At 49.9% G+C, this 70,928-nt stretch overlaps 5 protein-coding genes across 5 annotated transcripts; 4 read left to right on the top strand and 1 right to left on the bottom strand.

Annotated features, from left to right (window-relative positions):
• The first annotated feature begins 7,946 nt into the window (after nucleotides 1–7,946).
• Nucleotides 7,947–9,070, top strand: LOC147983884 (uncharacterized). Its single transcript, XM_087539623.1, has 2 exons — nucleotides 7,947–8,766; nucleotides 8,841–9,070. The coding sequence occupies exons 1-2, from the start codon at nucleotides 8,073–8,075 to the stop codon at nucleotides 9,068–9,070; spliced, it is 924 nt and encodes a 307-aa protein (XP_087395749.1). The 5' UTR covers nucleotides 7,947–8,072.
• Nucleotides 9,071–12,472: 3,402 nt separating this feature from the next.
• LOC147983885 (uncharacterized) lies at nucleotides 12,473–13,859 on the bottom strand. The gene is made up of 3 exons (XM_087539624.1): nucleotides 13,788–13,859; nucleotides 13,536–13,688; nucleotides 12,473–13,024 (listed from the first exon to the last, which is right to left on the bottom strand). The coding sequence occupies exons 1-3, from the start codon at nucleotides 13,857–13,859 to the stop codon at nucleotides 12,473–12,475; spliced, it is 777 nt and encodes a 258-aa protein (XP_087395750.1).
• A 422-nt stretch (nucleotides 13,860–14,281) lies between these two features.
• On the top strand, nucleotides 14,282–15,547 carry LOC147983886 (F-box protein At5g49610-like). The gene has a single exon (XM_087540898.1). The coding sequence runs from the start codon at nucleotides 14,282–14,284 to the stop codon at nucleotides 15,545–15,547; it is 1,266 nt and encodes a 421-aa protein (XP_087397024.1).
• A 10,541-nt stretch (nucleotides 15,548–26,088) lies between these two features.
• LOC147983887 (F-box protein At3g07870-like) lies at nucleotides 26,089–27,329 on the top strand. Its single transcript, XM_087540899.1, has 2 exons — nucleotides 26,089–26,542; nucleotides 26,584–27,329. The coding sequence occupies exons 1-2, from the start codon at nucleotides 26,089–26,091 to the stop codon at nucleotides 27,327–27,329; spliced, it is 1,200 nt and encodes a 399-aa protein (XP_087397025.1).
• Nucleotides 27,330–44,204: 16,875 nt separating this feature from the next.
• On the top strand, nucleotides 44,205–45,385 carry LOC125541056 (putative pectinesterase 66). Its single transcript, XM_048704546.2, has 2 exons — nucleotides 44,205–44,485; nucleotides 44,584–45,385. Exons 1-2 carry the CDS (start codon nucleotides 44,205–44,207, stop codon nucleotides 45,383–45,385), a joined length of 1,083 nt encoding a protein of 360 aa, XP_048560503.2.
• Nucleotides 45,386–70,928: the final 25,543 nt, after the last annotated feature.

Consider the following 70,928-nt stretch of genomic DNA (forward strand, 5'->3'; position numbering starts at 1 on the left):
TGATACTCTTTCATGTCGTGTTATGCTAGCTAATAGACACATCAAAGTTTCGCATCAATGTCCTTATTGTTCTAATGGAATAGAAGATTCCAAACATTTAATGATTGTATGCCAAAAAGCTAAAGAGGTTTGGAGGATGTTAGGGTTGGTTGATATTACTAAAAGGGCTTTGTGAAGTTGATCGTGCCGGTGAGTCTGTCGTTGAGGTTTTTACTTGTGCTTCCTGATTAGGAGTTATCCACTTTGGGTACCAAAAATGTGTGTGAGTATAAAACTCAAGATGCCTATCAGATTAGTATGGGTTGTTGACCTCTTATTTAGATACATTAATACTGAACACTTTTCCAGCCTTCTCAAGGCATCAGCGCTCCCGGCTGTCTGATCATCAGTTTGAAGCATTTTTGACCGTTGGATGAGCTGTGAGTTGCTCCTAATCCGGTTATGTTCGCTAACAACGATCGCTAACCATTCTGGGCCGCTGCTCCGGTCACTTTTTTGGGCGCTCCGGATAAATTGGGCCTAATGGGCCTCTAGCAACCTCCTTACACACACCTGCACTGAGCCAATCGACACGATGCGGAGAAAAAGAGTACTACGAGAGAAGGACGCCTAAAAAAAGAGGGTACGAGAGGAGGCACGATGATGCAGGTCTCCTCTTCCCTAGGTACGCCGCCGCCTCCCTCGACCTCCTCTTTCTCTGGGCCGCTGCTACTCTTGCAGCCGTCGTTTCCACTCATCCCCAAGCCCCGTCCCTCCCGATCCCTTTCCTCTTATGATCGAGGGTGAATCATTGATGTGCTGCCAGCTTGGGCGAGATGCCGCCAATGCGCAAGGAAGATGCGAAGGGGCAGCACTACACTCGCAACCCTATTGAGGCAGCGGCGGCAGCGGATGCCCCTTGATGAAGACGTCCTTGAAGGTAACGGGAAGGCGATGACAACGGCGCGGTGAAGACCTCTCCAGTTTGATGTCCCGGCTATCGATGCATTTGACAGCTGGCCGCGGGGAGAAGGTCAAGGCTAAGGTATATCGCGAAACACATCATGACGATGCCGCTAATGCCCATTCTGAATTTAACAACAACCAGGCAGTAGGATTATCCCTTCGGTTCTATCAATTTTTGCAGCCGTTGTCTTCGCGTTGTGTTCATTGGCCGGTGACCAGTATGGTAAACATCCACGTTTCCCTTCCCCTTTCATTTCATATGTATGATTTTTTTGTACAAGGTACCGTGGTTGAACTCCTACTTCACAGTAGATTTTCTGCCCGTCTGCATTAGTCTGTACTGTACTCATGTGCTTGTTTTCTCCCTGCCCCCTGTCTCCTCTGTGGCTTTCTGAATCCTGCTTGCATGTAGATGCTTATTTGGCCTTCTGGAAGATATCACTTGATTCATGTAAGTATTTTTTTTATTAAGCTTACCTGTTAAATTTTCAGATAGCTCTTGATTCATTTCAGATTTCACACATGCTCTAGCCACTCATTAGTCCAAGCTAATTGGTATTTCATATACTGATCCATGTTGAATGCGGCATATATATGAAACCAAACAAGAGGCTCAAAACTATATTCAATTTGTTACAACATTTTGTATGTCTAATATTCGCCAGCTAATGCAACTTTAGTTTTATGTTTCATAATTTTGAAAAATATTGCAGAAACTCGAGATGGTTGGTGTGGATTATGAGCACGCACGCACACCTTGCTGCTGGTTGGTGTGGATTCGTGAGGCAGGTGGGAGAAAGATCGACAAAGTGGTGGTGTCCTGCGGCTGGGAGGGCCACGGTGAGCACCCCCTGCCCCCTCCCACATTTTTTTATGTTCCACAAATTTCTCATGGATGGCTGTGAGATTGCTAATTATGCTTACTTTTGGGTTCACACAAATAATGCTCGGAGAGAAACTTTGTTCCTTCAGTTGATCACATGGCTAAAGAAAATAAATGTGAATATATTATTTTATTAATGTATGTACAAGATATGTTTGTTTCTCTGAAGAAAATAACATGTGAAGACTTTTTTTATTAATGTATAGCATACGTCGACTTTGATGATTTGTGCCTGTCGGGTGTTAAGATTTTATCCATTTTTCTTTTATGAAAGGAAGCTATTTTCTGTACTGTAGCTGTATATTCCAAGGTTCTTTTATTATTGTACAGAATATGTTGACTTTGCTGATTTGTGCCTATCAAATCTTACAATTTTATTATTTTCTCTTTTAGGAAAGGACGTTATTTTCTGTACTGTTTACTCATACAGAAAGAATCTAAAATTTGGTATCCCATGTAGAATGTATGACTATGCCAACTGTCCCTATGCTTTGCATTTAAGCAATTAACATGGACACATAATGTTGACAAGTGGAAGTGTCAAGATTTACAGTTTTGAATATTCTTAGTAGCTGTATATGTAGTTGTATATTTTGTGAAAAATACATGCAGTTTGTATACTTTCATTCATCATCATAATTGTGTGTGTGTGTGTGTGTGTGTGTGTGTCCTCATATGCTTTTTCCATGCCAAGTTATGCTATTGCTATCTATCTTACTACTCGGCTTGTATCCTAATATAGAGGTTACAATTATTAATGGCATTAGGCTTAATTTAAAAGTAGTTTGTGCATGCCAGTCCAATTTTTATGTATTTGAAGTATGAGTTTATAACTTGGTCTTCATGAGAAATATGATGTGATTGCAACGGGGGAGCTGAAGTACTCTGAGGCAACCTTTCATGGGAGTTGATCTGGAGGTAGATGCAAATTACTTATCTTTGACTTGATTTAGCAAATTTCAAAAGTTTGTGCTAATTTCACATCATGGTATATTCTTGACATCGCCCAATCCTTCAACAATACAAATACCTTTTAGGTTATTACCCACATTATTTTAGAAGATTACCCTCACCAACGTTGTGATGCTAATACGGCTACATGCAGGTGATGACTTTAGATATGAACTGGTCTCCTTGTACTTCAACAACAAGTTTTAGTCTATTGCATTCTATTTTTGCTTCTGCAAGTTTTTCAGAGCTGCTGATATATGTCAGTGCATGATACGATAAGTTATTTCTTAGTAAGCATGCCTGTGTGTAACTATTTTCTGAAATATACATTAACTCTATGGCATACTTGTGATAGTGTGGTCAAATTAAATGGTCAACTAAAATATTTCTTAGTGTGCTGCATTGAGCAATTTCTCCGGCATACTTGGACCATTTGGGTAATGCAAAGCTTACCTTTATACACATGTAATATATATTTGCACAAAGAACCTATCATAGTATCACGGAGGATTATAATTCAAGCTCTTTTTTTGCGGATGAATTCAAGCTTGATATCTGAAGAAATACTCTTCTTAAACCTTTGGAAGCAATGGTTTTTCAATTGGTATATGTACTGTTTTTTCGCTCAATATATTTGTCTGATGTAGGAGGACCGAAACTACTAATTGATGAATTTATCAGTTTACACAACCACCAATCGATAAACTGCAGTAAAATAAAGAAAAATGTGTGCCTTATGATCAGAAGGTCAAACAACCAACCAAGTACAATCAACAAGAGACACCAAGATTGCACAAGGTGACCTATGTGCTTATGATTTTAGTGCTTAGAGAGGTCGTTCAAGGCTGATCGTGTGTCGCCTTCAGAGTTCTCTGTTTTTTCGCTAAAACTTCTAGCATATAAGAACACACCTATGGTCAGGCTTTGGTGATTTATCTTACAGGAGACATTCGCTATACGTTTCATTGTATATATTTAAATAAATTCGTTGTATGCTACCGGAAAACTAGACGTGCATGGCAATGTACGGGTGCTCGGGTGTCGACGTACTAATAAAGCACAATTTTTTTGGGCAAGATGTGATTTATGGGAAAAATATCACCTATTTTCTTGTTTGAGAATCAGTTATAATACCTTAATGATTGAGTGATGATGATAATAATAATATCTTTCTACATATGTGGTATGGGGCCTAATAATGTTTAAATTTTGTATCACACGCAAAATTGCCGAGTCACTGCCTGGTTGGACTCCACTAACATATTCCTACAAAAAAATTACTAATTAAGTCACGTGTTATATCATAATTCATGTATTAATTTTGCTAGAGTAAAACCTCTAATATAATTCCTTCTATCACCAACATTGTAGTGCCAAAATAGACGGGCGCAGCAACGTGCGCTTTCAATGATCTAGTGGCTAATTATGTCTTTGCTTCCTCTCTAAATGCTACAATGAAAAGAGGGGGCTAGAGTAGACCCCCAATGCATTTTGCAAAACTTAATGTTGATGCTTCCTTCGACCCAAAGCTGCTTACGTGTACGACTGGTGCGGTTCTGAGAGATAATAAAGGCACTTTTACTGCTGGGGAATATGAGAATTGGTTGGTGTACAGATGTTCTCATGGTTGAGGCGTTGGCACTGAGATTTGGATTATCCCTCGCGCAAACGGTTGAATGCAATCGCCATGTTATCAATTCAAATAATCTGAAGGTCATTGAAATCATGAAGAATGGAGGGCATTATGTGGGAGCGGCGACAACTGTTTTTTATGACTGTTATTATATGACTTGTGATTTTTCTATCGCTAGCTTTGAACATTGTAATAGGGAAGCAAATATGGTTGCTCATGAGCTTGCGAGGTAGCTAGGTTTTCTACAACTTATAATTGGTCTGAGGAGCCTCTGAATTATATTGTAGCCCTCCTGGTAGATGATGTAACTATTATTTGAATATATAAAACTCTTTTTACATGTATATCACAAGAATTAGATATACGTACATTTGAAAGTTAATGAGGAAAGACACAAACACTTGATTGCCTATTCTTTTTACATTAAGTATCGAGTCCACGTGGTTGTATGCTCAGCACACAGACTATTCTTTAAAACTAAGCTAGAAATGATCATGTAAATGTACCATAACATAGGGATTTCTGACTTCAACCTCCTATTATGCACTAACTAAAAGAAGAAATATATAGAAAATAAAGTGATACACAAGCCAGAAAAGGGAAAAAATTGGTCGTTGGTACAGTAGACCATCACTTTATTAGTATATCACAACTATTAGACATACATAAATGTACCTAAAAATAAACACTAGATCAACATATATGTGCCTAATCATACCACAACAGTTAGATCTTCATAATTATACACAATAGGTCTACATAAAACATACACAAACATATCACATATGTTAGATCTACATGACCGCACATAAACATATCACATATAGTTAGTATTTAATAATTGCACCACCTGTAGATCGTCATAGCTATAGCTAGATAAATCAAAATCGCTAGATCATCGCACTAACACTTTGTCAAATCTCATACAATTTTTATTGAACTGCACATCTTTATTATTAGTCGAACCATAAACAACAAGCATATACATGATTTTAACATGTTAGTCTTCACCACATGCAAAAATGTCAATCTAATACAATGGATAGACACATTGACTGGGACCCTATGACAAGATTACTTTGATTACAAAATACATCTTACTGTCTTGCTCGACATCCGAAGCTCGGCTAAGACGAAGTGGCTTGTAGGCTGTTGGCTTGCTCGTTGGAGGTTGGTGTGACAGATGTGGTTGGAATGCTTCGGGTGGAAGCCTAGCCCTGGCGTTGGTCAGGACCGACAGCAGCGTCGTCCTCGGACGTCGTTCCCTCCTTTGAGGCATTGTCGTGGAGCACCTCTTGTCGCCCATCTCCCTAGATCTCCGGGTGAAAACTTAGCTATGCCCTCGGCCGAAGTGGGCGACGGTGGCGTCTTCGTCGCTCCCTCCTTCGAGGCGCTGCCTTTGGAGACTCGACACTTCGTACGCCGACTCGGTTCTTTGCTGCGTTGGTTTGTCTCATTGGAGGTGGGGTCGGTGGAAGTTGAGGCAGCGACTTCGAGTTTTCTGCTTAGATGCCGGGGTGGCGGTGGCCCTAAGAGGTGCTGATATGGTTTTGCTCCGTGTCGGTGGCTTTCCGGCGATTCACCGGTGGCCCGGTCTGTCATGGTTGTTGAGTTTTTGCATGATTGTCCCTTTATCAATCATGTGGTTAGGGTTTTTGCACGGTTGTCCCTTAATCAATTGTGTGGTCGGGTTTTTTGCACGGTTGTTCCTAAACCAATCGTGTGGTAGGTTTGTGTGTCTATATCAGACTTTCACCTGGTTATCGCTGATTAACCGGCCAATTATCCTCTTCTTAATGAAATGAAGGAGCCCCCTGCCCTTTGGAGTGTTCTAAAAAGTTTGACTTGGTTTTTTAGGCAAAAAAAAACTTGACTTGGGTTCCGAGTGACCCAAGAGTGGACAGGTTTAGCAGGGCCCACCTTGCACGTTGGACTTCTTCGTGGCGGGCTGTTCTACGATGACCGTCCTCACTGGGCCTGATATAACGGTAGTGGTTTTTGTTTGTTCCAATCGAGGCGGCCTGGCCCATCAAGAGACCGGGAGCTTCGGCCGTGTCCATGTCTGACGAACTGTACACTGAGCAATCCTTGTCGAGCCCGTGAACGATGGTAGTATAATATACGTAGGAGTACCTCCCACCGGACCTCCACGTCGACGAGGGTGGTGGATCGAATCGATCATCAATGGAGGAGTATTTAACCAAAAACTACCACATTTGCCAGAAAAGTGACGAAAAACTACCACTCTACGTTTTTGTGCGAAAAACTACCAAAATTTTCCTAAACCGTGGCAAAAAACTACCAACTTGCGAAAACGCTCGCTTCGCCCATGCTAACCCCGTTTCTGACCGGTTGGGCCCGCGAACAGTTGCCACGCGGGCTAACGGGCGGCCGGCGCGCGTTGACGGCCGTTAACGGCGCGTCCGCTGTCGGAACGGCGGCTGTCGGTCGGCCAATGGGTCAAGATCTGATCCTCTCCCCTCTCGCTGCACTCTCTCCGTCCCCTCCCTCTCTCTGAACTAGGTGGCGGCGGCGACGACGAAGATGGCGGCGGTGGTTCCGGAGGGGGGCGTCGGCGATATGGGTGGTGGCGGCAGCGACGATGACACTGGCGGCGGTGGCACAAGTTTGGACGCTGCGGGCTCAATCGACAATTGGTTGGGGAGCACCAGCTTCTCGACGCAGGCTGGCTCGCAGCAGCAGGAGGCACAGCTCGCCCAGTCATCGCCAATGGGTTGCAGGTATGGAAATATCATCTGCTAGGTTAGCTGCTTCAATCTGTCAATTTGGTTAGCTGCTCATGAATTGGTTAGCTGCTTCAATCTGGCAAATTAGTAAGATGTGTTTGTTAGAGATTGTTGTGTAGTAAACTGTATTGCACTTGTAGCTCTGTCATTTTCAATTCAATTCATGAGCACCTATTTCTGCAGTTTTGCTGACAAGAAGTGGGAGATATGGTTTCATTTAGAAGGAAGAAACCTTGTGAAAAGGGGTATATATGAGTCAGATATATCTCTTGTTACTCTACAATCACTCATTGCTAGTGAAGGGTATGGGCAGAGTGATTACATGTACTATGTGAAGGAGGAGGAAATTGGATCTGAAAGAGTAAAGTATTTAGGTAATGAAGCTAGTGTTCATGAAATGTTGGAGTTTTTTAATCATGTTAATGTTGTGAACATAAAGGTTGTGAGAGATGTTGAACCTGGAATAAGCACACAGGCTATTCAGAATTACATGAACACTTAAGAGAGTTGCTGTGTGCAAAAGGTTGTGGAGCAATCTGAGCTTCAGAATGAGATAGATGATAGAAAGGCTCAGCTTGAGAGGAGCAGGATTCAAAGCGAGGCAGATTTGAACCACTTTGAAGGAGACACTGAAGTGTCTGAATTTTGTTCTGATGATTCAGTTCATTCAGATGGGAGTGCTGAAGCTGTTCAACAAATGAAAATAGAGTGTACCTCTCAAGAGGAAACAACATTGCAAAGTACTGCTATTGTGAAACATGTGAAGAACCCTGGGCCAACTAGCAGATGTCACAATGAGGTAGAGAAAAAACGTTTTGAAGATTGGTTTCCTGAAGCAGATGAGTTTTGTTTTGCTGGTGATGCAGGCATAAGTGATGAGGAAGAAGAAGATGAAGTTGAACTACCATACATCATGAAGAAGCCAAAGACAAAGAGTAGTAAGAAAAAGATGAAGGAAAGGGTATATTTTGACCCTTCAATTCCCAATTCACATTTACTCTTGTGCAAGAGCTTGTGTTTTGATTCTGTTTACCAGTTCAGAGAAGCATTAAGAGATTTTCATATAAGGACTTTGAGGTCTTTTCACTACCACAGGAACACTCCAACAAGAATTATTGTTTGGTGTTCACAGAGAGAGCATGGATGTGAATTTTACATGTGTGCCTCCAGGATAGCTCATGAAAGAACATTTTGCATTAAGAAGTGTAACATGGAGCACACTTGTCCAGCATCAGCAGAGAACACAAAGGTTACTACTAAGTGGCTTTCCAAGGTAGTTGAGCCTTCTCTTAGAGCAGATCCTAGAGCACCCGTGGATTCACTAATTAAAAACAGCAAAGTCAAGTTTTCAGTTGATGTATCAAAGAGTGTGGCCTATAGGGCAAGGAGGAAGGCTATTAAGGTTGTACAAGGTGACCAGAAGGAGCAGTACTATAGACTGAGAGACTACCTACAAGCAGCTCTTGACACAAACCCTGGTAGCAGGTGTGTAGTTACAACATTTGAGGACCCAGAAAACCCTGCCCCAACTCCTAGATTTAAGTACATGTTCTACTGCTTGCATGCATCAAAGCAAGGATTTCTTAATGGTTGCAGGCCCTTTATAGGTAAATATATAACTGCATTTTGTTCAAAATATCTTGTTGTAATTTTTTGGTAGCTAATTTGGGTATGGATGCAGGGCATGATGGTTGCTTCATCAAGCTAACCACTGGACAACAAATTCTTGCAGCCACAGGAAGAGATGGCGACAACAACATCTACCCCATAGCCTTTGGTGTGGTTGATAAGGAAGATTCAGAAAGTTGGACATGGTTCTTAACCCAGCTAAGATGTTGCATTGGAAGTGGAAGCAAATTTGGAACCTACACCATTATTTTTGACAGGCAAAAGGTATGCAACCTATCTTAGCCAGTAGTTCAGATAAATATAGTTATTACTGGATTTATTTGTTTTTGTTCATGACCATGGTTATTAATTTACAATCAGGGTCTTCTTAAGGCTATAAATGAGGTGTTCCCTGATTCCCCTCAGAGATACTTCCTCAGGCACATCTATGCAAATTTTCAGTCAGCTGGTTTCAGAGGAGCAGAACTAAAAAAGTTAGTAGATAAGCCTAGATACTCATTCACCAAACATGGCCATGAATTAGCAATGGCAGAGCTTAAAGCAGAATGTGAGGATGCCTGGAAGTGGCTTACAAAAATTCCAAAGGAGACTTGGTGTAGGTCTTCAATGGATTACAATTGCAAAACTGATCTTGTTGTGAACAACCTTAGTGAGGTTTTCAACAAAATGATCCTTGATGTTAGGGCCAAACCAATTAGAACTATGTTTGAAGGAATAAGGACTAAGCAGATGATCAAAAGGCAGAAGACTAGGGAAAAAACAGAGAACAACAGGTGGATGATCACACCCAACTATTCAGAGAAACTAGAGGAGAATAAGAAGTATGCCAAATTTTGTGAGGCACATAAGGCTGGTCCTGACATTTGGCAAGTTTCTAGTAAGGAAAATCAGTACTGTGTCAACCTAGCTACTAACTCATGTGACTGCAGGAGGTGAGACATGACAGGTGTGACATGCAGTCATGCAATAGCAGCAATGAGCAAGATTCACATGCACCCGGAGGACTATGTGCATGAATTTTTCAAAAAACCACTATATATTGAAGCATACAAAGACATAGTGTACCCTGTCCCTGGTCCTAGATTCTGGCCTGACACCCATACTCAGGATATTGAGCCACCAGTGTTCAAAGAAAAAGCAGGGAAGAAACAAACAGCTAGGAGAAAGGGCCAGTTTGAGGTGCCTGCACCAAAAGACACAAGCAGAATGGGAACAATTACATACAGCAATTGTGGTCTACAGGGCCATAGATTTACTTACTGTGGGAAAGCTCTAAACCCAAGTCTTCAGATGAGAAAGAACTTACACCAGGTCATTTGAAAATGTTGCATTCTTTGTTTAGTTAATAGTTGTTTAATTATTTTAGGTCTGCTCTATGTACTAACTATCTTAATTCTGTCATGCATGAGAATAGAGAGATTTTTAGGGGTTCCTCTAGTGCTAGTCACCCACCTCCAGAACCACCACATCAACACCAAACTTCACAGATGCCAGCCTTATCTGCTCCACCTCCTAAAGCAGTGAGGAACAGAAAAACAGCAACAGATAAGAGAGCTTCAGCATCAACTGTTTCTACAGGAGCAGCCAGGTCTTCACCAGCACCTCCAACAGGATTAGCATCAACAAGAGCTCCAAGAGAATCAGCATCAACAAGAACATTCAATGCACCAAGAGCATCCACTGCAGAACCAGGGATATTAGCAGGCAAGAGGAAGAGGAAACCCCCTAGCAAGTTTGCACTATATTTTAGTGCTAGTGGAAACCATTGAAACTTTGTTACTAAGTTTGTGTTCTGCTACATAGTTTGATTGTATGGTATTAAGTTTGTGCTCTGCTACTAGACTGCTTAAATTCAAACATGTGAACATGTGTGCAATGTTGAATGTATGGTTGCTACTTATTTGTGCCCAATACCAATGGGTTAAGTGCTAGTGTTTTGTTTTATTTGTTTTACTTTGCCATTTGTGCAGTTTAGGTGCATGTTTTAATTGTTTTAATTTGTTTTTTTTGTTTTACTTTGCCGTTTCTACAGTTCAAAAAAAATATGCACAAAAAATGTCTGCCCTGGGGCTCAAACCCAGGACCAGTTGGTTGTAACCATGCTTTCAATACCAATGGGCTAGTGCTAGTGATTTGTTTGACTAGCATCGGCCAAACTTATTATATGTTGCCCACCACATCGTCTATTCAGCGTGTGTTGCAGCCGCTATCGTGGTGAGCGTGCGTTGAGTAAACCCAACCGTTTCGGATTCTACGACTTTATTACGTGTCCACCCACCACGCTCTCTGCTCACTCGCCCACTCGCCGCTCGCACCGCCCACTCCGCTTCTCCCTCTCTCCTGTCGAAATCGCCGCCGACAACCACCGCCGCCGCCGTCGCCATGGACTGGCAGCTGGCCATCGAAGCTCTCGCCGGCAACAACCAGGAGATGCGCGCGCAGTACAGGGAGATTGCGCGCTGGTTCCCCAGTCTAGCGATGATGAGGAACCACGCCCGCGGCCTCGTGAAGGTGATGACAGCTGCTGAAAAGCAGCGCGCCTTCCCTACCGGCCGCACCATCCCCCCTCCGTCCCTTCTGCTGTGGGCGATGCGCGAGGTGCAGCGCTCCCCCGACCCTAGGCAACGCGCCCGATGGTGGATGTACCGCTCATCCACCACGCCGCCGGCTGCCGCGGACCACGTCACCGACACCGTCCTCGCGCTCCCAGCCCCAATCAACAATGCCTACTGGGAGAGGCGCAATCCATGGGTCCTTGGGCCCTCTGACGACTCTGACGGCGAGTCTTCAGACGACGAGTTCTCTGACGACGAGTCCAGTGAATATGATGAGGAGGAGTTGTCTGATGAATCTGACGACGAGGTGGATGAGGTCGTCGTCCTCTCCGACGACGAGCCTGAAGTGCAGCTGCTGGCTCCCGTCCTCGACGCCGTGGAGGGGGACAAGAACCTCCCAATCCACGTGGATGCGCTGCCGGAGGTCGATCTCCCAGACGGCGTCGTGGTGAAGCAAGAACAAGATGGCGGCGAGGAAGATGTGGTGGAGCCGGCGCCGGGCAAGAAGAAGAGGGCGGCCGTGACTGCAGTGCGCCACTCCCAGCGCTTGAAGATGCTGAAGAAGGAGGAGTGAAGTGCTACCTTCAGTTACGTCAGTGCAAAAAAATTCAGTTTTGTCAGTCCTGAACATTCGTAAGTTCAGTAAGTTCCTAGGTTTAGTTTTGTCAGGCAATATCTACTAATAGTTGCTTTCTATGTTAGACACTATCTACTACTAGTTGCTTTCTATGTCAGACTATGAATGGCAGTACTATCTATCTATGTCAGACTATCTATATATGTTACTTGCTACTTGCTACTTGCTACACATGTTAAGTTATTTGTCACACTATCTAAGCTACTTACTATATATGATATATGCAGAGTAAAGCAACCTCATCATAGATAAAACATTCTTACTTACTTAACTTAGCATGAGTACTCACTTAGCATAGTAGGTCTTAACATAATACTCATTACATCATAGATAAAACCAACTAGTTTTTAAACCATAACAGTACCTTCTTCTCTCATACCATTCTGAAAGCACATGAAACTTTCCCAAAATATACACCTAACATGCATGACATTTCAAGGCCAGCTATATATATATAGGCCTACTAATTACTTAACCCACACACCAAGCATTTCACTCATTCATAATTGCCTTGATCCTCTCCAGCTTAGCTTTGCTGGCATGCCCAGCATTGACCAGATCAGCAATCAGATACTCCAGCTTCTTCTTCTCTTTCTTAAGTAGGTCCCTGTCCCCCTCCACTTCCTCCATGGCCTTCCTCATGTTCTTAATGATATCTGCTTGGCTTTGAAGAATGCACCTTTGCTCCTTGGCAAGCTTCATCTTTTCCATATTTATCTCAATCTTTGCTTGACCCTCAAGTTGTTTCTTCTTTGCATTTAGATCATTGATTGCCTGACTGGTATAGTCCATGTCATGAGACATCTTGCCATCTTGATAGTCAAAAAGCTTGGATACATCTTCCATCAACTGGCTGTAGTTGTTTGATAGGAAATCAATTTCCTTCTGTAGCTTGGCCACCTCTTTCTCATGGGCTTGTTTGTCCTTCACCCTCCCCAAGTTCTGCTCATGGTACATGTCCCAAATCCTTGTTAGGCACCTTTGTAGAATCTCTGGCCAAGGACCATCCACCCACTCCACAACCCCACAGTTCACACCTACATCCTACATAAGCAATTATTTATAATTAAGCACAAATCACTTAGTAACAAACTAAGTACAGATAACCAAAGTTCACACCTACATCAATATGCTATCTGAATTATGCAAACATAATTCTTTCATAGTAAGCACACAACACCTGACTTGGCATCAGAGATAAATTCAGTTAACAGCTATATTAAGCAGTAAATATAAATTTATTTAACTCTGTTCTTTTTCAGTTAACAGCTATATTCAGTAAATACCTAACTAATACATTCAGTTCACAGTATACTAAAGATCTCTGCATGTAGGTGTTCTCAGGTTCAGTCATGTATTGAATTCAGTTAACTAAAGATCTACTTTCACATATAGCTTTCATATGTATGGCACTTTCAAGTTTCAGTTCTAAACTACAACACACATCTCTGCACATCACACATCTCGGCACCACATGCTGCACCACACATCTCCAGCAGCAAAACACATCACACATCTCCACCAGCAAAACAAGTTAGCGTTCAAGATTTAATACCTGCTGCACAGGACAACCCAGGAATCGCCTCCCAGTCAAAGCACCTTCAAAAGCCACCATCTTCTTCGGCCTCTGATGATGCATCATGCACGCCGGCTCAGATTCAGTGTAAGAACCACAGAAAAATGGTTCCACCACAGTGTCAGGGGTTTCCTGCAAAAGAAACTTCGAATCAAACCAAAAGCAACTTGGAATCTCCAACTTGGATGAACTAACCCTAACCCTAACTCTGTTCCACCATTATGTACTTACAAAGAGCTGAGGATCCATTGAAACCATGTTGATGTCCTCGTCCGAGCTCTCCTCGTCATTCCAGGATGGCATCCTCAACTTCTACCAGCAGCAATGGCCGCGGCGGCGACAGCGATAGGCTAACCTAGCTCACAGCACCAGGGAGAGGGGAGAGGATGAGGATGAGTGAGAGCGAGCGAGGAGGAAGAGAATGAGCGAGTGGCTGAGCTCGCTCGCTCTCACTTATCAGCCGACCGACAGCCGCCGTTCCAACAGCGGACGCGCCGTTAACGGCCGCCAACGCGCGCCGGCCGCCCGTTAGCCCACGTGGCAACTGTTCGCGGGCCCAACCGGTCAGAAATGGGGTTAGCGTGGGCGAAGCGAGCGTTTTCGCGAGTTGGTAGTTTTTTGTCACGGTTTAGAAAAAATTTGATAGTTTTTCGCACAAAAACGTAGAGTGATAGTTTTTCGTCACGTTTCCGGTAAATATGGTAGTTTTTGGTTAAATACTCTCAATGGAGCAGCCCGGGAAGAAGACGGGTCTGCGCATCGACGCGCACCTCGACGAGGGACTGGTCGCGGAGGTCCTCGCCTGGCTGCCGGCCAAGTACGTCCTCCGCTTCCGCGCCGTCTGCAAACAGTGGCTCCGCATCATCGACAGCCCGGCCTTCCTCGCGGCGCACGCGCGCTGTCGCCCGCTCGAGCTCCTCGTCTACACCAGAAGGGAGGCCGAGGTGGTTGGGCCCGACGGCCTCCCGCAGGCCGCCACCGAGCTGGACCTGGACGCCGTGGCCGTCGCCGTTGCCGCCCATCGGCCGGCGGCGGCGACGCGGCGGACCGTCGCGACGTTCCCTGACAGCTTCGACGGTGGGTTGAACCTCTACTGCTCCCTGCTGGCCTCGTGCGACGGCCTCCTCCTCATCCGCGACGGCGCCCGGCAGCAGTACCTCGTGTTTAACCCCGCCACGTGGCAGTGGAGCGACCTGCCACGGCTGGTCGTACAGCAGGGCAGCCGCGCCGTGCCACAGGAGTCCGGCTTCTACTTCCACCACCCCTCCGGCGAGTACCGGCTACTGTGCCACGTCTCGTACGAGTACGACGAGTTCGACGCCCAAGCGCCACACTACTGCGTCTTGTCGACCGGCGCCGAGGAGCCGCGGCGACTCATGAGCGTGCAAGAAGCCACGCCCATGGAGGAGGAGATCGTCGTCTACGACCACTGGATTCCCCCTAAATCCAGATGCTTCATCAACCTTATGACGCCGGCGGTGCTTCACGGCCGCCTGCACTGGCTGCACCACATGGAGGCCGGCCTCACCGACCAGATGGTGGCGTTCGACACCGTGGCTGAGACGTTCCGCCGGATGCCGCCTCCCCCCGTGACCTGCAAGATGCACTCGCACCTGCTCGTCGCGGACGGGTCGCTCATGGCGGCCGAGCTGGGCCACCTGTTCATGGACTTCTGGTTTCTCGAGGGCTACGGCGGTGGCGCGGCCGAGGGGACGTGGGAGCACCGGCACCGCGTCGACATGCGGTGGCCGATCACACGGCCGTTGCTCGTGGCGGGTGGCGACGGAGGGGACGTCGTGCTCGGACATAACCAAGGCGTTGTGGCGTACAACCTGAGGAGCAGGACGTTCAGGCAGGTGGTCGACGTCGACGAGTCGGGAGACGATCCTCTTCTCCCATCACGGTATGTGTTTCGGGAGAGCCTGGTTCGGCACGGCTTCTTCCAGGCGCGGCGGCATCCCGGCTTGCCGTCGTTCAGATCATGTCAATGAGTTTGATAAGGTCCGACGCGCCGTTCAAAACAGAAACCCAAGCAGGTAAACTTTGGTTAAAATATATTATATTTACTGTGACTTGCAGTGCAGCTAAGTGTATGCTAATTTAGTTTGCACTTTCTCGGCTTTGCAAGCATGATAGTACTTTTTTTAAGGGGTGTGTCTAGGGCACATCTAGATGTGCTTTAATTATTGCACATCTAAGTGAGTGAATCAAGCATAAAGAAAAAAAAAGAAAATATCCACACGAATCTCGACGTAAGATCAACATAGGACTTAGATGTGCAATACTTATGGCACATCTAGATGTGCTTTAGCAAAACTGTATTTTTTAATTGCGCCTAGCTATCCGTCTCGGGTTTTCAGAATTTCAAAACTTATATGTTCTCTCTCTAACTTCACATATGTGAAGAAAAAATCATTCTCCAATGCAGACACGATCTTGAAAGTCCAATACGGTAAAGCATGATAGCACCACACAAAATATTGCAAGTTTAGTGGCACGCGGACTTGAAGATCAACATGCACGCTTGACAGAAAGAACATACTCACTCGACAACAAAATCAAAATGTAGACATCAAATGTCAATCATTATATCAAAGAGTAATCTGAGTTGAATGAGAGCAAAATGATTCCACTAATTCGGAACCAAACCAATTTCTAAGAAAACAAACACACTTATTGAATCGTCAGAAGCAAAAATCAAGATTCTTATTCTAGTAAGATTAGCACCATAGCTAGGTACGACCGACCGCCGTGTGTGCTTTAATTGTCCTCATGACGGTAGACTCGTGGCCGGCACCGTTCCGCGGGTCATCGGCTCAGCAACGGCATCCATCGTTGAGCCCATCAGTATTACGCGCGAGGTCGTACGAAAACCGACATGCATGATGCCTGCGAGGTTGCGAGCAGTAATGCTAGACCCACGTAATCTTACTTACAGATTTTATGTAACAACCAACATGGAAGATTGGGATTGGATAGAAGGGGACGTCATCCTGGGACATAACCAAGGCGTGGTGGCGTACAACCTGAGGAGCAGGACCGTCAGGCAGGTGGTCGACGTCGACGAGTCGGGAGAAGACCGTCTTCTCCCATCACGGTATGTGTTTGGGGAGAGCCTGCTGCTTCGGCACGGTTTCTTCGAGGTGCGGCGGCATCCCGGCTTGTCGTCGTTCAGATTCTGTCAATGAGTTGATGAGGTCCGACGCGCGGTTCAAAACTGGAGGCAGCCATCTACATTTGACGACCGCATAACAAGTGCTAATATTATGCGACGACGTTAACAATCTATAATGTAGGTTTTTTAGAATTACTCCCTCCGTTCTAAAATAAATAACCTAACTTTATACTAACTTTAGTATAAAGTTGGGTCATCTATTTTGGAACGGAAGGAGTATATCTGTAATGTAGTTTTGACGAACTAAAACTAGTGTTTCTAATTAACTTGTGGGCTCATAGTGACATGGTGGGTACATACTAACTCTAGATTTGGAATTTCACTGTAAAAACTCAAGAGACACGAAGTTTTATCCAGGTTCGGGCCCTCTTGATGGAGGTAAAACCCTACGTCCTGCTTGATTAATATTGATGATATGGGTAGTACAAGAGTAGATCTACCACGAGATTAGAGAGGCTAAACCCTAGAAGCTAGCCTATGGTATGATTGTTGTTCTGTATGTTGTCCTACGGACTAAAACCCTCCGGTTTATATAGACACCGGATAGGGTTAGGGTTACACAAAGTCGGTTACAATGGCAGGAGATCTACATATCCGTATCGCCAAGCTTGCCTTCCACGCCAAGGAAAGTCCCTTCCGGACACGGGACAAAGTCTTCAATCCTGTATCTTCATAGTCCAGGAGTCCGGCTGAAGGTATAGTCCGGCCATCCGGACACCCCCTAATCCAGGACTCCCTCAGTAGCCCCTAAACCAGGCTTCAATGACGACGAGTCCGGCGCGCAGATTGTCTTCGGCATTGTAAGGAGGGTTCCTCCTCCAAGTACTTCATAGAAGATTTTGAACACAAAGATAGTGTCCGGCTCTGCAAAATAAGTTTCCACATATTGCCATAGAGAGAATAATATTTACACAAATCTAATCTGCTGACGTATTCTGCAGTGTGACATCACACCACGGCCAAGCCTTTATTCGAATCGTTTTATTATCCCACCTCAGCGTGTTATACGAGGCGGTTTCCTTGGCACGTCTTGTTAAAGTAGAGATCGTGTCCCCTTATTCCGGGATTCTCATCAATACGGGCGTGGGTAACCCAACCGCGCCATTGATTACGGCGCTTGGGGACAAACGAGTTTTACCAGGCTGGTGGGGACGCATAGTCGCGTCTACCCATATAAGGGGATAAGGATCCACCTTTTTACCCACGCCTTCTTCCTCCTTTGCCTATCCATTTTCGCGCACTCGAGCTCCAGCGCCCAAGTCCGCACTCCCCACCTCAACCTTCTCCAGCCATGTCCGGAGCGGGAGGCAAGTGGATGGTCTCCTCCGTTACGGAGGGACACATCAAAAGATTAAGGAAGGCCGGATACTTGTCTAACGACATTGCGCACCGACTTCCCGAAGAGGGGCAGCTCATCCCCACCCCTAGGCCCCATGAGAGGGTGGTGTTCCTCCCCCATTTCCTCCGCGGACTGGGCTTCCCTCTCCACCCATTTGTCCGGGGGCTTATGTTCTACTATGGCCTGGATTTCCACGATCTGGCCCCGAACTTTGTCCTCAACATCTCGGCGTTTATCGTCGTGTGCGAGGCTTTCCTCCACATCCGCCCCCATTTCGGCCTATGGCTCAAGACGTTCAATGTCAAGCCGAAGGTGGTGCGCGGCAACCAGGCGGAGTGCGGAGGCGCCATGGTGGGCAAGATGCCCAACGTCTTATGGCTCGAGGGCTCCTTTGTGGAGACCCTAAAGGGGTGGCAATCAGGGTGGTTTTACATCACCGAGCCGCGCGACCCTAAGTGGGTCGCAGCCTCCGAGTTCCGATCCGGACCACCTACGCGGCTCACCTCCTGGAAAGAGACGGGCCTGTCGTGGGGTAAAAAAGAAGAGCTGACCGGACTCCAAACATGCGTCCAAACCCTGGTGGACAAGCATCTCAAGCTTGTCAATGTAGTCCAGGTTATGCTCATCCGCCGGATCCTCCCGTGTCAACAACGGGCTTTCAACCTGTGAGAGTTCGAGCCGGCGCGGCACCAAACTTTGAGCAAGCTCTTCGATACGACGTACGAAGATGCCTGGAAGGTGCTTTTCAAGGGCGCCGAGGCCCCGCATCCGCTACCGAGGATTGCGGATTCAGCACGCAGCGTAACGCTCGTGCGGTAAGCTGTTTTTACCTTTTACAAGGTATTAGTTTTTCATTGTTTGACTCCATGCGGGATCGAAGCTTCCTTACCTTTGACAGGATTGACAGGAGACGTCCGGACAGATCAACTGTCCGGCTCCTTTGCTCGAAGGCCCAGCGGACACTCGGTTGGCGAAGCTGCTGGTACCGGCACCCTATGTGGTGCCGGAGAAGAAGGCCAAGAATAAGGCCACGGGGACTCGAAAGAGTGCCCGGCGCCAGGAGGCGTCGGATCCATCATCCGACGACTCCAAGACGCACTCCTCTCATGAAGACGAGGAGGAGGAAGAAGAGACCTCTCCCCCTCCAGCGGGGAAAGGGAAGAAAAGGAAGGCCGCCCCAATTGGGGAGGCCGAAGGGTCCAAGAAGGGGAAAACCCTTCCTCCGGACTACTCCACCAACGCCGACGACGGCGAAGAGGAGTGGCTGCCCAGGGCCAAGCCCCTGGCGAAATCGTAAGTATCCGGATACCAGAGTAATTCATAGTATTCCTTTATTGCACAGCTTTCCCTTATGTCGAATATGATTATGCAGCCCACCCAAAGACCAGCTCGACGCGTCGTCGAGCGGTTCACTGGACTCGTCGGATGTGAATTCCCTTCCGACGGCTTCCTCTCCCCGCCCTACGGACGACGCCGAAGTGTTGTCCCAATAGGTTCCAAGCCAGGAGGAGGTGGTCCTGGAGGCGCCGCAAGGCGATCTCCCGGACTCCAGGGGTGAAGGGGATAAAATCTCCCAGGGCTCCAAGTCCGGCTCTAGGCCGAACACCGCTCCGGAACCTTCAAAGGTTCCGGAGTCCGGCGGGCGACCTCCTTCCAAGAGGAGCAGGCCCTCCATGCTGGTGACCCCCGTCCAACCAGAGGCGCCGGACAATCTGTTGGAGGCGCTCAAAGGCGCCTCCATCGACGAGGAGCATCGCACCATTATGAGTGCGGTGGTCCAGAAGGTTCAGTCCGCCAAGAGCGGACTGACCGAAGCTTGTACTAGCCTTTTAACAGGCTTTGAGGTAAGTAAAGAATGTGTAAATAATATTACCGTATAGACAGTAGCCCCTGATACTCTGTTTGGCGTTCGGGAAGAAAAGCCGAATAGAGGATCAAATAAAATTCGTAGGAATCTAACAAAAAGGAGTCAATATGCATATGCAAGCTTCTCTACTGGCGTCCGCCGCACTGACTGCGGAAGTGGGCACGCTAAAGCAGAACCTCGAGCAGTCCGAGCAAGAGCTCGGGCGTGCCAAGAAGCAGCTCGAGGAGAAGGAAGGTAAGAAATACCATGTTTTAAATATATATAAAAAAGTGCAATTGCAAAAAATGATAGGATTATCGTGGCTATTGTAGGGGCCACGTCTGAGGTGGCGACCCTTAAGCAAGCGCTGGTCGAGGCCGAGAAGAGGGCGGCCACGGAGCGCACCGAGCGGGAGAAGTATGAGGCCGAAGTTGGCAAGGTGCGGCAAGAGCTCCAGGCTCTCATGGAAAAACATGAGAGTTTGGAGTTTGACTCAAAGACGCGAGCGTCCGAGCTCGCAGTGGCTATTGAAAATGCCAAGTCTGCCAAGGCCGAATCCCAGAAGACCCTCCGGGAGTTGGATGAGGTGAAAAAGATAGCGGCGGGTAAGGCATAAGGAACAAGGCAATCGGACTATAATACTTGAACACTCTCACTTAGCCATAGAATTCTATAATTTTAAATTTCGGCGAAGCCCCTGGTATTCGGAAGACCGAGTTCGGGGCGCTATCCACGCCTTGGCCGGACAGAGCCGACTCCTCGCTCTAAGCGGTATAAGTCTTTAGGGACTCGAAAAACCTTTTGAACAGCGACCAGCTCGCGCTTCATCATGACAGTCAGTTTTAGCTTTCTCTACTGAGGTGCTCGACCCAGCTCAACTAGGGACAATCGCAGTAGTTCTCCTAGTGCTACCTTAGCCGATATAGCGGAACGTAAGGCACCAAAACATAGGAGCCGGGCAAACCCAATTATTGACCCAAGACATGATTCGGAGCCGATGCATATAATGCTATAAGTTCGGGGTGCCGCACTTGTTAAAGTGTTCGGACTTCTCACACCATATTGAGGGGTACTAAAGCCCCTGGCGTATTTTGGCCGTACCAAAGTGTACGGGTGCAACATGCCGTTAAGGAACATATATTTGTAAAAAAAGAATAATGCGAAACTAGACAAAGGCTATGCATTGTTTATTAAAAAGAGCTGCGATCAAAGCAGAACGATACAAATAATGTGATAAGCAAAAGGCTGGACTATTTAACATGTCCGTTCCAGGGGTAGGCTGCGGGATGGTAAGCGAAACAGGTATACTGCTCGTGATAGAGACCACCTAGGAGTTCTGTAATGCGGCATGGCTTGTCTGCTTCCCTGGTTCTTGCATCATTTGTGCGGCAATTGAACTGCCGAATAGGCCTTCCGAAGAATGGAGTCCTGAAAGTAAGAAAAAATTAAAGAATCGGCAGCCCCTGGTGCGGTTTAAGCCGTGTTTCGGGCGTGCCGTGATGCTGCCCCTCCCCCTGTACCCATGGTATTTCTAGAGCGTAGTTATGCACGCGAAGCACTGGTGTCGCATTTTTGCGAGGGCTGGGGTTGGGGCCGCATTGCTACGCCTGCTCGGAACGTGCCAGGCGGTCTTGTTGTAGGTTACTCCGGGCGCGCTTGACGGTGTCCGGACGTTTAATGGCCGGTCTGGAGAACTGCCTGGAGAGGCTGCTTTGTTCTTCCGCTGCAAGGGCCGCTGTGTGCTCCTCCGTTCGGAGAGAGCGTTCGGTGTTTCCATTGACCGTAATTACTCCTCGAGGTCCTGGCATCTTGAGCTTAAGGTATGCGTAGTGCGGTACCGCATTGAACTTGGCGAATGCGGTTCGCCCGAGCAGTGCGTGATAGCCACTGCGGAATGGGACTATGTCGAAGATTAACTCGCTTCGGAAATTATCCGGAGATCCGAAGACCAATTCAAGTGTGACTGAGCCTGTACAGTTGGCTTCTACACCTGGCATTACGCCTCTAAAGGTCGTTTTTGTGGGCTTAATCCTCGAGGGATCTATGCCCATTTTCCGCACTGTATCCTGGTAAAGCAGGTTCAGGCTGCTGCCGCCATCCATAAGGACTCTAGTGAGATGAAATCCGTCAATAATTGGGTCTAGAACCAATGTGGTGAATCCGCCATGACGGGTGCTAGTGGGATGGTCCCTTCGATCAAAGGTGATCGGGCAGGAGGACCATGGGTTGAACTTCGGGGCGACTGGCTCTATCGCGTATACGTCCCTTAGGATGTGGGTTGCGTGTATCATGTTCACCGTCCGCACTTGTGGGGGAAAACACTTCTGTCCACTATTGTTCGGCGACCGGGGCTCTTCGTCGTCATCGCTATGCAGCCCCTTGTCTGTATTTTCGGCATTTAACTTGCCTGCCTGTTTGAACACCCAACAATCTCTGTTGGTGTGATTGGTCGGCTTTTCGGGGGTGCCATGTATCTGGCACAAGCGATCGAGTATTCGGTCCAAACTGGACGGGCCCCTAGGATTTCTTTTGAATGACTTTTTTCGCTGACCGGATTTATAACCTCTGAATCCGGCATTAACTGCCGTATCCTCAGCATTGTCGCCGTTAGTGCGGCGCTTCTGCTTGTTGCGACGCGACCTGCCACTACTGTCCCTGGTATCCGAATTACCAAGGTTTTTGGTCATATTGTTGCTACGAGCAAGCCAGCTGTCTTCTCCCGCGCAAAAGCGGGTCATGAGTGTCGTGAGTGCGGCCATAGATTTTGGCTTTTCCTGTCCAAGGTGCCGCGCAAGCCACTCATCACGGATATTGTGCTTGAAGGCTGCTAGGGCCTCTGCGTCCGGACAGTCGACTATTTAATTTTTCTTTGTGAGGAACCGTGTCCAGAATTGCCTGGCCGATTCCTCTGGCTGCTGAATTACGTGGCTTAGGTCATCGGCGTCTGGTGGTCGCACATAAGTGCCCTGGAAATTGTGGAGGAATGCGGCTTCCAGGTCCTCCCAACAACTGATTGATCCTGCTGGCAAGCTATTAAGCCAATGCCGAGCTGTCCTTTAAGCTTGAGTGGGAGGTATTTGATGGCGTGGAGATCATCGCCGCGGGACATGCGGATATGAAGGAGATAATCCTTAATCCATACCGCAGGATCTGTTGTGCCATCATATGATTCGATGTTTACGGGTTTGAAACCCTTGGGGATTTGATAATCCATTACTTCGTCTGTGAAGCATAGTGGGTGTGCGGCGCCTCTGTACTGGGATATATCACGATGTAGCTCCAATGAGCTTTGTCTACTGTGTTCGTCCCTACCGGATTTGTGTCTAGCGTGACGGTTATTGTCTCGAGTTGTGGGGCGCCCACGCGATCCGTAGATCGATCTTGTTTGCCTTGCCTTGTCCTCCAACATATCTCGCAGGTCTGGCACATTTTCCCGCGCCTTGGTACGAGGTGCGGCTTGAGTGGAGGGCCGAGAGGCCTCTCTGTCGTGGCCACGAGGTGGCCGGTCGGCCGTACCGAGTGCTGGTGATGTAGGTTTAAGTGCTTCCTCCTCTAACCGGGGTAGCAATCTGCGCTTTGGGTAGCTCTTGGAGGGGCGTTCGAGTTTATGCTCTTCGGCCGTAAGGACTTCAGTCCATTTGTCGACTAGCAAATCTTGATCAGCTCTAAACTGTTGCTGTTTTTTTCTTGAGGCTTCTTGCCGTGACCATAAGCCTGCGTTGAAAACGCTCTTGCTTGAAGGGATCCTCTGGCACGACGAATTCGTCGTCGTTGAGGCTTGCCTTGTCTTCGGAGGGAGGCGTATAGTTATCGTCCTCGACCTCTCTGTCTGCCGCTCTCTCATGAGGGCTGGCTTCTTCATCCTCCTGCGCTGAATCTTGCTGGAGGGGGTTTTCTTCAGCACTCTCCGGAGTATTATTATCTCCCGTGCTGGAATCACCGTATTTGCTCTGGTGGGATTTTGAGCGGCGCCGCTGACGCCGGCGCTTAGGATGTTTCTTGGAGGGGTCATCCTCCGCTGTTCCATCGCCATCTCCTTCTTTTGGGGTGTCCACCATGTATATGTCATATGACGAGGTGGCTTTCCAGGGCCCAATAGGCGCTGGTTCTTCATCGTCTCCTACATCGACGTCCATACCGTCGATGTCCTCAAAGTCGAAGTCGAGCATTTCGGTTAAATCGTCGATAGTGGTTACAAAGTGGGTGGTGGGTGGGCTTTGAATTTCTTCATCGTCCGTATCCCAACCTTGCTGACCGTAGTTCGGCCAGGGCTCTCCTGATAAAGAGAGAGACTTTAGTGTCTTTAGAATATCGCCGAAAGGCGAGTGCTGAAAGATATCCGCGGCAGTAAACTCCATGATCGGCGCCCAATCGGATTCGATCGGCAGGGGCATGGAGGGTTCGGAGTCCGGAGAGGAGTCCGGCTCCTTGGAGTCACGAGTCTCGCGGAGTGCGGGGTTGGTGTTCGGCTCGATCGCCGTTGGGATCGCAGCCCCCGAGGCGGCGTCCAATCACCCATCCTCGATCGGCGCAGTAGGCTCCGAATTAAGGGTCGAAGCCGATGCGGGTGCGGCCTTCAGGGCACTATTCGGTGGCAGAGCTAGATCATGCTCGTCGTAACAGTGCGGCGCGCTCGGCAGTGGCTCGAATCCGTCGAGGATCAAGTCCCCGCGGATGTCAGCCGTGTAGTTTAAACTTCCAAATCTGACCTGACGGCCAGGGGCATAGCTTTCGATCTGCTCCAGATGGCCAAGTGAATTGGCCCGCAGTGCGAAGCCGTCGAAGACGAAGATCTGTCCGGGGAGGAAGGTCTCACCCTGGACTGCATCGCTATTGATGATCGTAGTTCCATCAAGCCTAACGGCGACGACACAGAGGAACTCTCAATGAAAGTACCAATACCGGTGTCAAAACCGGCGGATCTCGGGTAGGGGTCCCGAACTGTGCGCCTAGGCCGGATGGTAACAGGCGGCAAGGGACACGAAGTTTTACCCAGGTTCGGGCCCTCTTCATGGAGGTAAAACCCTACGTCCTGCTTGATTAATATTGATGATATGGATAGTACAAGAGTAGATCTATCACGAGATCAGAGAGACTAAACCCTAGAAGCTAGCATATGGTATGATTGTTGTTCTGTATGTTGTCCTACGGACTAAAACCCTTCGATTTATATAGACACCGGATAGGGTTAGGGTTACACAAAGTCGGTTACAATGCCAGGAGATCTACATATCCGTATCGCCAAGTTTGCCTTCTACGCCAAGGAAAGTCCCTTCCGGACACGGGACGAAGTCTTCAATTTTGTATCTCCATAGTCCAGGAGTCCGGCTAAAGGTATAGTCCGGTCATCCGGACATTCCCTAATCCAGGACTCCCTCAATTAGCATCGAGTATATATATATATATATTTTTTGAAACAACCAAGATTATGACACAACACTGTGTAACCTTTGGCACAATGCAACCAAAACAAAGATTAGCACCATGCATTGACGAAAAAAATCATGAATATTATATATTAACAAAATTCAGATCCACGAACCTTCATCAGGTTTCCTCTTTGTTTCAGAGTGCATCATCATGTTACTTAACGTTTTACCTTATATGTTAACAAAATTCAGATGCGCGAATCTTCAACACATTCGATGAATGATTATATTTTTTCAGGAACATGCTGGAGTCGCTGACCTGACGGGCCTGTCGTTCTTTCGCGCCAAAAACAATTGCCCCAGTGCCGCCCAGCATGCTGGGTTCAGTTAGGTCCGCCGGCGCTAGTTTCAGATCTAACCCGGCGAAAAATGGGCTCCTGAGGGTGCGACTGAGCCGTTTTTGGGCGCCGGGGCCGAAAAAGGGCCTGGGGGGCCTGTTAGGGACGCGGCTGAAGATGCTTTTAGCAAATGAGTTTCAGATACGATGATCGTGCATATGATCCGACGACAGGCCGAGCGCTCGCTGAAACTTGCTAGAAATCTAATGTTTGTCTAATAACATTTTCTGAAGAAAATAAAAAAACTTGCATGCCTATATCCAAACTCGTGAATAATAGCCATGGTATGAGTTTATGAGAGTTCGATTCAACAAAGATTCCTCCCTGATTGATTCCAATAAAAAAAAAACCTCCTTGATTAACGTCGAAGCAGGGAGCAGGGAAAGCGCAGATCATCGATCGACGATGGAGCACCTCCTTGATCTTGGCGAAGATCTTATCGCCGAGATCTTGACCCACCTGCCGACCAGGTCCGTCCTCGTCGCGCGCGCCGTTTGCAACGACTTCCGCCGCGTCGCCACCAGCCCGGCCTTCCTCGCCGCCCACGCGCGCTGCCGCCCGCTCGAGATCCTCCTCTACGCCAGGACCACGACAAGCCACGCCGACGACTACGTGCACCTGGACGCTCTGTCCGTCTCCACTCGCCATCCGGGCCGCCCGGCCCGCCGTCCGCTCGCGCGCCTCCCTGCGACCAAACCCCAGGCGGAGCTCCTGGGCGAGCAGTTCTGCCTCCCGCTAGCCTCGTGCGACGGACTCCTCCTGCTCGGGACGGCCGTCGCCGGCCAGTACCTCGTCTCCAACCCCACCACGCGGCAGTGGGCCGAGCTCCCGCGGCTGCGCCGCCAACACATTGAGCACGGCGGCCGGTCGCCGGAGTCCTTGCATACCTCCGCGTACCAGGGTTCTACTTCCACCACCCGTCCGGCGAGTACCAGCTTTTGTGTCACGTGACGATCGAGGACGACTGGCCCGCGGCGTACGCCGCTTACTACGTCTTCTCGACCGGCGCCAACAAGCCCCGCCGGCTAGACAACGTGAAAGCCGGGAGCATCGGGGACTTCTTTTCCACCTCTGGCTGTGACATGATCACTCCGGCGGTTCTCCGTGGGCACTTGCACTGGCTGAGGCACCCCGAGGCTGGTTCGTCTGGCGAGATGGCGGCATTCGACACGGCGGACGAGATTTTCCGGCGGATGCCTGCCCCGCCCGTGGCCAACAACCTCTTGGCCAGACTGCTCGTCGCGGATGGGTCGCTCATGGCGTCCGAGTTCAGGAAGCTGGCCGTGGACCTGTGGGTGCTCGAGGGTTACGCAGGCGCTGCCTCTGCATCCACAGGAGAAAAGAGGTGGGAGCTTCGTCACCGCTTTGAGGTGCCGTGGCAGGATAGAATGCCGACGTCCCCCCTGGTCGTGGTCGGCGGCGACGAGGAGGGGGACGTCGTCTTGGGCACCCGCCATGGTGTGGCGGTGTACGGCGTGAGGAGCGGGACGGTTAGGGCCGTCGACGTCGGGCCCGGGGGCTCTATGGGCGTTATACTGACGCAACGCGCGCTAAGGCTGCGGGAGAGTTTGGTGCGGCACGGCTTTTTCGAGACGCAGAGGCATCCCGGCATTCCATCGTTATATTGGCGGTTTTGTTCTTGTTAAGTTGCTTCAGATTTTTCAGATTGCTAGATCCACGAAGACTTAAGGGCATCTCTTATCAAATCGTGGGAAATCTCAACTTCTTGTATTGGCATTTTGGGGAGTTCAACCTTCGCTAGCTCAATACTTACAACTCCTAGATTTGAGTAAGAAACACCCATTCTTTTCAAATTGGACGCTAGCATTTCTCGTTCTTTCATTCACAAAATAGAGCCTTGACTCAGTAGTAAGGCATGCGATTGTGCAGCCGGACCACACAGGTTCAATTTGCAGAATTGACATGTGATACTTATGGGGTTTCCCCATTGTGTTTGTTGAGGACCAAGCTTGGTGCATGGTGAGGCCTTCTATGCATGTAAGGCATGCAATTGTGCAGGCGGACCACACGGGTTCAATTTGCAGAATTGAACGTGTGATGCTTACAGAGTTTTCCCATTCTATTTCCTTGAGGACCAAGCTTGATGCATCGTGAGGCTTTCTATTAAGCTACAAATCTTGGTACTTATGACATGGTGCTTCATCTCTGACCGGTGGCTCCGGGCCAGTTAGTGATGATGGCGCATTGCTATTTGGTTCTGTAATAGCGTATTTTCTAATGAATTCTTAATTCAATGACCTAATTTTTGTGAGACTGAGAATTACTTTTTGCACATATAATTGTACTAATCTTAAACATATATTTTAGAAATTAAGATTTGTTTTTGCGAAACACAATACAAACACTGCGTTCACATACAAGTGCATACACTCACATCTATGAATGCACATATGCCATCTTTTCTTTATGAGAACCTTCGAGAGACTCAGCCGGTAGGTCTTGAGATGCTCTTCACATGTTGGTCTCACTCACCCAATCTTCTATATCTAAATAAAATTCCATGCAAGCATGCAAGCATGCCACCTCATCATTCAACATGCATAAGAAAAGGCCCACCACAATATGCAACTATGCATATTAAAAATCCACTACAACATGCATGCATATAAAATTCCATTTTATTACGCTATTTACATTTAATTCTTATATACTTTTAGAAACTAATGTTTCAAGAATTCATGTTCCATATAATCAAAATCTCATTGAAATATTGCAAACATTCCCGCAACAACGTGCGCGGCATCATCTAGTACTACTAAATAGCTCATCCCCACTATCTCAATTACCTTAACATGCACATATGTCACCTCATCGAAGACCCACCATAACATGCATGACAAAAAGAGTTGATCCTATGCACACATCTCACCTCACCACACATGCCATCCCATCAAAGATCCACTCAATATGCATGAAAAAAGTTTTCATTTATTATTATGCCACTTATATTCAAAATATTTTTAGACTACATAATAATCAAATACAATATATAATATTTAATTTTAGGTTTCGTTCATATATTATTAATCCCACTATGCATCTTTCATATAATCAAATCACTAAAATATATGCAATCGATTCCCGCAGCAACGCGCGGGGTATTCTCTCGTTCACACAACGTGTCAGACCTAGCCAACCACGTTAGGATGTGCATTCCTTAAGTACAACTCATCTTATGCGTAATTATTTATGCTTGCTGGTAGTGCTCAAAACATCTCATCTCACTTGCATGTGGGTGATATGTCTTAATGTTATCTACTATTCTGAGAACTTTTGCTATATTTTCGTCTTCAAATTTGCATAAAAAAACTAATTGTAGTAATGTGGTTTTCAAGAAAGTTTCGGTGTTCTCTTTCGTGTTGAAAAGTTCCCCGAAAAATCATATTTGCACGTATCATGGAAAAAGAGCCACAAAGGCGGTCGAGAGGCTGACCACAAGGCCCAAGCGACATGGCTCCTGGCCACACCCAGTGACCGCCCGGGACCCACGGTCACCCTCCCGCGCCACCTCTTCGCTCATATAAGCTTTCATTACCTCAAATCTTATGATATATTTTTGCCAATTTTTATTGGGGCGTAGCCTCTGTCTTATCTGATGTTTTCGCTAGGGGCTGTTTGGAAGTTGATCTAGCCTCCGGAGAGGAAGATTCTTCGTTATCGATATCACCAAGTCCCTTTTCATCATCAGCCTCATGTTTCCCATCCATGTGTGAGTAATTCTCTATAGGAACATGGGACAGATGGGAATTGGATAAGATCCATTATGTAAGTTTTATCATATTTGTTAGGTTATTATGATTCCTAGTGTCATCTATGTTATGAGATTCATGTTGTTATAACTTTTCTATACTTAATGCTCATCACTAGGCCCAAGTGATATGATATCAAATCTGAACCGTATTTGTTTTCATGATTATCTATGTGTTTGAACTATACCTACAAGTTGTATGCACTTATTATAGTTTCTGAAGTCAAAACCTCGAAGTGACATTAATTGGAATATCAATGGGAATGACTGTAAATTGGGGATTACATTAAGTGTTAATACTTTGCTTTGGTGCTTTGTGAAATGATTCACTTAATTATCCTCAATTTCTATTAGGATCCTGCTCAAAAGCGAGGGTAGAACAAAAAAGCTATGCAAGTCCTTATGGAAGCACGTACAACTACATACAGAATACATGCATGCCTACATAAGTTGAAGATGTTGAGCTAGTTGACTATATATGCCCTATGTTTATGCTATTACATGACTGATTATATCCATGAAACATTCCATTATCCATGCCGATACCTGAGTTTTTCATAATTCTTGCTCTCTTTAAAGATATTTCGTACCTAAAAACTGATGGGTATTACTGCTTTTGTTACTCAATCGCAATCAAACAATCAACACTTCATCGTATTTGCTACTAATAAATTCTCTTGAGTAAGTACATTGTTTCTAGGTTTGGTTGAAATGCAAACTTAACTGATAAACCTTATATGCATTCTTTGTATCCTCCCGTGTTGAATCAATAAATTTGGGTTGTGATACTTTTCATCAAATATTTTTACGATACACTACACTTGTGGGTTATGAACACACACATCAAGGCAGGGCTAAGCTTAGTTGATACCAGAGCTATAGAAAACATAGAGCAATGGCAGTTGACAAGTAGGAAAAAGTCAGAAGAATGAACATGCAGCAAAAGGTTGGAGTCCAACGAGCATGTTGCGAAAGTCCAGAACCAAGCAGAAGGAGTGATAAGATCATACGTACTAAAAAATGCATCCTAGAAAACTTACTTTCCAAGTTTGAAACAAGCCTAAAGGATGATTATTAAGATCAAACACACTAGAGAATTATGTGCCCCATCTGGCAATGAACAAGTTCAGACATGAGAACCATCGTCTATTCCATGTCTCATGTGGGACCCACATGTGAACGTGAACACTACTATACAGCTTGATGTACACTCTTCAACCCAAATGTATTGTCCCGGTGACCTAATTTTTTCAACTTAAATGCGTCCTCTCGTTGCAGTGACTTTTCATTCTTCAAACACGTTCCTTTTCTCCCACTTCTCATCCACTTCCTTTCTTTCTACATTTAAATATATTTTGTACCTGGCAATTGATGGATACTACTGCTTTTGTTACTCAACCGCAATCAAACAATCAAAATTTCATCATATTTGCTACTAATAACTTCTCTTGAGTAAGTACTCTGTTTTTAGGTTTGGTTGATTTGACAACTCAACTGCTAAACCTTATAAGTATTCTTTGGATCCCCTCGTGTCGAATCATTAAATTTGGGTTGTGATACTTTTCATCAAAGATTGTTATGATACACTACACTTGTGGGTTATCAACACACACATCACAGGAGGGCTAGGCTTAGTTGATACCAGAGTAGCAAAATAGATCAGTGACAATTAACAAATCGAAGAAAGCAAGAAGAATGAACATGTAGCGAAAGGTTGGAATCTATCGAGCATGTTGTGAAATCCCAAAAGCAAGCAGAAGGGTTGATAAGATCATACGTACTAAAAAAGCATCCTATGTGAAAAACAACACTTCCAAGTTTGAAGCAAGCCTAAGGGATGATTATTAATATCAAACATACTAGAGAATGATGTGCCCATGTGGCAACGGACAAGTCTAGGCATGAGAACCATTGTCTTTGTATTGTCTCATGTGGGACCCACATGTGAACGCGAACACTACTATACAACTTGGTGTACACTCTTCAACCCAAATGTATTCTCTTGGTGATCAAGTTTTTTCAACTTAAATGCGTCCTCTCGGTGACAATGCTTTCTCATTCATCTAACGCGTTCCTTTTCTCCCACTTCTCATCCGCTTCCTTTTCCTACTTCCCCTTTAGATCCAAAGCTATTGTCACAGCAATATCGTCGTTATTAGTCCCCCCTTCGTCCCTCTTGATTCATCACTATATCCCAGCCTCTTATGACGCTTGTTGTGTTAACCACCACTAACCACACTTTCGTCATCCGTAATCTGTCTCCACTCATGGTCTGCCTAGAATGACCATCCCTATAAGCTACTGGTCACCAGCAAACCCTATTCCGCTCTCCATCCCAAAACACCATATCAAATTCCTCAGACAAGCCGGAGCATAATCACACGTGGAGGGGGAAGGTTGAGTGCCCATTAAGCCTATCCTCGTTAGGCATGTTCCGTTATCATGATGACAGTGGAACCCGTCCTTGTGAGATCATATTTTTTCGGCAAAGGGTGACTTTTATTTACTCAAAATGAAGCATCAAGAGGATACAAACACGATGATTACACACTCGGCATCTGCATAGCTAGGATACACACAGCCCACACCAACACCCACACAAACACTCCAACAACTATGCTTAGGCAACAAAAAAACTAGATAGCAATCACATCTGCGATAGGCAAACTATAGCAATGACCATATCCGAACCAACCATCCTTGTGAGATCATATGGCGGAAAAGAAGTAAGTCTATCTAGCAAGTGGTGCATTGTCTAATGCATAGGGAAGGGAAAACCCTCCTTTTCGAAAAAAGTCAATTGGTATGTGGATATTTTTTCTGTTTGTTTTCTTTTCTTTCCTTCAAACCTTTGTTTGAAAAATGAAGGTTCATGGTGATCAATCCAAACCACCCATTCCTCCTCACCATATTGGCTTGTCTCTGTTTGTTTTAGGAAATATCGCCAAGTTTATATAGTAACCAATACATATATTCCCTTAGGGATAGAAAAAGGTATTGGGAGTGCATATGTTCCCTGTTCGGGAAACATGTTGCATCTGATCTGCCCCGCTCCCCCGCTCCCCCACTCCCACGCTAGGGTTTCTCACCGCCGCCCCCGCCGCCGGCCGCCCGGCTCCTTCCCGCTGCCGCCGGCCGCCCGACGCAGCCCCCCTTCCCCTCCCCTCCCCGCCTCCCATCCCCTCTTCCCCACCTTGCCGCCTCCACCGTCTCCCCGGGAGGCGACCGGGGCAGCGCGCGCCCTCCCTTCCTTCTCGTCCGTCCTCCTTCGCCCTTTCCCCCCGCCACCGCCTGCGGTCGCCCTCGGGTCCGGCCGGGTGGTGTCGGCGACGGCGGGTCGTCCCTTACCCGTGCGCTCTCCTCCTTCCCGGGGTGGGGGGAGGGGGCGGTGGTGCTCGGCTGGTGGTGGCCCGGCGTCCTGGTGGCGGAGGGCGGAGGCCGGTGGCGCTCGCCGCGGTGGTGCCGCCTCTTGGCGGCGGGGCGCTCCGGTGGTGCTGGTTGGCCGGTGGCTTGTCCCCGGCCCAGATCTGGGCCCGTAGGGCCCCATCTGGGTCCTTGCGGGTCGGCTCCGGCGCGACCGCGACTCCCTCTGTATGGGGAGGTTGGGGAGCGGCTTGGACTGGGGTATCGGCGTCGACGGCGTGCCAGCTGCTGCGCGGAGGCGGGAGCTATTAGGGCCTCTGAAGGCCCGGCCGGGCCTGTGGGGCTGAGGGAGTCCAGGATTAGGGAGTCCTCAGACTGCCGGACTAGATACTTTGGCCGGACTGCTGGACTATGAAGATACAAGATTGAAGACTCCGTCCCGTGTCCGGGTGGGACTCTCCTTTGCGTGGAAGGCAATCTTGGCAATTCAGATATGTAGATCTCCTCCATTGTAACCAACTGTGTAACCCTAGCCCCCTTCGGTGTCTATATAAACCGGAGGGTTTAGTCCGTTGGACAACAACAATCATAATCATAATCATAGACTAGCTTCTAGGGTTTAGCCTCTACGATCTCGTGGTAGATCAACTCGTGTAATACTCATATCATCAAGATCAATCAAGCAGCAAGTAGGGTATTACCTCCATCGAGAGGGCCTGAACCTGGGTAAACCTTGTGTCCCCCGCCTCCTGTTACCATCCGCCTTAGACGCACTGTTCGGGATCCCCTACCCGAGATCCGCTGGTTTTGACACCGACATTGGTGCTTTCATTGAGAGTTCCACTGTGTCGTCACCATAAGGCTTGATGGCTCCTTCGACCATTGGTAACGATGCGATGCAGGGTGAGGTCTTTCTCCCTGGACAGATCTTCGTATTCGGCGGCTTCGCACTGCGGGCCAACTCGCTTGGCCATCTGGAGCAGATTGAGAGCTACGCCCCTGGCCATCAGGTCAGGTTTGGAATTTTGAACTATACCGCCGACATTGGCGAAGACTTGATCTTCGATGGATTCGAGCCCATGTCAGGTGCACCGCACATTCTCGACGAGCATGACTTCGCTCTACCGCCGAACGGTGTTCGGGACATCACACCTGTGGCTACTTCGGCCCTCAATCCGAAACAGATCGTGCCATTCGAGGACGGGTGGATGGACCCCGCCACGGAGGCCGCACACTTAGTGATGATAGAGTCGAATACTGACTTCACCTCCTACGAGGCCTGTGTTGCCGGATCCTTGGATTCGTCCCCGGCCACAGGCTCCAAACCACCCACGACCGTGCCTATCGAATCTGATTGGGCACCGACCATGGAGTTTTCCTCCGCAGATATCTTTCAACACTCGCCCTTGGGCGACGTGCTAAATTCATTGAGGTCTCTCTCATTGTCAGGAGACCCTTGGCCGAACTATGTCCGACTTGAGTGGGAAGCGGACGACGGAGAAATTCATTCCCCACCCACCACCCACTTAATAGCCACTGTCGACAATTTAACCGACATGCTTGATTTCGACTCTGAAGACATTGACGGTATGGACAACGATGCAGGAGAGGAATAGGAACCACCGCCCATAGGGCGCTGGACAACCACTTCATCACACGATATATACATGGTGGATACACCCAAAGAAAACAATGACGAGGAACGGAAGGATGCAGCAAAGGATAATCCCCTCGAGAAGCAACCAAAGCAACGACATAGGCGCCGCTCCAAATCGCGCATCAGCAAAAACAACGATAATAGCCCTGGAAAGAATAATACCCCGGTCGACACCCAAGAAAACGACGACCACATGGACCCAGCAACAGAGCAGGATGAACCAGCGGACGGCGAACATAGTACGGAGCTGCTGCCCGATCACGGTGACACCAAGTAAAGCTAATCAACCTGTCTCCGGAGAGGAGAACAGTCCGGACGGCGATGCACACATCATCCCGGAAAGGCACTTGGAGCAAGAGAACCTCCATAGAAGGCTCATTGCCGCCGCGAGGAGTCTAAATAAGCAGAAGCAAAGGCTTAAAGCCACAAAAAATACACTCAACAGTAGATGGAACAAAGTGCTCGACACTGAAGAAAAGTACGGTGGTAGTCGCCACACAAAGAGCTATCCAAAATGCAAGCTGCTGCCTGAATTCGATGACGAGGCTTTAGAGCCTACACAGCCGAAAAATAAAATGGCCGATCAGCCGGATCGACCACCCCGTGGCCGCGATAGGGAGGCTAATGATGTCAAACATAAGTTAGTACACGATTTACGTGAGGACTTGCACCAAAAAGCCAGTCTGACCAGGTCCATCTACGGATCTAGGAAGCGCGCTCCGGCATAGAATCAAAACTGAACACTACAACTGTCAGAACGCCATGACACATCCAAATACAGGGGTGCCACGCACCCCCTATGCTTCACAGATGAGGTGCTGGATCACGAATTTCCCGAGGGATTCAAACCTGTGAACATAGAGGCATACGATGGAACGACAGACCCTGGGGTCTGGATCGAGGACTTTATCCTCCATATCCACATGGCTCGCCGAGATGATCTCCACGCCATCAAATACTTGCCCCTCAAGTTGAAGGGACCAGCTCGGCACTGGCTGAAGAGCCTTCCGGAAAGCTCAATTGGAAGTTGGGAAGAGCTTGAGGATGCTTTTAGGGCTAATTTTCAAGGGACCTATGTCCGACCTCTAGATGGAGATGATTCAAGTCACATAATTCAACAGCCCGGAGAGTCAGCCCGAAAGCTTTGGAACAGATTCCTCACTAAGAAGAATCAAATTGTCGACTGCCCGGACGCCGAAGCCTTAGCGGCTTTCAAACACAGTGTGCGGGATGAATGGCTCGCCAGACACATTGGCCAGGAAAAACCAAGGACAATGGCAGCCCTAACAAGCCTGATTACCCGCTTTTGCGCGGGCGAAGATAGTTGGCTGGCCCGTAGCGGCACCAGTGACCCAAGCACATCCTAAGTCAGGGATGGCAATGGAAAACCATGACGCAATAAAAGCAAGCGTCGAAACAATGAAGACAGCCCAGACAACACGACGGTAAACGCCGCATTCAGGGGCTCTCAACCCGGCCAACGGAAAAAGCCATTCAAAGGCAGCAGAGATGGACCGTCTAGTCTAACCAAGATTCTAGACAAATTATGTCAAATTCATGGCACCTCCAACAAACCTGCAAATCACACCAACAAAGAATGTTGGGTCTTCAAGCAGGCCGGCAAGCTAAACGCCGAACACAAGGGGAGGGAGACACTAAGTGAAGACGAGGATGAGCCTTGCCAGCAAAACACTAGGGGACAGAAAAAATTCCCACCAGAGGTCAAAACAGTGAACATGATACACGTAACGCAGAGGAGGAGCAAACGCGCACTCTGAGACGTATGCGCCGTGGAGCATGTCACCCCCAAGTTCGACCCCTGGTCGGCCTGCCCGATCACCTTTGATCGCAGGGATCACCCGACTAGTATCCGGCATGGAGGATCGGCTGCATTGGTACTAGACCCAATAATTGACGGATACCATCTCACCCGAGTCCTTATGGACGGCGGCAGTAGTCTTAATCTGATATATCAGAACACAGTCCGCAAAATGGGGATAGACCCGACAAGAATCAGCCAAAGCAATACTACCTTTAAAGGAGTAATACCAGGCCCAGAGGCCCGCTGCACGGGCTCTCTAGTACTAGAGGTTGTATTCGGTTCTCCCGACAACTTCCGAAGTGAAAAGTTAACCTTCGATATCACTCCATTCCGAGGCGGCTATCAAGCACTACTCGGAAGAACATCCCTCGCTCGTTTTAATGCAATACCGCATTATGCTTATCTTAAGCTTAAGATGCCCGGTCCATGTGGCATCATCATAGTTAGCGGAAAAACAGAGCATTCCTTACGTGTAGAAGAACGTGTGGCGGCTTTAGCAGCCAAACACTGAACGACCTCTACATCCAGAATAAATGATCGGTCGTCAAGACCGCGGACACGGCTAGACGAGTCCGGCGCACCCCTAGCTGTAACAGCTCAGATAAACCTGAGATTGGGTCGATGGATATACCCCCATAGGTGGCGCTAGGGGTTTCCCGCATGTAAAAAGGCCTACAGTTCGGCTTGACCTTATTTAGATTTAATTTTAATGGTTTATTAAGAATAACCAATTTTTTGCACGAAAACGTTCACCTGGGCTTTTCTCTCTTACAGATGATCATCGTGCTACACCCTTCCAGGATACGGCACAACAGAGACACAGGCGCAGACATGCAGCAGGGCCCTGTTCAAAGGTTTCTTTTAGATTAAGACCCTGTGTAAACATTTTTTACTGTCTCTTGTTGCTTCACACCCTCTGGATACTCAAGATAACCAAGAGGGATGCTGGCGTTCTTGACATTTCATCACGTCAAACTAATGCACATACCTGGAAATTCAGCGCTTATTATCGAGGGCGTTACTCAGCCCAGTATACGTTGTAAAGACCGAATACCTTAGGGAGTGTTCGGTGCCGCGTGTTTGGCCTTATATGCATCAGCTCCGAATCATGTCTTTGGTCAATAGTTGGGTTTGCCCGACTCCCGTGTTTCGCTACCTTACGTTCCGCTCTATCGGCTAAGGTGGCACCGGGAGAACTACCGCGATTGTGCCCTGGTTCATCTGGATGAGCACCTCAGTAGAGAAAGCCAAAAACTGACTGTCATGATAAAGCACGAGACTGGTCAACCACTCGAGGACTCAGCGGAATCTTCGCGATTCCTCCGCATTAACGAAGGACCGGTTTCCCGGTCATGTATGCACACGCACCGTATTCGGATAAGTGCGGAAGTACCAGGGGCTATATAGTAGCCCCACTATCAAACTCCTATGACTAAGTGAAAGTGTTAAAGCAATATAGTTCGATTGCCTTGTTCGCCATGCTAACACCTCCTTAATGGACCAAGACGTTGGATCAATTGTGAATACACGCTTTTCCGAATATCCCCGCATTATATGCGTGGGGGCTGAAGTCGACGACTACAAACTTTCAGGTTATATACATACATAAACGGCCGCACAGGAGGCATCATAATACTTTCAGTCAAAAAGTATAAACATAGCCTTTATAATCCAAATAGCATTGTTTTTACAATTGGGATACATGTCACTCGAACATGCTACTCTTCGAGCACTGAGTCTCTATTAAACGAGCGCCTTCTAGAAGTTCTTCAAAATAGTGCTCGGCCGAGACCTGGCCTACCGCCGGACCCCGGGTTGCAATAGCGGTGGCATCCATCTCTGCCCAGTATGTCTTAACACGGGCAAGAGGCATCCGCGCACCCTCTATGCACGCCGACCTCTTTGCAGTGTCGATATGCGGCACAACACCAAGGAATCGTTGCACTAAACTAAAATAACTATTCGGCCTTGGTCCTCCCGGCAAAGATGATCCACGACAGACCTCATGGCAATCCCGAACAACCTATGGAGCTCAGCCCACTCGGCATTTGCTCATTTAACAGCAGTGGACGCGTTGGAGCACTGAACTGCGGCCATAACAACTTTTCCACTTTGTGATCTTTTTGATCTTTGAAAAACTCAGTCGCATCAGCTGCACTCCTTGCCATGTCCACGTACGCATCTGCAGCACTCCATAATTGATCCAGAGGGGCATACTTCGGATATCCAAACTTCGTCCGCAACAAAAAGGGCTTCCCAGCCGTGATATCTCCGGCTTGACGAAGCTCCTCCTCCCCCGCTCTGATTTTAGAGCGGGTTTCCTTGGCTGGTACCATGGCTTTCGTCAGGTCCGCCGTTTTCGCTTGGCTTTCCTTTTCAAAAAGCTCATACCGGGCGGCGGCATCCTTCAGCTCAACAGCCATCTTGGCTATTTTATCTTCGCTCATGCGATGAGCAGCCTGTTCGACTCTTAAGTCTTCGACCGCCTTCAGGGCGGCCGCATCACTCCTCCTGGCTTGTTCCTTGGCTCTGGCAAGTTCCGCCCGAAGGGTCTCCACGGCGGCAGCTCCATCTACAGTCCCAACATATTATAGATACTAGCATCATGCTCCTCTTAATATTTGTTGACCACCCAACAATACATACCCTGTGCCTCGTCAAGCCACTTGTTCACAGGCGCAATGTCGGCATCTGCCGCGTCAAGTTGCCGGCTCAGTCCGGCAAACTCAGCAGTCCGGCCAGCCACTGGACCGTCAGCCGCCTGCACAGGAAAGCAGCGCGATTATTACCTAGGACTATGATCCTCTGTTTGCCGCCTCCAGACAGCAACCACAGTCTCAGGGGCTACTATCTGTATAGAGCACACCTAGCGTGTGCGGTACCATAAAAAAATTTATATATTACTTTGCGTACCTCAAAGCCTCTTAGTAGGCTCGTAAAAGCTTCATGCAGCCCACTTGTGGCGGATGAGATCCTCTCAACCACCGTACTCATCAAAGTACGATGCTCCTGTGAGATAGCTGCTTGCTCCAAAAGACCCATCAGTATGTCCGGTTGTGCACCGGACAATCCCGGGCTCTTTCTATTGCTCCCCTTAGGAGCCGAATACTCCGGACTCCGGGTGGCCGAAGGGTTACCTTCTGGCCTTGGCGGATCAGGAGAAATCCTCCGTGATGACACCTCAGGGTCGTCCGCCCCAGGAGGCGGGGAGACAGGGGGAGGCGTTTAGCTCTCCATCATCTTTGGAAGAAGATCCCCCGAAGACGAACTCTGTCGAGAAGGGCTACGATCCAGCCTGCAAGACATATGTCTCGGTTATTGTCCTCAGAGATAAAGGATGATATATTTACCAAAAGTACTCTTGTTCACTTACAGCTCGGTGGAGGGCTGATCCCCTTGCGGGCGATGTGTGGTAAGGATGCCCTTCGGGGCAGGGCCCCCTGGCGAAGGTTTCTTCCCTCGTTTGGAAACCCTTGTTTCCTAGTCTTCGGAGGTGGTCCTTTTCCCTCCTTGGGGAGAGGGAATTTCAGATTCTTCTCCCCGATTGTCCTCCTTCGCGGAGACACTAATTCCCCTGGTTTGGATGAGTAATGCATGAGGCCCGCTTTCGGTTTCCTTATTCCTCCCCTTATCTTCCCCTGATGGCACTTGATAAGGTTCGTGCTCAAGCATCCTGGCTAGTACAGGATCCGGTGAGCCTTTGGGAAGGGGGGCCGAACACCTGATCATCTTCGCCTTTCTTGTCCAGTCCTGGCCAAGAGCAATTTCTTTAGAATGATGTTATGATGAATGAAAATATAGCGTGTTCGGCCGCAGAATTACTTACGTGGGTATGTAGACGATTGCAGTTCAGACCCGCATCCTCGGTGGTGTCCGGACACTTTATTCGTGATCCGAAGTACAATCCATACATCCCTTCGAGCGTCATGCCGAAGAATTACTGAATATTTCACGATCCTTCCGGGTTGAACTCCCACATACGGAGAGGTCGACGTTGGCATGGCAGCACCCGACGGACTAGCATGACTTGCATTACCTTGACAAGGCTGACATCTCTCTCGAGGAGATCTCGGATGCGACTCTGCAATGTCGGCACATCATTAACTGGCCCCCAGTCCAGCCCCTTGTTGACCCATGATGCTAGTTATGGTGGGGGGCCGAACGGAAGGTGGGGGAAGCTACCCACTTAGTAATTTGAGGAGCTGTGATGTAAAACCACTCCCGTTGCCATAAGTTGGACATCTCCGGGAAGGAACCTTTTGGCCATGGAGCATCGACGCCTTTGCTTATTATGGCACCTCCACATTCTGCGTGTCGCCCATCAATCATCTTTGGCTTCACATTGAAGGTCTTGAGCCATAATCCGAAGTGTGGGGTGATGCGGAGGAAGGCCTCACATATGACGATAAACGACGAGATGTGAATCTGGAGCTAGATCGTGGAAGTCGAGCCCGTATTAGAACATGAGCCCTCTAACAAAGGGATCGAGACTAAAGCCTAGCCCTCGGAGGAAGTGGGAAACAAATACGACACTCTCGTTGGGTTCGGGAGTGGGGATGACATGCCCTTGAGCAGGCAGCCTGTGCGAGATTTCGGCGGTCAGATACCTGGCTTCCCTTAGCTTCTTGATGTCCTCCTCTATGACAGAGGAAGCCATCCACCGGCCTTAAAGGTTGGATCCATACATGGTTGAAGGTCCGAAGCGCTTAGCCTGAGCCTTGGGTGTTGGAACTCAGGGTGGGGGAAGGGAAGGATTGAGCGCGAGAAGAAAAGGACAGGCCTTGGCCCCTTTATAAAGAGGGCGAATATCAAGCGTCCTCCGCGTGGCCGTTTGGAACTTGCCTAAAATCGAGGAGTCATACTAACAAGCACGATTGGGTTACCCACACCCGTATTGATGAGAATCCCGTGATAAAGGGAACACGATCTCTGCTTCGACAAGACGTGCCAATAAAACTGCCTCGCAACACGTGAAGTGGCAGGCAGGGAAAAACGGTTCGTAATGACCGGGCTACGGCAGGATGTCACGTTATGAAGAGTTGTCAGCAGATTAGATTTGTGGAATAATATACTCTCTACGGTGGTATGTGGAATTTATTTTGCAGAGCCAGACACGATTCTTATGTTCAAAATCTTCTATGGAGTATTCAGAGAAGGAACCCGCCTTGCAATGCCGAAGGCAAACTGCGCGCCGGACTCATCGTCATTGAAGCCTGGTTCAGGGGCTACTGAGGGAGTCCATGATTAGGGGGTCCTCGGACTGCCGGACTATATACTTTGGCCGGACTGTTGGACTATGAAGATACAAGATTGAAGACTTCGTCCCGTGTCCGGGTGGGACTCTCTTTTGCGTGGAAGGAAAGCTTGGCAATTCAGATATGTAGATCTACCCCCTTGTAACCGACTCTGTGTAACCCTAGCCCCTCCTATGTCTATATAAACCGGAGGGTTTAGTCCATAGGACAACAACAATCATAATCATAATCATAGGCTGGCTTCTAGGGTTTAGCCTCTACGATCTCGTGGTAGATCAACTCTTGTAATACTCATATCATCAAGATCAATCAAGCAGGAAGTAGGGTATTACCTCCATCGAGAGGGTCCGAACCTGGGTAAACCTTGTGTCCCCCGCCTCCTATTACCATCCGTCTTAGACGCACAGTTCGGGACCCCCTACCTGAGATCCTCCGATTTTGACACCGACAGGGGCCACGGGCCCGGTAGGCTCCTGCTTTGGCGTCCGATCGGCTACCGTCATGGACGGTGGAGGTGGGGACCTCCCGTATGCTGACGGTGCTGTTGCCCTAGTCCCGGCTCCTCTTCTTCGTTGTGCAGACCATCTTCGCGGTGCCGTGGTGAGACAGCGTGGGAAGCTTCGTGTCCGTGCTGGCACAGGGTGGTGGTCGGTTTGGTGGTGAGCTGCGGAGTGCCTGAGGTGGATGATGGGATCGGAAGAAATCCCTGTTGGCTTGGCCGACACCGACCCGGCGGTGCCTGAGGGTGCCACTGGACCTTCCTGGAGGGCGTCGGGGCTACCCTTCCTCTCTCCTCGCCGTGTACCGAGGGAAACCCTTAGCAGCAGCGTCGCCATCACCGCGTCCCTTCTTGGAGGTGTTGATTGGTACTGGCGCTTCGGAGTCTCGGAGCTTGGTGGGCGACTCCGGTGGACGCAGCGGTCGTGAGGCTTCGTCGTTTTTGTCGATCCGGCATTTTCGGCATTTGTTTCTTTTCTTTTTCTCTTTTTTCTTTTGGACGTGCTTGTGCTGCTTCTGCCCCAGCACCTATCATTGGTTGTATCGGATGATTGCTTTGGAATACAAAGCGAGGGGAAACCCTTTTTCTCAATATATATTCCCTTATGGTAAAGTTAGCACCTGCATAAGTTAGTGGTAACCGCTGTATACCATCATAGTTTAGTTAGGAAATTAAGACGTAACCACATGCATAAGTTAAAAAAAGAGTGAATTCCGGTTTTTACCCCCTATTTTGACATTTTTGACACTACTTACCCCATTTAGCGAAATTTCATCCATTTTACCCCATTTAACAAAAGTTCTGCCACGATTTACCCTGTTTAAAATTTCATGAGTGTTCTGGCAGACAGGTCCCAATTGTGAAGTCTAGCTGGCATGCCACATCGATGGTTTTTTCCTGCTTATTTTTCTCTCTCGTGAACCAGTCCTCTCGGCTTCTCCCGACCGGACCGGCCCGATGGAGGTCACTTGCGTCTCGTCCAACGCATAATGCCCGAGTCGACCACGCTCCTTACTCACGCCTAATAGATTGCATCGCCCGTCCAGGCTTCTGCCCATACGTACTCGTCAGGCTCGCTCGAACTTATGGTTAGGGATTGTCAGGCAACGGCAGCGGCGTGATTTCATACCTCCTCGAGCGGCGTTATATATGGTCGTGACATCAAGGCAAGAAATGACCCCGTGGAATCCGGCTCCGTCAATCTCACCAACGTCTGGGCGCGACATCAAGGCAAGAAATGACCCCATGTAATCCGGCTCCATCAAGCTCGCCGACGTCGGCATGGGCGCGTCCATGTACATGCCCCCATCAGGTTGTGCTCGGTTGCAGATCTATGGGGGCCGCTCGTCCAACAAATCAGCGAGGTTGGTGAACAAGCAAGCCCTCACGTCGTACCCCATTCCACATGATTTTGACCATCTCCATCATATGGGTATTATGAAGTTTTCCTGACTCAGACAAAATTAAAATGCTTATTAGAAGATCACATGTATACATATCACCCATCTATAACTGACGTACATTGATTTAAAGTTTTTTCACCATTTTGAATATTGTTGAAATCCTTTTTTTCTTTGTTTGCAGCGTGTGTGTGATTCGAAGGAAGGCGAACAATGTGTGCTATGAATATTGGAGGCCAGAGTGGTGCGGCCCAACTTACGCCTTGTGCGTTGGACGCGAGCGACCTGCTCTGGCGATCATATCAGGCCAGCCCACTCGAGCGAAGCTGCGAGGACTAGTTCAACATGGAGAAAAATAGGTAGGTAAAAACTGTTGATGGGGCATGCTAGGTGGACCTAACAATTGGGACCTACTCATCAGAATGCTCGCAAAATTTTAAAATGGGTAAATTGTGGCAAAATTTTTGCTAAATGGGGTAAAATGGATGAAATCCTGCTAAATAGGGTAATTAGTGTCAAAAACATCAAAATAGAGGGTAAAAACCAGAATTCACTCTTAAAAAAAACGTAACCACATGCATCTTTCAAAAGCTGTGCGTGTGCGTGTTTCTTCCTACGCAAGATCATAAAAGCGATAGATAAAATGTTGTGCGTGTGCGTGTTTCTTCCTACAAAGTCCGTTGTGCGTGTTTCTTTCTACAAAACCCTTCAAACGGTCATAAAACAGTTGTATTAATACGGGACACGTATGGATAAATGGATCGATCGATTCGTGTCTTCCACGGAGCAAAACGACCAAAGATACGTACGTGGGAGAAATTCATGGAGCATCACCGTGTCGTTAGTCTGGTCGCGGTCGTGGTCGTGCTGCTGCTCCGGTGGCCGGCTTTGAGCTCTGCGCAGGCGCCGGTGTCGAGGACCATCACGGTGGACAGTCAGGGAGGAGGGGATTTCTGGAGCGTGCAGTCGGCGGTGAACTTGGTGCCCGACGGCAACCGGGAGTGGGTCAGGATCCACGTCCGGGCAGGGAGCTACACGTCCGTCGTCTTTTGCTATACAATTCCATATTGCACTCAACTAATATTTTGTACTCCTTCCAAGATGTTTACGTTGGTGCAGTACGTGGTGGATGCAGGGAGAAGGTGATCATCCCGGAGGAGAAAGGCTTCATCTTGCTGGAAGGGGACGGCTCCTCGAACACGGACATCAACTTCAACGACTACGCCGGCGCCCACGTCCGCAGCCGCGGCGAGACGTCGCCAACATACCAGAGCGCCACCTTCACCGTCCTCGCCGACGACTTCATCGCCCGGAACATCGCCTTCAAGAACACGCACAACGCACACGATAAGATCAACAAGAGCCAAGCGGTGGCGGCGCTGGTCCGCGGCGACCGAAACTCCTTCTACGGCTGCGCCTTCCATAGCTTCCAGGATACGCTCTGTGACGACCTAGGCCGCCACTACTTCAGCGACTGCTTCATCGAGGGCGGGATCGACTTCATCTTCGGCTACAGCCAGTCCATCTACGACGCCTGCACCATCGTGTCCAACATGCCACCATCCTACGGCGAGAAGCCCGGGTCGGTGACCGCGCACGGCAGGGTCGACGCCAGTGCCCCCGGCGGCTTTGTGTTCAAGGGCGGTGAGGTCAGAGGCACCGGGCGCCAGTATCTCGGACGCGCGTGGAACGTGTACGCCACGGTCGTCTACTACCACGTGAACATGTCCAGCATCATCGTCCCGCAGGGGTGGCAGGCATGGAAAGCCGACGGCGAGACTAACGATGTCGTATTCGCAGAGGTTGGGTGCACCGGGCCGGGATCGAACATGACCGAAAGAGTGCCGTGGGAGAAGCAACTGAGCGAGGTGGAGGTGGAGAAGTTCGTGGACATGAGCTACATCGACGACGGTTGGATAGGCGAGCAGCCATACTAGTATGAGATGGCCGGGCCTTCTTTTCCTCAACTCACACTGTGTGCAAGTAGTGCTCAAAAAGGGAAACTTTGTAACACCAATCTGTTCTGTTTGTTTGAAAATATACACCATAGCATCTATATATTTTGGAAAACATACAAAGTGAATTGTCTTTGTACGTTTTCCTAAATATAGACGCAAGCAAAAACGACTCATGCTATTGTTCCACCACCAACGAAATGTCATCGAAATCCAGATATGAATAGTGGCATTTTTGCTTTAGCCTTTCTGTCACACTATAATGCTAAATTTGTATATTTTATTTTTCTTGTGTATTTTCAACTTGGAGTTAAACTTTTCAGGGTTTTTTGTCACATGTCTTATGAACATTTCCAACATTTCCTCCGCTGCCACCACCGCCAAGAAGGAACGACGACGACCTCCAGGGAGACGAAGCAGGGGGCTTTCAGGAGCCACGCGCGGTTGCATGCATCCTGGGAGGAGCCCACGCTCCGGCTTCCCACCGCATCTTCAAGCAGTTTGCTCGTGAGGTGAATGCGGCGCTCCCCAGGCCTGACGCTGCGCGCAACCTCAGGTGGACCAAGTAGGTCATCACCTTCGACCCCAAGGACCAGCTCAGGTGCACCGCAGCCCCAGACACTCTCCCGATGCTCTGCACTCCGACCATCAGCAACGTCCTCGTGACCAAGACCCTCATCGACGGTGGAGCAGGGCTCAACGTCCTCTCCGTCCAGACCTTCGAGACGCTCCAAGTTCCCTATGATCAGCTGCACCCAACCAAGCCATTCTATGGAGTCACAGATGGCTCCATGCTCCCGATGGGGCAGGTCCGCCTCCCCGTCACCTTCGGCGATCGCGACAACTATCACACCGAGCTCATTGACTTCGACGTCGCCAACATCCACCTCTCGTACAACGCCATCCTAGGGTATCCGACCCTCTCCAAGTTCATGGCGGCGACCCATCACGGCTACAACGTCCTCAAGATGCCTGGGAGTGGCGGAGTCATCACGATCGCCTGTGACGAGAAGGAAGCAGTGCGTTCACTGGAGCGCGCCTACCAGGCTGTAGCGGTCGAGAGCTCCGACGGAGATGGAGCCGTCTTCGTCCTGCAGACCGCCCCCAAGAAGAAGAAGCACCTGTCCATAGACGGACCTCAGGACGCAGGGGCTCCTGATGGCACCTCCTCAGGTCCCGCCTGCTGACGAGGCGCCCTCCACCCTCGCATAGGGAGGCGCGCCCAGCGCCCCTCTCAGGACGGGCTCGGGGGCTCTCCTCTGGAATGCCTCTGGTCTGACCAGCATCACGAGGGAGGTGTTCAGGCACCACCTGCGGGCGTGTCTCGATGTGCGTTTTTGTGAGCCCAGCGTGAGTCATACAGCGTTGGGGGCTCAGGGCTTCATCGACCAGGCTACCGAGGAACTTCAGTACGCAAGGCTCATACGCGGTGGGCGCAACCGCACGACACCAAGCTCACTTACCCGCAACCCAAGCAACCAATTCTGCGTCTGTGTTGACATCGCAGGCCTCGACCGAGCCACTTCTCTGGAGCCTTTCTGGCCGATGGCTGTCGACTGGAGGAGGACTCTCACCTGCAGCTACATTCACACGCTCTTCGGCTTCCGCAACGCAGCTGCCACATCCCAGTACCTCACGCAGCAGGCTTTGGGGGCCAGGAGGCTAAGTGGCAGGCGGTCCTAACGGAGCAGGAGCCGGACCCCCATGACCACTGAGGGCCTCCGGAGCCCCTGGGCCTCAGGATCCCGGCGATCCTCAGGAGCGATCCGCACGACTCGCGTCTTCAGCTACTCCAACTCTTCTTTGACGACAAGTATCAGGTGATGTCTCAGGTATTCAATCGAGGGCGCCACCCGGGCTACATCATCCTCGAGCTGCTGGGGGCTCACCCCCACAGCTGTCTCTTTTGCGCATGAATCAGAATTGGTTGTCCTCTTCGCATTATCTACATGATATATGGTTGGCACCCTCACCGCCACTAAGGTCATGATCCCTTGCAAGCTCACCCGCGACCGCCCCATGATTAAGGACTGGCACGGCGTCTGTGCTCAGGTCCGACCCTGCAGCGTCGCTAAATCCAAGGGCTGAGCTCTGTCTCGCGAGCCATTCCCGTGACGTCACCTCCCGTGGTCCTTGGTGCCTTGTTCTCGCATGGGCTAATCGTTGATGGGCAAGTGGAGGCCCGTGACAGGTGCCTCACTCACAAGGGAACCGCGCGCCGGCTGTTTTTCTTTTGGACTATGGCATGAGAAGACTGGGCACGGCGTCTGTGCTCAGCTCCGTCCCTGCAGCGTCGATAAATCTAGTGGTTGAGCTCTGTCTTACGGGCCGGTCCCGCTAATGTCACCTCCTGGGGTCGTTGGTGTTGCGGCCTTCTCATGCAATGCCCTTTGGAGATGCACTCGGCGTAGGTCCACGCAACCCATCTCTTTTCAAATTTTGCAGAAGAAGACTCATGCGCAACCCGCCTCAGGGTAGGGTCTCGTGGGTGATGCGTAAGATCACGAGAACTTCCCCAGAGTCGTTCAGCTCGTCCTGAGGAGGGCCCATATACACCTTGGCTGTCCTGCCGTGCAAGCCACGTGTCAGGATGGGGTTGTACACGCCCTGGAGTCTCTCCCGGTGGGAGGCTCCCTCCCACGGTCTAGTGGAAGTACCATGCTCCGCACTCGCAGAATCAACCGAGGAGCAGTTTTGCCCATGAACCGGTGGAAGCACCAAGCTTCGCACTGGCCGCTACGACCGAGGCGCGGTTATGCCCACACTCCGCGCAAGTGTGGTAGCTCTATGCTCCGCGCTAGTTATAAACAACTGAGGGCGGCCCCCAGCGGTCGCACCAACCTCAGGGAGCTTTTCAGCCCACGACGCTCATAGCTTCTCCTTGGAAGGGCGTTGCGAGGGGGGCTAGGCACGGGGGCTATGCTCAGGTCATGCCTGGCAGACGCCACCCTACCAGGTGCCCAGACACCTGGCTTTCTCGCGCCCCCATCCTAGGTGAAGTCTCATGAGCAAGGTATGGTGCTCATTCTCCCTCATGAGAGCTGTTCATACGTCAAGGGGGACCCCTGGGCATGGCGACCCAGGAGCCTCACTAGTCACGTAGCCCCTCACTCCTTGAGCCCAGCGCTCAACGGCGGTCGAGGTATGTGCGGGGCTGGGCCCTGCCGACGCAGAATGCAAACGGGATCGCTTGAGCGTCAAGGGGGACCCCTGGGCATCGTGACCCAGGGGCCTCACTAGTCACGTAGCCCCTCACTCCTTGAGCTCGGCGCTCAACGGCGGTCGAGGTATGCACGGGGCTGGGCCCTGCCGACGTAGAGCACCTAAGCAAACATGAAAGGAAGCAAGCATGGAAATCACAGAATTCAAGTCTAGATATTACAATAAAGTCAAGTTCGCCAAATCCAAATAAGTTCTTACGCCTCCCCGAGGCACTTGCATCTCTATTGCCTAAGAGGGACAGGTCACGCGTCACCAGGAACACCACCCCCAGCTGCACCCTCGATAGTAGAAGCCCGAAGGAATGCCTCCACCAACTCCTTGACCTTCTCCGCCAGGGCTTCAGAAGCCGTGTCCTCCAGGCTCGCGGCCAGCGGCTTGGATAGCGTGGCCAGGTCGAAGTTGGGGTCATGAAGGTGGAGATGGCCGCACACCTACACTAAGGTTGAGGTAAGGAGCGCGCGGCCCTCAGTATCAGCTAACTGGCCAATTGCGGCTGCCACTCCACGCAGGGCCTCCACGAGTGCGGCAAGGAGACCGGTGGCGCCATCCTCCGGGGCAGCCAGCTGCTCCTCGAACCCCTCCCCATAGGCAGCCAGCAGCGCCTTGCGGGCCTTGAGCTCGAAGGCGGCGAGGGCCTCACGGTCCACCGTTGCCACTTTCTCCGAGGTGGTGAGGGCGTCCTCCTTGGCCTTCAGCTCGGTGTCGCGCTTGGCTTGGGCCGCCTTGGCCTTCTCGGTCTCCGCCTTCAGCTCCCCCAGGCTTGCGCGGTCGGCGAGTCGCTCCTCCCGTAGCTGAGACGCATCGGCCTTCTCAGCCTGGAGCTCCTCCTCCAACCTCTTGAGCTCCAGGGCGCCCTTCATGCTCTCCTCACGAAGGGTCTTCAGCTCGCCTTTCACCCCGAGACAACGCTTCTCGGAGGACGTTGCCTTGGCTTGCGCAGCATCCCGCGCCTGTGTAGCCAAGGCGGCCTCCTCCTGACCCTTGGTGGCGGCCGACGAGGCCTGACTCCAGGTGGCCTGCACGGACTCCTCCGCCAGCAGCCACCCCGAGAGTAGGCCCAGGCGCGCTTCCACCACGCGGCCATCACCGCCCCGAAGGTCGGCACGGAGTTGGCCCAGCATAGTGGAGGCTGCCTCGAAGGCCTCAGGACCGGACCTCGCCAGCTGGCGATGGGGCGCCACCATGACCGCCCGCTTGGCAGAGGGCTCAGGGCTCCTGATGCCTTCGCTGGCGCGGTAGGAACAGGGGTCGCCTGACCCTCGCGAGGAGCAGCGGCGGATCCTCCAGGAGGTGTCACCACCACGCACTCGGTTGCCTGGCTGGCTGAGGCGTGTGGCACCATGGCGGCAGCAGCAGGAGGGGTAGGACCCTGAAGGGTGGCCTCCCCCTTCACCTTATTCATCATGCCACCGAGGCTGCTGCATTGGAGAACATGCGTCAGAAACACAACAAGCAATGGAACAACGGAAGGATTCATGCTTACGCGTCAAGGGCCTGGCACGACTTCCTCTTCGCCAGCAGGTTTGCTACGGCCTCCCTTACCGTGGGCGCGCCGCTGACCCGGAGACCAGCAAGACACGAGGCCACGGATCTGGGTGCGGCGGTGGTCGCTGGCTTCACCGGGGCAGGGCTCCGCGTTGAAGTTGCCGCGCCACCCCCTCCGGACGAGGTGTGTCCGGATCGACACGGGGTGGCAGCCTTGGACCGGCCAGCAACATCAGTGCTCGGCGCCACCTCCCCAACGGACGCCTCAGAGGTGGCGTCGTTAGCATTCCAGTCTAGGTCCCCGAGGGTCACCTCTGAGTCCTCCTCCTCCTCGTCGCTCCCCTCCCCATCACCAGAGGATACGTCGACCGTAGGCGGAGTAGGCGCTGGCACCTCAACATAGCCCGACACAGCCTCTGTCGGATTTCGGGCTCCGGAAAACCCTTAAGATTCGAACACAGGGGCGTGACGAAGATCTCTCCCACTACACGTCTACCTAGCGCCTCGCTCTCCTCCGGTGGTGGGAATGGAATGCAAGCAAGCAAAAAAGTAAAGCACACACGATTTTACCCAGGTTCAGGCCACCATGCGGTGTAAAACCCTACGTCCTGCTTTGGTGGATTGGCCTCACGAGGGCTAGAGTATGAAGAAGTACACTGGTTTCCTGAGCTCAGGAGGCGAGCTCAGGAGGGTTGCGGAGGCAAGTGTTCTTGCTCCTTCTGGTGGAATGAGCTAGGGAATGAAGTGTTTGTCCTAGCCTTTTATGATGAGATCCATCCCCCCTACGATGGGAACCCTAACTACTTGTATAGGCGGCCAGGGTCCTCTTCCCCCGAAATGTTTAGGCGGGAAGGGAATCCCACAACGGCCATTTGAGCGGGAACACAAGGACATTCTTATCCTGACAAAAGGTGGTCTTCGCCTGCAAAGAGGGCAGGCGGTGACGCGGTGGTGGGCTCGACGATGACATCCTTCCTGCTGTCCTTGCGGTCTTCGGTCTTGTTGCACCGAAGGGGAAACCTTTCCCTCTCCCCTCGAGAACCTGCGCCTGTGCGGTCTCCTTTGCACTGATATGGAAACTGCGCCCGTTGGCACGCGCTGGCGCCCGCTGGCATGGTGCATCGTGGCTTGCGTCACTTCTTCCTCCTGAAGCAGGCTTGGCCTTGAGATCTCCGCCCTCCCGAAGCAACCTAGCTGAGGCTACTCTTAGGAGAGGTCTTGGTCGTCCCTCCGGAGCAGCCTAGGTGAGGCCGCTCCCCGAGGAAGTCTTGGTCGTTCTCCTCGCGAGGGCTGGCCCCCTCACAAGGGTCTTGAGCAGCTGGTCGATCAGCTAGGCCCTACCAGGCCATACTAGGAACGCGACTTGGGACGCAGACAGGCAAGTCTAGGTACCTTGGTTCCCAGTACGCCGTCAGTAGCCCCCGGGCTCAAGGCGCGCGCGGAGTTGGCTTTGGGGCGAAGCCTAGTCGAGGACGAAGCGCCGCGGGCCCCAAAGACTGCAGGCCAGGCTGGCGCATGACGGTTGGATGGGACGTGGCGACTCCACTCCCCACGCAGCCTTGGCAACCATGCGACTTGACAACTCCCTGGCGCGGGTGGCAGGACCGGCGTGCCCGCGCGCGAGTGGCTGACGATTGGCCTTCTCAGTCTATAAACAGGGGACGAAACACCACCCCCGCTCATTTGACTGTTCCAGGCCAAAACCCCAGTTGCTCTTCCTCCGAGGAGGGTTTTCCGATGGCACCGATTCATAGGTTCTCCGCCCCAGAGAAGGGGAAGGACCCGGTGGTGGAGCCCGAGCAGCTCCCGCCAAAGAAGAGGCGCCATGATTCGCCAAGGGTGCCTCGGAGGCCGGTGGATGCTCGCACGTGGTGCACACGGGCGCCACCAGGGTTTCCGCCTCACACGGCCGTCCCGGCGACGGTCACACGCGGCGCGGGCGGTGGCAACGGGGGCGGCGCAAGTAGCCGCCCGGTGGGGCGAGTAATGCTATGCCTCCCGCCGTTGCTCCATGCTGAGGACAACGTCCGTGAGTTTGTCTTCTGGGTGGGAGCTCCTCCGCACACTTGGATCCTCCTCCCCCCATTCCCGAGGGAGGTGCTTCCGGAGCGCGGACGAGTGATGATGCAGCTTCGGCATGAGGGATGCCATCTCCCCCATTCGTATGCCGACGTGGAGGTGATTTCCTCCGGCCAGGTCTACATGACCTGGGGTTGGGGCGTGGTGCGCCACGCATGCGCCCCTGCCGGGAGGCATGTTCTTCACTTCAGGGTGGATGGGCTAGCTTCGCTGACCTTCAAAGTCTTCAGGGAGGATGGCCGGCGACGAGCGTGCAGCGAGGAGGGGCTCGCCGATGACCATCTCCGGTGCTGCCTGGGTGCCGGGGCCAGGGGAGAAGTTTTCACCGTTGGCTCTGCACCCGACTCCCCTAGCAGCAGCTTCGCTGCACGTTGCATCTCCGATCCTTCAATTCGCAGGACATGTCTATAACAGTCCTAGTACTCCCATAATGCTTCAGTACAGTCCTTGTACTTGATAATACGGGCCATGTACGGTCCTAGCGACGGTCCCGGCGACACGCAGCCGGTACGCCGCGGGACACGTCAACACTCAGCAGCGAGCCCCGTCACTCCGCACGTTCAGCGGACAATTTTGCCATACAGACCCTGAGTGTTTCTTCGTCACAGATCAACCCCCGCACCCTTCCTCATTGCAGTTAAGCACTTCCAGCGTACCCTTTTCTTTCTTTCGACCCACACACGGGCGATTAGGGCGGCTGCGGTGGCCGGTGATCGCCGTCATCGGAGGACCTCTTAGAGATGTCCATTGAGGGATCCTGTGTTGGGGGCAACCACATCGCGTCCAGGGGTCCCAAGCCTATGCCTCACGCAGCGGTGACGCGATGTGGTCGCCCCCAATATAGGATCCCTCAATGGACGCCTCTAAGAGGTCCTCCGATGACGGCGATCACCGGCCACCGCAGCCGCCCTAATCGCCCGTGCGTGGGTCGAAAGAAAGAAAAGGGTACGCTGGAAGTGCTTAACTACAACAAGGAAGGGTGCGGGGGTTGATCTGCAATGAAGAAACACTCAGGGTCTGTATGGCAAAATTGTCCGCTGAACCTGCAGAGCGACGGGCTCGCAGCTGAGTGCTGACGTGTCTCGTGGCGTACCGGCTGTGTGTTGCCAGGACCGTCGCTAGGACCGTACGTGGCCCGTATTATCAAGTACAAGGACTGTACTGAAGCATTATGGGAGTACCAGGACTGTTATAGACATGGCCTGCAAGTTGAAGGATTGGAGATGCATTTACTCTAAAAAATAAGATAGTCAGATTTGATTATTTTTTAAACATAGGAGCATGTAAGTGTTGAAAGTGCCTGATATTTTTGGCATTGGAAGAGAGAGGCCAGTATGAGTTGCAAGTTTACTCTCATTATGTATTGCGCGGTTGCATCAGGCCTAGATAGGGTCGGACATTCCTCCTCCCCAACCCGTTTATGTGTTTAAATGTCACCAGACGTGTGGAAGAAGAAAGAAACTTAATACTCTCTTGGTTTTAAATTAATTCAAGTTCTAGCTTTATCTTAAGTCAGCTTTCTTTCGGGTCGATTAAGTCTATAAAAAATTATCAACATTTTAACATCAGATTAGTTCTCCCCGCAAAAAATAGATAAACAAATATCAGATTAGTTCTATCAGGTTTCACCATATTCCGCAAAAATAAAAGGTGACGGATTTCGGGTTCCGGCAGACCCTTGAGGTTCGAACACTGGGGTGCACGCGGAGATCTCTCCCCTACAGATGTACGTCCAATCTCCTCGCATGATCTAAGCTAAAAATAACGAACAACACAAGGGACAAGAGGTTTATAATGGTTCGGGCCACCGTTGTGGTGTAATACCCTACTCCAGTGTGTGGTGTGGTGGATTGCCTCAGGGGCTGATGATGAATAGTACAAGGGAAGAATAGCCTCGCGAGAGGTGTTCTTGAGCTCGTGCGATGAACTGCTTGGGTGAGTTCAGTCACCTCTCTCTCTCTGCTAGGGCTCTATCAGATCTCTAGATGTCTCTCCGTCCCCCCTACTCTGTGGTGGCTGGCTCTATTTATAGAGGCCCTGGGCCTCTCCCCAAATAATGAGCGGGAGGGGCACCAACAATTGGCCATTTTGAAGGGGAACATCTAGTACAAGTTATCCTGACCAAAGGTGCTCTTCGGCTGTCAAAAGTACTGGTGATGACGCCGTCTTGGGCTCCACGGTGACCTCCGTCCTGCCGCTCTGCTGGTCTTGGTCTCGTTGCACCGGAATGGCAACCTTTGGCCAATGCCTTTGCATGTGCTTGCCCCCTTTGCACCAAAGGGGAAACAAGGACACTGCACAGGTCGGCACCTGCCTGGTCTCGATCGTCATGGCTTGCGTCACGGGCTCCTCGCGAGGTATCCCTGCCTTGATTTCTCCGCCTCCTCGCGAGCCTGCCTGATGAGGCTGCCTCTGAGGAAGCTTTCTGTCGTCTGCCCCGCGAGGCTCGGCCCCTCGCGACGGTCTTGAGCTTGAGCTGATGAAGATGGGCCGTGCTGGGCCCCCACTTGAGCCACGCCGCAGGCCGCATGCAGGCAAGTCTAGGGACCCCCGTTCCCAGAACGCTGACAGTAGCCCCCGGGCCCAAGGTGCGCCCGGGCATGGCCTGGCAGGGAAGCAAAGGGGCAAGCGCGAAGCGCCACGGGCCCCAACAGCCTACGGCCTTGGGCGCCGCATGGCGATTGATTAGACGTGGGCGTCTGCGCTTCCCCATGACGCCTCGGCGGCCGCACGACTTGACAAGTCCCTGCATGCAGAGAGACTGGTCATGATTACCTGCGATCGTGGTGCTCGGCGGTTGGCCTCCTCCGGCTATAAGTACGGGGCTGCGTGAGCCCTTCAGCCCATCCCTTCTTGCTGCTCCTTTTCTTCTTCTGGGCTACTCGCCGTTCCCATGGCCTTAAATTCTCAGCCGCGGAGAAAGGAAAGACCCGCCAGGCAGGGCCTGACTCCCCCCCCGACCAAGCACGGCCGAGGCCGCCCTCGCAAGTAATCCACGGCCACCGTAGTGGCCTCCCGCGACCATGGAGGCGGTTCCCTGCGCGGTGGTGAGCGCCCGGCCGCCGATGGGGGGCACACCGTGGCTGCGCTCCCCCCTAGGCCACGCTTTCGCTCTGCGGAGGTGCTGCCGGAGTTCGTCGTGTGTTCAGCGGACCCAACCAACACCGGGCTCCAGCTCCCCCGTTTCTTCGTAGATGATCTGCCGGCCAACGCCCGGTGCGGCTTCTGGCTCCAGGCAGACGGCTGCTGCAGCAGGGCCTCCTGGGCTTCGCTGGAGGTCTCCGTTTCTGGGAATGGGGCCCTGACCCGCGGCTGGAAAATGTTCGCCCGCGCGCGCGGCCTGGGCCGGTGGTGCACCCTGCACTTCAAGTTCGATGGCGACGCCACCCTCTACGTGAGGGTGTTCGGGGAAGACGTTCGCCGTGCTGGGTGCTTCCTCGAAGACGACGACCGCGGCCGCCTGCCCAGCCCCGGTACTGACCAGGATGAAGACGGCGACATGCGTACAGGCGGCGGTGCTCAGGGTTCGTTGAGCTTCGGCGACTCCCTCTCAGGCAGCAACTCCTCCAGCGGTGGCCGCAACCAGCCCCCGCGCCGTCGCGCCCACTCGGGTGAAGGTAGCGGGTCAGCTCGCCGTCGCGCCCCGGCGAAGCGAGAGGAGGGATCCGCCTGAGCCCCAGAAGCAGCTCGAACCTTCGCTATGGGTTGGTGCAGGACGAATTGCGCCCATTTTGTTTTCCTTATTTTCCTACACAGAAATAGAAGGTAGTATAGGGCCCCGCGGGGGCGTGTTAGAACTGCTGCTGTTAACCATCGTGCTTCTTCCGCTATTTCTGCGCTGTGTTCCCGCGCCGTGCACCCATGTGTGGGAATTATTTTAGCTCGGTGGGGCTTGACGCGGTCCTCGCCTCCCGAGGCCGTGGCCTCGCCGTGCGCTTTGTGCCCTGCAAGATCAGTAGGAGGGGTAACTTTCGGTCTTGGTTGTGGGGGCAGTCGGCCTAGGTCCTGCGCTCGTGTTGCGATGCCCGTGAGGCACGGACTGGGAGGGGTGCTCCCGCAGAGGACTCGGACAGGAAAGCTCCAAACGATCGGGGTAGAAAACACTCGCGAGGGCGTCCGCGAACCTCCCTTGTGGGACTTGTGCGAGAGAAAACGAGGCAAGCGAGTGAAAAAGACAAAGAGTCACAAGCCAGGAACGCCAACAACTTCAATAAAACTTCAAACAGGAATAAACAAGCCAACTGCAAAAAGCAAATGAAAAAGCCGCGTCCGGCACCTATTCTAGTTTTCGACGTCTTCTCACCAGCGCGGAGCTAAGTGCTGCCACTGGGCGTGGGCGGGAGCCCCCGAGGCCCGAGGGCGACACTTCGGAGACTCCGGGGCGTGTACAACCCCACTCATTATAATGTGAGAGTGTCATGGGCGGCGAGCTTGATAGGCATTGGCATTCTTCACAGGCACCGGGCCTTTCCTGAAATGCGGCAGCTTCACAGGCATTTGCCTTCTTCACAAGCACCGGGCCTTTCCTAAAATGCGGCAGCTTCACAGGCATTTGCCTTCTTCATAGGCACCGGGCCTTTCCCAAAATATGGCAGCTTCACAGGCACCGGGCCTTTCCTAGGTGCTAGGCCTCGCTCAGGGATAGAACCTCCGGAGATGTTGAATGTTCCACGCGTTCTGGATGGGTACCCCCTCCGTGGTCTCCAAGCGCACGGAGCCAGGGCTGGAGACATGAACAACCTTGAATGGGCCCTCCGACATGGGAGAGAGCTTGTGCATCCCCTCCCTGGAGAGAACCCGTCTGAGTACGAGACCCCCTACCTCAAGAGTTCTGGGGCGGATGTTGCGGCAGTGGTATCGTCGCAGCGCCTGTTGATACCTTGCCACTCGCAGTGCGGCTTCTCGGCGGCGTTCCTCCCCCAGCACGAGATCCATCCCCCGCATGGCGTCCTGCTGCGTCCCATCAAACGCCAGGACCCGTGTGGAGCGACGTCTGACCTCGTGAGGGAGAACAACCTCTGCTCCGTAGACGAGGAAGAACGGGGTCTCGCTAGTCGGCTTGGTCGCAGTTGTACGGATTGACCACAACACGGACTGGAGCTCGTCGTACCAGCCCCTGCCACAGGCCTCCAGCTTCTTCTTAAAGGTCCTGGCTTTGAGGCCCCTCAGGACCTCCGCGTTGGCTGGCTCGGCCTGGCCGTTGCTCCGGGGGTGTGCTACCGAGGCGTAGCATATCTGCGTTCCAACGTTAGCACAGTATGTTTTGAAGAGATTACTAGTGAATTGCGAACCATTGTCGGTGATGATGCGGTTGGGCACCCCAAATCGGCTCACGAGGCCCTTGATGAACTTGACCGCGGAGCTTGCCGGGATTGTGCGGACGGCTTCCACCTCAGCCCACTTGGTGAACTTGTCCATAGCGACGTAGAGGTTGCGATAGCCCCCTGGCTGTTGGGGAACGTAGCAGAATTTTAAAATTTTCTACGCATCACCAAGATCAATCTATGGAGTCATCTAGCAAGGAGGTAGAGGGGAGTGCATCTACATACCCTTGTAGATCGCGAGCGGAAGCGTTCAAGAGAACGGGGTTGATGGAGTCGTACTCGTCGTGATCCAAATCACCGATGATCGAGCGCCGAACGGACGGCACCTCCGCGTTCAACACACGTACGGTTGGGAGAGACGTCTCCTCCTTCTTGATCCAGCAAGGGAAGGAGAGGTTGATGTAGATCCAGCAGCACGACAACGTGGTGGTGGAAGTAGCGGGATCCCGGCAGGGCTTCGCCAAGCGCAAGCAGGGAGGAGGAGGTGTCACGGGAGGGAGGGAAGCGCTAGGGACATGGGATGTAGCTGCCCTCCCTCCCCTCCACTATATATAGGGGCCAGGGGGGCGCCGGCCCCCTTGTAGATCCCATCTAGGGAGGGGCGGCGGCCAAGGGGGGGGGGAACTTGCCCCCACGTTTGGTGGGGCGCCTCCCACCCCCAGGGTTTCCAACCCTAGGCGCAGGAGGAGGCCCATGGGTGGCGCACCAGCCCACCAAGGGCTGGTTCCCTTCCCACTTCAGCCCATGGGGCCCTCTAGGATAGGTGGCCCCACCCGGTGGACCCCCGGGACCCTTCTGGTGGTCCCGGTACAATACCGATGATCTCCGAAACTTTCCCAGTGGCCGAAACTGGACTTCCTATATATAAATCTTTACCTCCGGACCATTCCGGAACTCCTCGTGACGTCCGGGATCTCATCCGGGACTCCGAACAACTTTCGGGTTGCCACATACTAATATCTCTACAACCCTAGTGTCACCGAACCTTAAGTGTGTAGACCCTACGGGTTCGTGAACCATGCAGACATGACCGAGACAACTCCCCGGCTAATAACCAACAGCGGGATCTGGATACCCATGTTGTCTCCCACATGTTCCACGACGATCTCATCAGATGAACCATGATGTCGAGGATTCAATCAATCCCGTATTCAATTCCCTTTGTTAGTCGGTAAGTTACTTGCCCGAGATTCGATCGTCGGTATCCCAATACCTCGTTCAATCTCGTTACCGGCAAGTCACTTTACTCGTTCTGCAAAACATCATCCCGTGACCAACCCTTAGTCACATTGAGCTCATTACGATGATGTCTTACCGAGTGGGCCCAGAGATACCTCTCCGTCATGCGGAGTGACAAATCCCAGTGTCGATTCGTGCCAACCCAACAGACACTTTCGGAGATACCTGTAGTGTACCTTTATAGTCACCCAGTTACGTTGTGACGTTTGGCATTCCTACAGTATCCAAGAGTTACACAATCTCATGATCTAAGGAAAGGATACTTGACATTAGAAAAGCTCTAGCAGACGAACTACACGATCTTGTGCTATGCTTAATATTGGGTCTTGTCCATCACATCATTCTCCTAATGATGTGATCCCATTATCAATGACATCTAATGTCCATAGTCCGGAAACCATGACTATCTGTTGATCAACGAGCTAGTCAACTAGAGGCTTACTAGGGACATGTTGTGGTCTATGTATTCACACATGTATTACGATTTCCGGATAACACAATTATAGGATGAACAATAGACAATTATCAGGAACAAGGAAATATAATAATAACCATTTTTTTATTGCCTCTAGGGCATATTTCCAACAGTCTCCCACTTGCACTAGAGTCAATAATCTATTTACATTGTGATGAATCAAACACCCATAGAGTTCTGGTGTTGATCATGTTTTGCTCGAGGAAGAGGTTTAATCAACGGATCTACGACATTCAGGTCCGTGTGCACTTTACAAATATATATGTCTCCATTCTGAACATTTTCACGAATGGAGTTGAAGCGACGCTTGATATGCCTGGTCTCCCTGTGAAACCTGGGCTCCTTGGCAAGGGCAATAGCTCCAGTGTTGTCACAGAAGAGAGTCACTAGGCCGGACGCATTGGGAATAACTCCTAGGTCGGTAATGAACTCCTTCACCCAGATTGCTTCTTGTGCTGCCTCCGAGGCTGCCATGTACTCCGCTTCACATGTAGATCCCGCCACGACGCTTTGCTTGCAACTGCACCAGCTGACTGCCCCACCATTCAAAATATACACATATCCGGTTTGTGACTTAGAGTCATCCAGATCTGTGTCGAAGCTAGCATCGACGTAACCCTTTACGACGAGCTCTTCGTCACCTCCATAGACGAGAAACATATCCTTAGTCCTTTTCAGGTACTTCAGGATATTCTTGACCGCCGTCCAGTGTTCCATGCCGGGATTACTTTGGTACCTTCCTACCAAACTAATGGCAAGGTTTACATCAGGTCTGGTACACATCATGGCATACATGATAGACCCTATGGCCGAGGCATAGGGGATGGGACTCATCTTTTCTCTATCTTCTGTCGTGGTCGGGCATTGAGCCGTGCTCAATCTCATACCTTGCAATACAGGCAAGAACCCCTTCTTGGACTGATCCATATTGAACTTCTTCAATGTCTTGTCAAGGTACGTACTTTGTGAAAGACCAATGAGGCGTCTCGATCTATCTCTATAGATCTTGATGCCTAATATATAAGCAGTTTCTCCAAGGTCCTTCATTGAAAAACACTTCTTCAAGTAGGCCTTTATGCTTTCCAAGAATTCTATATCATTTCCCATCAATAGTATGTCATCCACATATAATATGAGAAATCCTACAGAGCTCCCACTCACTTTCTTGTAAACACAGACTTCTCCATAAGTCTGTGTAAACCCAAACGCTTTGATCATCTCATCAAAACGAGTGATCCTACTCCGAGATGCTTGCACCAGCCCATAGATTGAGCGTTGGAGCTTGCACACCTTGTCAGCATTCTTAGGATCGACAAAACCTTCTGGCTGCATCATATACAATTCTTCATTAAGGAAACCATTAAGGAATGCCGTTTTGACGTCCATTTGCCATATCTCATAATCATAGAATGCGACAATTGCTAACATGATTCGGACGGACTTCAGCTTCGCTACGGGTGAGAAAGTCTCATCGTAGTCAACCCCTTGAACTTGTCGATAACCCTTAGCGACAAGCCGAGCCTTATAGATGGTCAAATTACCATCCGCATATGTCTTCTTCTTAAAGATCCATTTATTTTCTATGGCTCGCCGATCATCGGGCAAGTCAGTCAAAGTCCATACTTCGTTTTCATACATGGATCCTATCTCGGATTTCATGGCTTCCAGCCATTTGTCAGAATCTGGGCCCGCCATCGCTTCTTCATAGTTCGAAGGTTCACCATTGTCTAACAACATGATTTCCAGGACAGGGTTGCCGTACCACTTTGGTGCGGAACGTGTCCTTGTGGACCTTCGAAGTTCAGCAGCAACTTGATCTGAAGTTTCATGATCATCATCATTAACTTCCTCCCTAGTCGGTGCAGGCACCTCAGGAACAATTTCTTGAGTTGGGCCACTCTCCGGTTCAAGAGGCAATACTTCATCAAGTTCTACTTTCCTCCCACTTACTTCTTTCGAGAGAAACTCTTTCTCTAGAAAGGATCCATTCTTGGCAACAAAGGTCTTGCCTTCGGATCTAAGATAGAAGGTATACCCAATAGTTTCTTTAGGGTATCCTATGACGACGCATTTTTCCGATTTGGGTTCGAGCTTTTCAGGTTGAAGTTTCTTGACATAAGCATTGCATCCCCAAACTTTCAGAAATGACAGCTTAGGTTTCTTGCCAAGCCACAATTCATACGGTGTCGTCTCAACAGATTTCGACGGAGCCCTATTTAAAGTGAATGCGGCAGTCTCTATAGCATAACCCCAAAATGATAGCGGTAGATCGGTAAGAGACATCATAGATCGTACCATATCCAATAGGGTGCGATTACGACGTTCGGACATACCATTACGTTGTGGTGTTCCAGGCGGCATGAGTTGTGAAACTATTCCACATTTCCTTAAGTGCATGCCAAATTCGTGACTCAAATGTTCTCCCCCACGATATGATCGTAAGAACTTGATTTTCCTGTCACGTTGATTCTCAACCTCACTCTGAAATTCCTTGAACTTTTTAAAGGTCTTAGACTTGTGTTTCATTAAATAGACATACCCATATCTACTTAAGTCATCAGTGAGGGTGAGGACATAACGATAGCCACCGCGAGCCTCAACGCTCATTGGACCGCACACATCAGTATGTATGATTTCCAATAGGTTGGTTGCTCGCTCCATTGTTTCGGAGAACGGAGTCTTGGTCATTTTACCCATGAGGCATGGTTCGCACGTGTCAAATGATTCATAATCAAGAGACTCCAAAAGTCCATCTGCATGGAGTTTCATCATGCGTTTGACACCAATGTGACCAAGGCGGCAGTGCCACAAGTATGTGGGACTATCATTATCAACCTTACATCTTTTGGCATTCACACTATGAATGTGTGTAACATCACGTTCGAGATTAAATAAGAATAAACCATTGACCAGCGGGGCATGACCATAAAACATGTCTCTCATATAAATAGAACAACCATTATTCTCAGATTTAAATGAGTAGCCATCTCACATTAAACGAGATCCAGATACAATGTTCATGGTCAAAGCTGGTGCTAAATAACAATTATTGAGGTTTAAAACTAATCCCATAGGTAAATGCAGAGGTAGCGTGCCGACGGCGATCACGTCGACCTTGGAACCATTCCCGACGCGCATCGTCACCTCGTCCTTCGCCAGTCTCCGTTTATTCCGCAGTTCCTATTTTGAGTTACAAATATGAGCAACTGCACCGGTATCAAATACCCAGAGCTAATACGAGCGCTGGTAAGGTACACATCAATAACATGTATATCACATATACCTTTGGTTGTCACAACCCTAGAATTTGCTTGCCATTAGTTGCCTTAAAGCATCCATGCATCATGTTAACTTTTCAATTAAAGTTGAAAGGGGATGAAAAACCCTAGCACCAAAATTAAATCAAATACGTTCAACTTAAAAACATTTTCAAGAACCCAGAATGCTCTTTAGGAAAGTTCATCATTTTTTAATTGGTCTAGAACCTCTCACAAAAATGGTGCACACCTTTTTAGGCCATTCTGGATTTTTGAATAACCCATATTGTATTTGAATTGCGGCAGTTAAATACTATTAATATTTTTAAATGTTCCAACAATTCTGAAAATAGTTAAGGGCCTCTGTAATAATTAACTTAATGCCCACAATTATTTTCGGTATTTATTAAAATGATTTGGGTTATAAACTAAATGAAAACAAAATAACAAGAATAGAAAAATAGAAAAAGAACTAGAAAGAGAGAGACAGAGAGAATACCTGGCCAAAACCTACCTGGCTGGCCCAGGTCCTGTGCAGCCCACCTACGCGGCCCGCTACTGTGCAGCCCAGCTGCCAGTCGTCTTCCCCGCTGCGCCAGGAGGACGCGGGCGTGTGCCTGACGCGCGCCGGCCACCTCCTGCCTGCCTGCGTGCACCCCCCCGACGCCCTGGACGACTCTGGCATCGCCACGCGATCCCTGGACCCTCTCTCACTCTCCCTCGTCCTCCTCTCCTCCTCTGTCTCTCTCTCTCTCTCCCGCGATCGCCGTGACCGCCCAAGAACGCCGACGCGCACCCCCGTGGCCACCGTCCACCCCTCGCCTTGCCAAAACATCCAGAAGGACCGACGTTGTCTCCTTCATCGTCTACACAAGTCCGTTCGACTGTGGGAGCACCGCAGCGACGTTTCTGCCTCGTCTTCAACCTCAGGCACCCGAGCTCGTCTTTGGTCGATTCAGAACCGCCAGGACCTCCCCGGGCTCGCTGACCTCCTCTTCAGCATCGCTGTGAGCTCCCGCTCCGAACCCCTCTCTTCCCCGCCTCTTTTGCACCGCGTAGCCCTAGTTTCACCGGAGCCAATAGCACCTTGCCACCGGCCATGCCGCCACCGAGGCTACGGCCGTGCAAGCTCGCCTCCGAGCACGTCAACACACTCAGGGAGTCTCCAGGAGATCGAATCACCCGCCCGTTAGGCCTGCCTTGCACCGTAGCCCCAAACCCGTGCACACCCGAACTCCGGCGCCGCCGCGAGCTCACTTCCGGCGAGCTCCGTCCACCCCCGCACCTCCCTTTGATCTCCCTAGATGCGCACGGGCGCGGGCTATCCTCTGGTGCCCCTGGCACATCGATCCGTCGCCTCTGGCGAGTTCCGAGCGAACTCCGCCGCGGTTCGAGGTCACCGCCGGCGAGACTCCGGCGACTGTCGACGTGGCCACCTAGTTAGCATTAGGCACCCCCTAATTAACCTCCTGACCCACTTACATGTGGGCCTAGTGCCTGAACTAATTAGTTTAACTCTTTGTTAGATTAGCACTAATTTCAGTGGGCCCCGCTTGTCAACTTTGACTTGGCGACGTCAGCTTTGACCGGGTCCCACCTGTCAGCCTCTATAGCTGACTATGTGTCACTGACTAGTGGGCCCTACTGGTCTGGTTTGACATGGAGGCGCCCAGTTGACCAGCTGACGTCACAGTGACGCAGTGCTGACGCAATAACTCATATTCTGGATTTAACTTAATTCAGGAAATTCTAGAAAATTCCCAAAACTTCTAAAATTCATAGAAAATCAACCGCAGCTCCAAATCAAATAATTATTATATGAAAAATGATCAGAAAAATCCAAAGAATCTAATTATGGCATTAGCATGCATGTTTGAAGAACTTATGTCTGCTGATCAGGTCAAATCAAATAAGTGGCATTTAAATAATCACAGAGTTGAATTTGAATCTTTGGTTCAAACCAACTTCATTTAATCTAGTTTTAGTTGCATTAGCTCAAATCACAGCATATTGACATGTCATGATCATGCATCATAATGTGCATTGCATTGATTGTATTCTTTCTGTGTTTGCCGGTGATTGTTCCCCCTCGGTAGATGTATGTTTCGACGATGTGATCAATGACACCGATGATGAGCTTTATCATCTTCAGAAGTGCCAGGCAAGCAAAACCCCCTTGTTCATTCCGATACAATCCCACTCTCTCGCTCCTGCTCTCTTTTACTGCATTAGGACAACAACGATTCATCTGTTACTTGCTGCGGTAGCTGAACCCCTTTATCCTTTGCATGACCTGTCATTGCCACAGTAAATAGATGAAACCCACTAGCATAAGTAGGAGTTGTTTGAGCCCTGATGTGCCTACTCATTCATGTTTGTTTGTCATGCCTGCTATGCTTAGAGTTGTGTCAGGGCTGATTCATCGGGGATGAATTGGAACAGTGATGAACATGTCCTAATGTGTGTGAGCTAAGTGTGTTGAACACGATTTGGTAAAGGTATCGATGAGAGGCCATGTAGGAGTACATGGTGGGTTGTTTCATTGGAACCGTCCTTAAGCACCGAGATCTGTATATGTGATTTAAGAACCAGCTACTATCATGCATTGGGCCCGAAAACAATGGACCCTCTCGGCTTCTTAACCTCCCTAGTTCTCTGTCCAGGAGTTGCAACTAGTTTCTGGTGTTTATAGGATATGTCTTGGCGGCTGTGCGTAGCGCTGACCCTAGGGGTGGGCTATGATGCGGTATATACACCGTGGCCGGGCATGCCGGGCGCCCGTTTGGTGTCTCGGAACCCTGTACACATCGTTCGGGGCCGTATGTGGAAACCTCGGCCGGACTCCCTGCGGATGGAACCTGGATAGGCGATAAACCTGGACTAGAGACTTGAGTGTTTAGGTAGGCCGTGGCCGACACCCTCGTTGGGCTTCCGCTTGAAGGTTGCCGAGTACATGTCGTGTAAACGACGGTAAGTGGTGAGAGCGTGTATGAAGGAGTACACCCCTACAGGTTTAACACCATCTATTCGAATAGCCGCGGCCGCGGTAAAGGACTGCTTGGTTGCCTGTACAGTTCATAGACAAGTGAAAGTGGATACTCTAAAATGCGCAAGATAAGCGTGAGTGCTATGGATGGCGTTCTCATGGGGAGACGGGAGCGGATCCATAGTTGTGTATTGAATGGTGAATATGTGGACTCGTGTGCGCCACCTCAAAAGAGTTGCTTGCAGTCATAGTTCAGGTTAGCCACTGAGTCAAAGCTGGCTTGCTGCAGTTAAACTCCACTACCCCCTTGTTGATACCGATGCATATGTAGGTTGTTCTGATGTAAATCTTGCTGGGTACATTTGTACTCACGTTTGCTTAATTTATGTTTTGAAGAGAGACGTCAGTCTCGCTAGTAGTTCCGTGTGGACTTTGACGTTTAGCTTGATACCTCAGCTACGATCTTGTGCCCTCGGCAGGATCTGGTAGATAGTCAGGCTTCTCAGCCTTTTTATTTGTAGATGTCTGTACCCAGACATGTTAAGCTTTTGCATGTGTTTTGATTTGTACGCTCTGAATGATGGGTCATGAGACCCATGTTTGTAATATCTCGCTCCTCGGAGCCTATTGAGTAAATACTGGAGTCGTAGAGTCTTGTTGTGATGGCATGTTGTATTTACAACTATCGAGCATATTGTGTGTATGATTGAAATGCTTGGTATGTGTGGGATCCGACAATCTAGTTGTTTATCCTTGGCAGCCTCTCTTATGGGGAAATGTAGTCTAGTGCTTCCTTGAGCCATAGTAGTCCGCTACAGCCCGGTTCACCGGAGTCCTGCTAGCCCAGCACTACTGCTCAGGACACTTGACTGGCCGGCATGTGTTTCACTTCGTTCCTGTGTCTGTCCCTTCGGGGAAATGTCATGCGGTGACATCCGGAGTCCTGCCTAGCCTGCTATAGCCTGGTTTACCGGAGTCCTGTTAGCCCAGTGCTACAGCCTGGATTCACACGCTGCTGACCGACATGCTCGAAGTTGATTCATGTATGCCTGTCTCCATGGGTTAGTGCCGCTTTGGGTTCACGACTAGCCATGTCGGCCCGGGTTATTTGTCATATGGATGCTAGCGACACTATCATATACGTGATCCAAAAGGCGCAAACGGTCCCAGGCCATGGTAAGGCGACACCCATGGGAATACTGTGCGTGAGGCCGCAAAGTGATATGAGGTGTTACCAGCTAGATCGATGTGACTTGGAATCGGGGTCCTGACAGCTTTGGTATCAGAGCCTGACTACCTGTAGGATTACCAAGCCAGACTGGTCGAAGTTGAGTCTATAAATGCTTTAGTTATATAAGGGAATTGATTGGGGAAGGGAACGTAAGGCTCTTTTTACTCCTTATACCTCATGCCCTTCTGATCTGAGTCAACCTCTTCTTTTCTGCGGGGGTTAAGAACTAGGCTTCTCTTCTATCTCTCAGGATGACGTGTTACTAAACCATAGTTGCCTAGGATTGTTGAGTTCAAGCCTCAGTTCAGTTCCTACTACTTCCATATGTCATAGCTGGCCTCAGAACTTTGATATTGTGATGTTGAGTGGTTATGCCACCATTTTGGAGGATGTCTGAAATCTTTTTGAGCATTTACAGCCGTTATGCTGTCCGAGTCATCCCAGGTTTCTAAGTAGTATGATGCATTTGCAAACCCCTTCCTCCTGTTCCTGATGTCCATTTGGGCCAGATTAACTACACTAATCGGTGAGTTGAGGTGCTCTGTTGCCTCGACATATATGTTGGAGCTATTATTATGACCCTAGGTGTTTTAGGGAGTCACCTAGTAATCTAGCCATGTTTTGTGTTCTGGTGTGATGATTCTGGCCACCATTCTCGAAAGCATCCCGTTATGCCATTTAGTAGTAGGTATTCTATTCCTGGGTTCTTGAACCCGAGATTCACCCTACTTACCTCCTGTTGATAGCGTTTGCTCGTTCCTTTAGGATATTAGTAACCTTGCGACAGTCCTCGAGGTTCGTGGTATTTCTTTCTTCCAAATACCATGAACCATTAAGGCAGAAGTTCTTTGAACCAAAATATCACAATCAGAGTACTCTTGAGGAGTTCTCCATTCATAATTGTGATTCTGCCAGTTCTACCTTCCTGCATGGGCTATCTGGAAGAAACCTGTTGAACTTGGTTCGACATATTAATCTATGCATCCACAACTCAGAAAGATATACGTCCTCCTAAGTTGTCCCTCTTCATTTGTACTCCGACCATCGCCTATCAATTGATAGTCAGGAGTAATTGTGCATCCATGTTATCTATGCTTATTATTCTTGTGATCCGTTAAGCCATTCTATTTCAGAATGTCTATGAGAAACAAACTCCAGTACCTCATCCATATCCAGGATTGGGTCAAAGCAGTTGTGTCCTGCAGATCAAATGCCCATCCAGCTTTTGCTCTGTTCTACCCTGTAGTATTACCCCCTTTATGTCAGGATTGTCATGAGAATTGCACCATCTCTCATGAATTCTTGACGCAGTGATACTTCGTGCCATCATTTTTCATTCCTCGGTTCCGTGTTGTCGCAACCGGAATGCCGGCAAGTGAACCATGATGTGTGAAATCAATACTCCTAGCAACCGTGTTGCTTGGTAGTTAATGGACACTAATATCATTCTTAGCGTGTTGGTTATCAAAACACTATTCTAGGATTGATTGTTCTACCTTGTCCTTATTTCCGGTGCACTCTTTGATCAATGAGTTAGGATTATTCAATCCCTTGCTTATTTGTCCATATCATCTTGCTCTGAAAAGCAAGACTAATCTCGAGCTTAGTAACATATCGGTGGTTCGTGATTTTCCGAATATCTTCTCGGAAGCATTATGATGTCTACTACACAACCTTCTTCTTGTAGACGTTGTTGGGCCTCCAAGTGCAGAGGTTTGTAGGATAGTAGCAAATTTCCCTCAAGTGGATGACCTAAGGTTTATCAATCCGTAGGAGGCGTAGGATGAAGATGGTCTCTCTCAAGCAACCCTGCAACCAAATAATAAAGAGTCTCTTGTGTCCCCAACACACCCAATACAATGGTAAATTGTATAGGTGCACTAGTTCGGCGAAGAGATGGTGATACAAGTGCAAAATAGATAGTAGATATAGGTTTTTGTAAACTGAAAATATAAAAACAGCAAGGTAGCGAGTGGTAGAAGTGAGCGTAAATGGTATTGCAATGTGTGGAAATAAGGCCTAGGGTTCATACTTTCACTAGTGCAAGTTCTCTCAACAATAATAACATAGATAGATCATATAACGAGCCCTCAACATGCAACAAAGAGTCACTCCGAAGCCACTAATAGCGGAGAACAAACGTAGAGATTATGGTAGGGTACGAAACCACCTCAAAGTTATTCTTTCAAATCAATCCGCTGGGCTATTCCTATAAGTGTCACAAACAACCCTGGAGTTTTTAGTAGAATAACACCTTAAGATACAAATCAACCAAAACCCTAATGTCACCTAGATACTCCATTGTCACCTCAAGTATCCGTGGGCATGATTATACGATATGCATGACACAATCTCAAATTTATCCAACCAACATAAAAGTACTTCAAATAGTGCCCCAAAGTTTCTACCGGAGAATCAAGAACGTGTGCCAACCCCTATGCATAGGTTCATGGGTGGAACCCGCAAGTTGGTCACCAAAACATACATCAAGTGGCACGTGATATCCCATTGTCACCACAGATAAGCACGGCAAGACATACATCAAGTGTTCATAAAAGACTCAATCCGGTAAGATAACTTCAAAGGGGAAACTCAATTCATCACAAGAGAGTAGAGGGGGAGAAGAAACATAAGATCCAACTACAATAGCAAAGCTCGGGATACATCAAGATCGTGCCATAGATGGAACATGAGAGAGAACACGAGAGAGAGAGAGATCAAACACATAGCTACTGGTACATACCCTCAGCCCCGAGGGTGAACTACTCCCTCCTCGTCATGGATAGCGCCGGGATGATGAAGATGGCCACCGGAGATGGATCCCCCTCCGGCAGGGTACCGGAAAGGGGTCCCGATTGGTTTTTCATGGTTCTGGAGGCTTGCGGCGGCAGAACTCCCGATCTATCTTCTGTTCTGGAAGTTTTAGGGTACGACAGTATATATGGGTGAAAGGAGAACGTCGGTGGAGCTACGGGGGACCCACGAGGCAGGGGGGCGCGCCCAGGGGGGAGGGCGCGCCCCCACCCTCGTGAGCACCTCCCGTATCTTCTGACGTGGGGTCCAAGTCCATCAGGTGGGTTTCCTTCCAAAAATAACTTCTCCAGTTGATTTCGTTCCGTTTTGACTCCATCTGATATTCCTTTTCCTCGAAACACTGAAATAGGCATAAAACAGCAAATCTGGGTTGGGCCTCCGGTTAATAGGTTAGTCCCAAAAGTAATATAAAAGTGGATAATAAATCCCAATATTGCCTAGAACAGTAGATAAAGTAGCATGGAGCAATCAAAAATTATAGATACGTTGGAGACGTATCACATTACCAGGTTGTCCCCTAACTGTTATGTTGAGTTCGTGATCAAGTTGGTTTTCCAATAAATCACTCCTTCTCCGAGAATCTGTGTTGGATATCCCTGAGCTAGTTGGTTGAGCTAGACAACAACTTGGAGAGTGGGAAGATAAAAGCTTGTCTGACTTAGTCCATGTTAAGGGATATCTTTTTGTGTGTGTGCGTTGACGAAAGATAATATCTCCATCGATTGGTCCTCGTGATCTGTTGTTGGATCTATTGCCTTGTCAAAACTTTGACTTGAGTATGGGCCATCGTCAAATCAAGCCAGAACCAATGATGTTCGTAATGTTGTCTTACTCCTGGTTGATCCCTTGAGCATACACCATTACATCTTTGGTCTGACCAATGCTATCGTCGTGTTCCCATAATGGTGGAAGTCCAGTGATATGGAAATTCCGATGAGTAGCTGTTGAGCCCATCAGCAGCATTTTGTCTCCTCCATGATTTGTGTTGAACATCCAGCTAGTGTTGGAAACTTGTGTCAGCATTTTCTTCATGCCCCGTTCATGAAGTATATGTTTGGATGGAAGTAGTGACTTCCTCTAAGTTCACGTGCAATCGATACAAGTTGTCGCCGTGAATTCGAGAAAGCTTGTTTTTGCTTCCTCTGGAATCATCCCAAGTCAGTCATGCATGTGCAAAGTATTCTATGGTCTGATAGACTGATCATCTTCACCCCATATGTATTCCCTAGGACACCAAGCCACTGATTGAATTGTTCAAGGAGAAGAAGCTCCTTCCTAAGAGCTAACCCGAGCTTATAGAAGGACTTCGATATCCTCAATGATGGTTCCCTACCAGAACTCGGTAGTGTTTTATTATCAGACTACTACATGGTCATGCTTGTCTTGGACAGCGTGTTCACATGTGTGTAGCAG

The sequence above is a fragment of the Triticum urartu genome, chromosome 2A (assembly GCF_056163025.1).
Source record: "Triticum urartu cultivar PI428250 chromosome 2A, HENAU_Tu73, whole genome shotgun sequence".
NCBI classification, from domain to species: Eukaryota; Viridiplantae; Streptophyta; class Magnoliopsida; order Poales; family Poaceae; genus Triticum; species Triticum urartu.

What these genes read in the sequence shown, in the direction of transcription:
- LOC147983884 (XM_087539623.1), top strand. Translation starts at nt 8,073, where the DNA reads ATGAAGAAGCCAAAGACAAAGAGTAGTAAGAAAAAGATGAAGGAAAGG. An exon ending in TGGTTGCAGGCCCTTTATAG is followed by an intron (nt 8,767 to 8,840) that starts GTAAATATATAA and finishes GTATGGATGCAG; the next exon opens with GGCATGATGGTTGCTTCATC.
- LOC147983885 (XM_087539624.1), bottom strand. Translation starts at nt 13,859, where the DNA reads ATGCCATCCTGGAATGACGAGGAGAGCTCGGACGAGGACATCAACATG. An exon ending in CAATGGATCCTCAGCTCTTT is followed by an intron (nt 13,689 to 13,787) that starts GTAAGTACATAA and finishes TTTCTTTTGCAG; the next exon opens with GAAACCCCTGACACTGTGGT. An exon ending in TGGGTTGTCCTGTGCAGCAG is followed by an intron (nt 13,025 to 13,535) that starts GTATTAAATCTT and finishes TTGCTTATGTAG; the next exon opens with GATGTAGGTGTGAACTGTGG.
- LOC125541056 (XM_048704546.2), top strand. Translation starts at nt 44,205, where the DNA reads ATGGATCGATCGATTCGTGTCTTCCACGGAGCAAAACGACCAAAGATA. An exon ending in GTCCGGGCAGGGAGCTACAC is followed by an intron (nt 44,486 to 44,583) that starts GTCCGTCGTCTT and finishes TGGTGGATGCAG; the next exon opens with GGAGAAGGTGATCATCCCGG.
- LOC147983887 (XM_087540899.1), top strand. Translation starts at nt 26,089, where the DNA reads ATGGAGCACCTCCTTGATCTTGGCGAAGATCTTATCGCCGAGATCTTG. An exon ending in CCGCCAACACATTGAGCACG is followed by an intron (nt 26,543 to 26,583) that starts GCGGCCGGTCGC and finishes TCCGCGTACCAG; the next exon opens with GGTTCTACTTCCACCACCCG.
- LOC147983886 (XM_087540898.1), top strand. Translation starts at nt 14,282, where the DNA reads ATGGAGCAGCCCGGGAAGAAGACGGGTCTGCGCATCGACGCGCACCTC.